General features: G+C 37.5%; 2 protein-coding genes and 1 long non-coding RNA gene across 4 annotated transcripts; 2 read left to right on the forward strand and 1 right to left on the reverse strand.

The window, feature by feature from the left end:
- Window positions 1–19,975: 19,975 nt before the first annotated feature.
- LOC145765267 (uncharacterized) lies at window positions 19,976–28,470 on the reverse strand. 2 transcript variants are annotated; one of them, XM_082577066.1, is made up of 12 exons: window positions 28,261–28,470; window positions 27,977–28,067; window positions 27,697–27,803; window positions 26,735–26,880; window positions 26,195–26,315; window positions 25,579–25,713; window positions 24,256–24,431; window positions 23,648–23,752; window positions 23,213–23,381; window positions 22,540–22,690; window positions 21,664–21,777; window positions 19,976–20,835 (listed from the first exon to the last, which is right to left on the reverse strand). In XM_082577066.1, exons 2-12 carry the CDS (start codon window positions 28,029–28,031, stop codon window positions 20,756–20,758), a joined length of 1,359 nt encoding a protein of 452 aa, XP_082433192.1. In that variant the 5' UTR covers window positions 28,032–28,067; window positions 28,261–28,470; the 3' UTR covers window positions 19,976–20,755. The 2 variants fall into 2 exon arrangements, with proteins under 2 accessions (XP_082433192.1, XP_082433191.1); XM_082577065.1 differs by having other exon boundaries at window positions 27,977–28,470.
- A 14,573-nt stretch (window positions 28,471–43,043) lies between these two features.
- Window positions 43,044–54,626, forward strand: LOC145765395 (uncharacterized). Its single transcript, XM_082577213.1, has 10 exons — window positions 43,044–43,138; window positions 44,513–44,598; window positions 45,236–45,330; window positions 46,430–46,601; window positions 46,706–46,782; window positions 49,110–49,361; window positions 50,285–50,424; window positions 51,179–51,692; window positions 52,855–53,064; window positions 53,983–54,626. Exons 2-10 carry the CDS (start codon window positions 44,542–44,544, stop codon window positions 54,218–54,220), a joined length of 1,755 nt encoding a protein of 584 aa, XP_082433339.1. The 5' UTR covers window positions 43,044–43,138; window positions 44,513–44,541; the 3' UTR covers window positions 54,221–54,626.
- Window positions 54,627–65,258: 10,632 nt separating this feature from the next.
- LOC145765536 (uncharacterized) lies at window positions 65,259–66,638 on the forward strand. The gene is made up of 3 exons (XR_014288583.1): window positions 65,259–65,341; window positions 65,582–65,833; window positions 66,125–66,638. It is a non-coding gene; the product is annotated as an uncharacterized LOC145765536 (long non-coding RNA).
- Window positions 66,639–72,089: the final 5,451 nt, after the last annotated feature.

Here is a 72,089-nt window from a genome sequence, read left to right on the forward strand (position 1 = left end):
AAAAAAGTTTGGTGACCCCTGAAAGGGCAGTTTAAAAATTGTCACTTTTCTGCGTAAAATTTTTATTTTTCTATGTAGATTTTATCAATATGATTATTGTTCAAACCGTTCTTCCTGTATACACAGTCCTTCCCAACTTATTAGCTGATCAATTGACTGGAAGCCGATTTGCTTGATACAGTTATTGTTTGTGTGTATTCTGTGTGATTTTAGACCACTTTTGTGCCACTGTTAGCTGGCAAACATCGAAGTATTTTTTGGTAGTAGCTGGAATCGAATGCGCATCTGGCAACACTGATCAGGGAAAGGATTTGGAATCTTTATAAAGTGAAACTCAAGAGCTTTGTAGTGTTGTAGGCTAACTTGTAAAAAAGTGATTACTCTTTGTCTGCACATTTCTTGTAACAATTATTTCAAAGAGATATAAAGTGCATTTAGCTTATAATTTGAAATGAAAACTACATCCGCCCCAGCCATCTATAATTATGAGCTCGCACATTGGCAAGGCCTGTGTATAAGGTTGCTACGGTTTAGACATAGAGCTAGAAAAATGTTGCGTGGCATTTCATGTTTTTTGTAAATGATTGGACTGATAAATCGTCCATGTGAAGCGATGTATTTTAGCCTCTTCGGACAGGATGACCGATAGGCGACAGCTAAGAAACAAAATTGAATTGAAATGCGTAACAGAAATAGAGTAACCTTTCTTAAAAGAGAGATCCTTTCAGCAAATGTCCTTTTTACATTAATTCAACGTCTGCAGACAGTAAGTCAACGTGAAAGGTTTATTTGTTTTCTGGAAAATAAAACGTTGTTTGAACCAGTGGCGGCTCGTGGTCTCAAAACATGAGGGGGCTGCATCAACCAGTAGGCTAACCTAATATAAATAATTACAAACCTGTATCGGACTGAGTTATAAATGCACTGATTTAGGGTTAGTAACACAGCAACATGTTCTTTTAATTGGCTGTCGTTTAATGTTTTTATCATTTAAAGTAAACTTTTGATAATGGCTTGAATTTGGTCAAGTTTGTTTTCACCAGGTGGTCACCAGATGGAGCTAGTACTATTTTGGGACTTGGTATTAACTTAGTTGGTTAGATCTATGCTTGTGCTTTCCAACGATAGCAAATTTGGTTGAAATTGAACAACAAATGAATAAATGGGAGACGTTGTTTTCACCAGGTAGAGCTAGTACTATTTTGGGACTTGGTATTAACTTAGTTGGTTAGATCTATGCTTGTGCTTTCCAACGATAGCAAATTTGTTGAAATTGAACAACAAATGAATAAATGGGAGACACTTTTCTTCATGTGTTTTTCAGTGCATTTCCACCCCGTACTTTCTCCTTTATAATAGTCCATTCCAACCTGTGTGACGTTTAATGACGTCATTATCCCAAAAAGACGAATTGTGAAAGAGCACCATTAATTACAGTAATTGGCTTTACTTCACATCAAAACTAGTCTGTCTCAGTGACTTCTCAAAACACAGATCAAGTAAAGTAACCTACGATCCCTTTACCTAATCACCGATAGCTTCCACACGCTTACCCTAAAGATTTACGAGAACCCAAGTTGGAATCCCTGACCAGGGTCTGTTCTATTTACAGTCCCTACAGCGCTTGTTCAGTGACGCTAGAAAACTTTTTTCTGAAAAACTTACGTCATAAAAAAAAGAACAAGCAACACCGGACCTGCAGAATTTGCAGACCCAGAGTTGCCAATTAATTTTTGTAACACAATTTTTTTTTTTTACAAAAAAATATTAATATTAAGAGTTTTTTTAATTCTTCAAGCGAAATAAATTAAAAAACATGGCAAAACTACCTATATGTAATATAATTCACATATGCACAAAAATGTTGGGGGGGCTGCAGTCCCGCAGTCCCTTATGACGAGCCGCCACTGGTTTGAACACCATTTATGCAAGCTGCCTGTAATAGTGCTAAAAATTCGTGCTTAAAGTGCTGTATCTGGTTGCCTGTCTGCTTTCAATTACGCAACACCAACACGAAAAGCACAAAGTGATAAGTTTCTTTTGAAAAAAGATAGTCTATGTTTTTGTGATCAATTGTTTGCATTAAAACGTAAACAACATTTTTTTGTTGTGGTAACAACGCACCAATTACGTGAATATGTTACTGGGCTACATGTGTGTTTCTGTTTCGCAATTGTTGAAGAATTTTGGAATAGACTGAATGATACAAGCACCCTAACAATTTGGCGTCTGCTAAAACGTGTTTTACTTCACATTTTTGCAACAAGTGCGTAATGTTGTTGCAAATAGCTTTGGATGAGCAAGGTTTTCTAGCTTTCATGAATTAACAAATACAGAATTGTTTGAAAGCAGACTGCCATTTGAAACTAAGCCACCAAACAAAGCTTAATCCATCCCTGTCAACTCATTTTTGTTCAGTGGTAGTGCAAATAAACCCCTATCACGATATGCTTTGCAAAAGGTATGAAATATATGGTAACAGAAGCTTAGCAGTATTTTCGTTTCGAAGATAAAGAAATCTAAAACTTCTTCATTTTGTAAAGTTTAAAAAGTGTAAATCAGAAATGACTTACTTGTGATTTACTTTAATGTATATTTTAATGGTTTAGTGCAATCAATATTCAATTCAAAGGCTACTACTGTCAATTGCAGGCATTTTTCTGCAGATTGCTTGACAATCAAGTATGGAAAATATGAAATTAATCAAATCAAACAATTTGTTCTTCAAAAGTATTGTTTCTGGCAACCACGCCTGTGAACGCTTTTGCTGGGGGGAAGAACAGTCACCTTCACGCGAAACGAAGACTGTCGAAACCGAACCTCGACCAGGAACACTGTCACGTTCCTTTGTCCCACCATCTTACAGCTGAACGCTGAGAGCATCACATCTTCAAACGAAGAACGCTTTTGCTTTTATCACAATACGTCGAGTTCTTGAGCTTGCGATGTGTTTGTCAGCTGTTTACTGAACACAAGAATGTTAGAACAAAAAGGTCAAAGGTCAATTCGTCACAAGTACGTGACTCAGACGCCGGTAGGATCTGCCCAGACTTCAAGTGACGAATTTTGTAAACTTGTTGTAAACTGTAAATGTTTAAAAAGAAGATTTACTGGTTTTCGAATTAACAGGCGTGCTTTCTTAATAGATTAACTACTATTTATTCAGGCTTGCCACCACTCAATTGCGTTTAAACCACAGTAGCCTACAATTTGAAACAGACATTTTCAAAGCAACAGTAAACTTCTGCAGCAAACAGTAAATAAACTACGTTGCAGTTTTTGGCAAACATTTACCCATTATATTGAACAGACCGCCTTAGCTTGAGGTATAACTGTTTAGATTTCGTTTTGGCTTAAGAAATGAGCTCGTGAAATACAGTAGTTTCTGCTTTTTTTTTTAATTTTTACTTTTGCTTTACCGTGAACTTTGTAGTTCAACTTCATAATTTGTTTCCTTAAAGTTTTAAGAGCACAAATGTCACATCGCAAATGTTGCTGCAATTGCTTTGCCGATGTACTGTACAAAGCTTCTGAGATTAAACTTCAAAGAATCTCTCTTTCACCAATGATTCATATATCTAATTAATCCAGTTTCTTTCCACACTCTGTTTGCCTTAACGCGATGTTGTGGTTTGCTTCGTCATATTACAATTTGATTATGCAAATCAATCTTTTTAAGTGTAGACATAATTTATGCAGAAATACATCTACCATGTATGTTCGTTATTTTCAGGGGGATAGCCACGAGGCTTCGGGTAGCTATCGCCCTCTCTCCAAATTGTATCTTGCCTTCTTAAAAAAATGGGTTTTGAATGACGTTTCATAAATATTTGGCTGCATTAAGTACTTATGTTTTTAAACAAACTCTTTATATCAAATATTAAAATGTTTGCCCTCCCACAACAGTTATTTTTGCTCTCTCCCCTTGAAATTTTCTTTCTAGCTAGGCTATTGGTTATTTTTGAAGTTGTGTTTAGGTTTTGGCCATTCTTTTATTGAAGAACACATTTAAAATGATATAAAATCGAGAAAAAGAATTTTATAATTGAAGAATTTAAGTTTAGAAAACGATTTGAATACATTATGACTTCATGGGTTTAAAAGTGTATTGTCTCTAAAGGGCTTTACATTTTCTCCACATTATCTACAGCTGCCAAGGAAGAATAAGTTCAAGCTGTATGAAGTAAATAAAGTCAGCCAGGTTCAGCAATTTGCATAACTTTGGTTGCATAGTTCATGGATTCCTGTGTAACGTGTAATTCTAGGTAAGAAGTAACGAGAAAGTCAAAAGAGAATGTAAAGTATCAGCCTCTGCTTTCTTACTGAAACATGTGATGCTGTTTTTGAAAGAACTTACAAGTTGTACACGAACTCACGAACTATGCAACCAAAATTATACAAATTGCTGAACCTGGTAATTGGTTGATTTTATTTAATTTGTATAGTTTAGACTTACTGTAGGCCTACCTTGAAAACTGTAAATTATGCGCAAAAAGTTTTGTTTCGCACTGTGATGCTGCTTGTGGAGGAGGATGGTTTGGTTTTGAATCTTTATCCTCGGTCTGACAAAGCCTTGATAGGTTATTCCTGGTAGTTTCCCATACTTGCAGAGGCTTTTGAGTTGACGCAGGGCCAGTTAACGAGATTGACAGAGTGAAGTTTCCGATTGTTGAAGTGTTGTTGACGGGGAGTTATTCCATCCACTAGGTGCCTCTGAATTGAGAGCAGTCCTTAGAATGCGTTGCTCAAGCGCAAGATCCAAGAGTAGAACCAGCGCCGCTTCTTCGTTCACGAAGTCACGCGCTAAGCCACTGATCAATTGGGGCAGTGTGAAAAAACAGCTACTGTACAGATGCAAGGAAAACGAGGTTATTTCGTTTTTGTAATTAAATTACGGTACCCGAAACAAAATTATCTGTAATTGAATTGTCTGACGAAAAAGTAGGCCACTAGCTATACCATCCAGCTGATGAACTGAACTGGATGACAAAGCTTTGAAAACCGAAAACTCACAATGCAACTGTTTATATAAGGTACTACAGTGAAATGTGCACGAATAGTTGTTACAAAGGTACACAAGGTCATGAAGGTATATGTTTATTGCCAACATGGCCGCAAAAGCTCATGCAAAACATATTTGTGTCATTGTTAGTTTTATGGATGTGCAGAATAAATATCACAAGAAGCTTTTGGTTTCAAGTATTATAAGCGCCTTGATCTCATAAAACCACTGAGCGAATTTGGATAAGATATTCCATGGCGAAAGTTGAATTGACACTACTTCAAAGAGCAAGTTTCTAATGAATGCAGAAGTGTGGTCAAAGATTAAGCTACCTTTAGTACTTGCCATGTCACTTCTGCCCGACACTCATGTTCAGTTTCGCAGAAACCTTGACCGTTCACAATCTGTTGAGAGGCAGAGTGATCGTGAAGTTGCACAAACTGACGTCAGTCGAAATTCGCAGACAACATCAACAGCCTCGAGTCGTCTTGATCACGTCCAACATTTCGTGCCGGTGACTGAAGACTGCGCAGTTCAGTTTTGCTTTTATATCTGGCCATCACAACGAAAAACAATACATGCCAAACATAGGAAAGGTTGAGAAAAAAAGTAGAAGCGACAAAACACAAACGTTATAACGTGCGTGATAGAGGATACAGGATGATCAGTTTTATAACATATTTGACACGGTCGCAACACCTTAGGCACTTATGCTGTCATATATTACGGATTGTGTTGCGGTACATTTTTCAGACTTTGTTGAATGAAGTTTTTCATATTTGCAAGTAAGATACGCAAAATTCCAACGCCGCTTCAGACATAGAGAAAAGTGGGATAAAGCAGAACAATTTTTTAGAATCCAATTTAACTTTCGCTATGTGTATAATACGGAGATTGTTTGAAGTGGTAATCGTTACACTCCAAGCCTAGGATCTTTGCACATCATCTCATATCTCTTGTTTCTCCATGACTAATTTTACTACATGATTTTAAAATAAAATATTTGTTCCGCGTTGCCCCTACCGTTTGGGACAAAGCAGAACGTCTGTTCCTGGTATGTGATAAACTTCGGTTGCTCCACAAAAGTGATTGTTGTTTAGTATCTTGACAGTACCCTCTAACAAACTGAAGCAAAATAGCCAACCAAATCGTGTCTAAGTTAATTTTTATGATAGCCTATAAATAAACGTATTCAATTTCTTTAAACTAAGTGCTTTGTAACAATTTTGGTTTTCTTCATTAGTGACAGCAACTTGATGTCCACCTGCAAATTAAAATAAGTAGGCTATTGAATGGTCTTCAAAATTAAACAATTAAAATATATTTGACAAGGTACAGTCGTAGGCTCTTTACTTAAAACATGGATAAGAACGTGATAGCCGTTCAGTGTAAGGTGTCATTAAAAAAATGTAAGACTATTCTGAGAAGAAAACTTTGCTTTGTATGCTGCACGAACGTAAATGGATTGGAACACACAGACCACTATTTTCAAACATGACACCACACTTAATTTTGACACTAATTTCAAGATCTCATCAGAGTTGACCTTGAAGTGTGAACAATTGAACAATGTAACTCCACTGCATTGACTCTTCTAATCAATTTCTTTGCTTGTAAATGCGTTGTTTCTTTGCTTGTAAATGTCACAAAATTGGGAATTTAACGCAAAAAGACTGTGAGTTTTGAAAAAAAACAACCACAGTTATTTTAGAAATTTTCACCGACATTTTCTGAACACGATTATATCAGTAAGCCTAATATCTAGTAGCCTATATCAAAGGTGCTTAGCAATCAAAAGCAATTACAGAAAAGTGAAATATTGTTCCCATGATTTCAAATGTTTGAATCAGTTAGATATTAATTTTGACACTACAGTTGCAATAAGTAGGCTAAGTTATTATGTAACCCAGCAAGAGTCCAACAAAAGGTAAAAACGTGTTCTTTTTTACAGAGTAACAATGATAGGTCGTTTTGTATGAAGGAAAAAGTTAATGGGCAGCATAACAGAAGAACCTGAAGTCAATTTCTCGTGACATCATCGAGTGCGCGAAGACAAGTTAATTGAATTGTTGTTGGAAGAGAAATAGCAAGCATCTAAAGATGATGTGGTTGGTTGTTTGTTTGCTCCACCCCACCACACTGACACGCAGCAGAGGTTTTGATATACCCAAACGGTAAAGCAAGCATTAAAGCAGCCGTTGCCCATTTTTAGACTGTTTTAGGGGGTTACCCAATTACATTTCGAAAAGTCATAACCAAGTGTAACTAATAGTTCGAGGAGGGAAACACAAATATAGAGAAGCACTAACACTTAGATCTGGCACAGATGCACTTCCTCGAAATAGGGGAAATTACTCTAAGGTCAGTTATTATTATTACATGAAAGAGATGCTAAAATTTTGTCATCTTCGTCAAACCTTCAACCAAATACCTGGATCACTTAAAGAACATATTGCAAGAATTTAATTGCTGCAGAACTGGTTTACGTCCGTTAAATTAGGTCCAAGTGCAACTTAAAACGAAATACATTAAGCCTAATTGTATCTTTGTCCTTTAAGAACATGGTTAGTATAGTTAAGACTAAGAGGTCACCTAAATCCATGTTTGAAGGTTTATGACCATGTGGGAGGGCAGAAACGGGAGAGGTGCCAAATAAAACGAGGTGGGTTGTTGTCTTCAGAACTTAGCTCCTCGGAATAGGCATCCATCATTATTAAAATTAACTAGTTTGAGTTTTACTTGTATTGTCTACAAGTACAAGTTTTGTCTACAAGTAGGCTATGCGAAACTGCCAGGATTAGGCTCTGCAAGAAGCTCTCCCAGTCCGACGATAAAGATTCAACCAATCACTATCACTATCAGTTTTGAAGCATGCCTTCCAAAAGGACGCTGTGATGGTAAACGCTGTACAGTTAGGATATTGAAAGTGGACACTCGTTTGTGTAGTGTGTGGTTCGGATCAGGACATGCTTTATTCACTAATGAAGATACCAGTGCTTCTGTGGGCACATGACTTTTTGCTACGTAAGTTATCATGAAGTTGAAAAAGCACTAGGCTACTGTGCTGGCAACACCATTATTATTATTACTATGACCAGACGAGACGGCTGCCGCTAAAAAAGCACGTGTAGTGTTTTTCGATTAGGCTACATTACTACAGCCGGCTACCAAAGTCGGAATTTCCAGCGCTTTACTATGTGTCACTTCCAAAGTTATTTATTCCAACACAAAATACCCTAAAATAGTGTCACCCTACAGGCGCGGATTTATGGGGGGGGCCCAGGGGGCCCGGGCCCCCCCCGAAATTTTGTGAAAAATTGTATGTTTCCGCATCAAATGGTTTGATATGCTTCTAAACAGCTGATATTAGTCCCTCGGCATCACAATTGATGAAAATGGTTGTTTTAATGTCTATTTTCTAGCATATCTTATATGTCGTAGTAGGCTATCATTGTTCATATCTGTTTAGCTTTTTCTTTCTTTTTAATTGATTTTCAAATTTTCTGGGCCCCCCCCGAAAAAAACTCTTAAATTCGCGCCTTACCCACTAAATTTGGTATCGCACAAGATATTTTTGGCTGAAATTAAAATTTGGAAGTGGTGAAAGATACCCCAGCCTACACACTGGTAGTTTCTAACACGTTGGTCTTTTACAATTTTTGCACGAACTGGAAACGATACAAAAGGCACTAAACACAGAATAAAATAATATCCCCATGCACACACTGCAGCCTATAGCCTAACTGTAAACTTAAAACCACTCTGCTCATTATTACCATTATTATTACCGTTACGTCCGGTTGAATTCACATTAATTTTCTTTGAAATTGGTTTGCACTGGGGCATGAGTCTGATCACGATTGTCTGCAAAAGGAAATTATAGTTGTTGTATTTTGATGTTTCCTCTGACATTTACTGTAAATACCGGTATTCGATGGAGAAGTTAGTCATTTGGGTCACAACTACGTTTCCTGAAATGTGACGTAAGCAAATAAAAAAATTTCCATTTTTATTTAATGTTTTATGACATCACTATAGGAAATTTGAATGAGATTCAAATTTTGGTTGTCGAAATCTTTATTGTTTGGTTTCAGGCTGAGAAAACTTTTTAAGGTTACTGCTCGAAAATTTGCAAGCTTGTAAACGCCTTGAGCCAAACTTATTCTCTTTGCTTGGTTTTCGCTTAGCTACCTTGAGATAGTTTTTTCAATCAAACGCTGTTCGGCCTTCGAAAACAATAAAAAAATTTATATACAAACATTCATCTATTAAGTTACACAGCATCAGTTGTTAAAAAAAAAACCAAGAAAAACATATCAAAAATAAACAAAAACGTAGACCGGTGAAGCTTCAGCTGGCATCCGAGAATTTTGATTCTTTTCTTGTAGGATACTCAGTCCGGCATTGTAAAAATAAAATTTGAGAAAAGTTATCGGTGTAAAAAAATGCCGTAAAATCGATTTATTACACATCTGCTGCAATAATAGAGATAAGTGATAATAGAGACGGCTTCATTGTAGGCCTATGTGTATATAGGAGAAATTCACGTAGCCTATTAAAAATCCATATTTGGATATTCTTTAATAGAATTCAAGTGGAAAATTATTATTATTATTGTGACTAACTATAAATTGTTATATTGCAATATGTAAAGAAGAGTTAAAATGAATAGGAATCTAGGGTAACCTAATGGAAATCAAGTAACTTATTTTAATCCAGCTTCAACAGCTTGCGGTTCTGTAAAGTTGGAAGGGCTTAAATGCAATCGGTAATATCCTTATAAATATCTAATTCTAAAAATACAATAACTCTGTGAGACAGAAAGTTAACAATTGAAATACAACGACAATTCCGGCTTGCATGTTTTTGAAACGGCAATCGAAGCCACGAATATGACGGCTCTGAAAGATATCGCTCTTTAGCACCATCTTGCGAGGCTTATGTTATGCACTTCAAAGTAAAATGGCCTGGTTTGGTCTTGAATCTTTATCCTCGGACTGTTAAAGCCTTGATAGGTTATTCCTGGTAGTTTTGTCATACTTGTGGAGGCTTTTGACGCAGGGCCGGTTACCGAGATTAACAGAGTGAAGTTTCCGATTGTTGAAGTGTTGTTACCGGGAAATTATTCCATTCACTATAGGTGCCACTTAATGGAGAGCAGTCCTGAAATGCGTTGCTCAAGCGCACACCCCGAGAGTCGAACCAGCGCCGCTTGATCTTGAAGCTTCTTCGTTCACGAAGTCACGCGCTAACCAACTGCGCTATCGGGGAAGACGTGCTATCGGGTGGACTGAGCTATCGGGGCGAAATAATAGCACTCTCGTTTTGCGGATGTCATCAAACTGATTTTTTTAATTAACGTGAATTACTATAAACATGCTTGAATAACTTTCTTAACAATATTGTTACTTTGAAAATATTGTACTCTACTGTACTGTATAACTTGAGATTGGACAACATACATAACAAAAACTCGTACAAATCAAATTACAATAAAACAATCTTTTTTATTCTTTTCTTCATTAAATTACTTGATAAAAATGCTTTGTGAAGTCACTGTTTTAGTTGTAAAATTACCCATTTCCATTACTGTACACATAGGCTATGTATGACGTGACACCATTAAATGAAAGAAATATGCATCAAGTATGAGCTACAGCATGATAAAAATAGGTTGTACCATGGCCACTTAAAGATACGGCCTGATTTGTCACATTTTGCAAAAATTTCCAGTTTTTGTCAACTTTGGGCAAATGTTTAAATAAATTTTTCTAAAAATTATGTTTTACGCTTTCTTTACTGCTTTCCCCAGATGACACAATAAGTTTGGGGGGGAAGAACAAGCACCTTCTCGTGGTCCCTCCCGTCAGTACCATATCTTTGAGAAAAGATATGCGAAACGAAGCTTGTCACACTCGAGCAAACCAGGCCCAGGTTCAGCCCAGGGTGGATAGGGAAACGCCCTTGTCAGGGCGCGGCAGCTCCTCTGTCGAAAAGTACCGACGACCCACCGTACTGCAGCTGAACACCGAGGGCATCACGGCCAGCAAGCTCAGCATCATCGAGTATCTGGCCACAAAACATCAGGCCCTCGTTATTCTCCTCCAGGAGACCCACTGCACATCTGTGGATAAGTTGGTATTACCCAACTTCACACTCGCAGGTGCAACCATCAGCAGGAAACACGGCCTCGCCACGTTTGTCCATGAGCAACTGAGCTGGACGCCAATAGACCAGTCCAGTGCCCAGTCGGAGATAGAGTGGTTATGCATAGACATATCAGGCTATCACATCATCAATGTCTATAAGCCACCACCCTCACGCTTAACACCAACAGCCATCCCAGTGTTCCCCCAACCCAGCCTCTATGCTGGCGATTTTAATTGCCACCACGTTGATTGGGGCTACAACACCACCAACACCGACGGAGAAAGCCTGGCCTCATGGTCAGCCAATAACAACCTCACCCTACTGCACGATCCCAAGGGTGCAGCGAGCTTCTTCTCCGGACGCTGGAACACTGGTACAAACCCCGATCTGGCTTTCGCAAGTGATGACCCCGATAATTGCCAACCGGACAGACGTGTGCTAGAGAAGTTCCCCAGGTCCCAACATCGACCCTCGATTATCACGGCTCCAACGCTCATAATGCCTGTCCCGAGCAAGCCTGTTAATCGATGGAACTTCAGAATGGCTAACTGGGAGTACTATAGCCTCCTCACCAATGAAGCCACACAGTATCTCCCATCCCCTCACACCAACAACGTGGAAGAAGCCTACCAGGACTTTTGTGATGCAATAACATCAGCGGCAAAACAATCCATCCCCCGCGGCCGACGAAAGACCTACATACCGTGCTGGGATAAGGAGTGCGAAAGCCTCTACTCCGACTTCCTCCACGCCCCTCAGGGCAATGACACCAACAGCTCAGCCACAGCTCTGCTGGCAAGGCTGGACTTAAAGAGGAAGGAGCGCTGGACAGAAGCCGTTGAATCAATCGACTTCACGCACTCCAGCCGCATAGCATGGAGTACACTGAACAACCTAACTGGCAGATCACGTGCCTCTCGTCAACAATGTCCCGTTTCAGCAAACTCCATCGCCTCACAACTTGTGGAGAACGGGAAATACAAATCGAGAGACCGTGAATCTGATAGATCCGTCTTGCAAGAAATGACGGACCTCTGGAGGGTAACAACCCCAGACGGGGACAACATCTCGGGTGAGTTCACCCCGGAAGAATTTTCCGCCGCCCTCCAGCACATAAAGCCAGGTAAAGCCCCGGGCCCTGACCACCTATGCCCGGAGTTGATACTCCATGCTGCTGCCTCCTTAAAGTCCTGGTTAAAAGACTTCCTTTCCTGCTGTTTGCGCCACCTGAGAATTCCCAGAATCTGGAGAAGAGCCCTTGTGGTTGCAGTCCCTAAGCCGAAGAAGCCCCCAGGGGACCCGAAGAGTTACCGTCCAATCTCACTGCTCTGCATCCCTTTCAAGATCCTCGAGAGACTCATCTACGCCCGTGTCGAACCAATAATAGATCCGCAGCTCCCCCGTGAACAAGCTGGTTTCCGACACGGACGATCAACTGTAGATCAGGTCACACTTATGACCCAAGACATTGAGGACAGCTTCTCGGCTAAGAAGAAGGCTGGCGCCGTGTTTGTTGATCTCACGGCTGCCTATGACACCGTATGGCATAGCGGCCTTACCTGCAAGTTACTCCGTCTGCTCCCTGACAGACACATGGTCCATATGATGATGGAACTTGTGCAAAACCGCAGTTTTACCCTCACAACCGGTAGCGGTCGTCGAAGCAGACTACGCCGACTTAAAAACGGCGTCCCACAGGGCTCAGTCTTGGCTCCTCTCCTGTTCAACATATACACCTACGACTTGCCCCCCACCACCTCCAGGAAGTATGCTTACACAGACGACCTGGCACTCCTGCACTCAGCAGGAAACTGACAGTCAGTGGAGAGGAACCTCAGCCAAGACATGCAAACACTATCAGCATACCTCCAGAAATGGAAGCTACAGCTCAGCAAGCCAAAGACAGTGTCGGCGGCCTTCCACCTTAACAACCGGGAGGCACAGCGTGAGATAAACATCAAGATTGATGGGGAACGCCTGCCCTACTGTGCCGAACCTACATACCTCGGTGGTCACAGCGGTAAACCATAATCTCTTCGTGGGAAAATTGTAACGTAAGATTCCCAAATCCGTTCGTCTGCATGCAATGACCCAAAAATAAACACACTTTCGAAACGTCTATTCAAACAGTGTATTCCAGTAAAATTAGCCCGAGGCTATCGAAAATAGGTGCAACGCCTACACCTCTAAAACTGTCACTACACAACAGATTACTTGGATAAAAGACGGAACTTTTGTCCAGCTAGCAAGCACTAAGCCAACAGTTAAATGTGCGGCCAACTTTCAAACAATCATTTTACGAATGACCAGAATAGATATCAATATCTCAAATTCACGTAGAAAGTAACTGTGACGCAATAAATGAAAGACAATTATGAAGTCATTCCAACAGGTGTTTAAGCTGATGTAATATTTCCTGTTTAAACAGGCCCAAACAGGTCTTATGAACGATGGTGCAATTTTGGCACATGCTTTAGGAATTTCCATGACGTAATATTCAGTAGACTTGAACGGTTTTATATGACGTTTGATTTGTACAGAGATTGGCCGTAACATAGCGGCCCCTAGTTATGACAGTCTAACATGGCATAACTAAAAAAAGAATTGAAGGACAATCGTGAGCCAATGAATAAAACACACGATACACAAATTGGTACCATAGGTACACGCAAAAAATGACGCTATATACAATGGTTGCGATAATAACCGACTGTTCCGGGCTCAGACAAGTATCGGCCACCGCAGACAAAACCAGGCTCAAACCCTAACACTTAGGTGTTCTTTACGGGGGCGAGGCACGAAATATCCCTCAACACGTAGTCTACTTTCACTTTCCCCGTACTCTCATCATAGTTGCAGACGGCAACTTTGGCTCTACGAACCACAGGCTTCCCTTTCCTAATTTGTGGAACTACCTCATGCACCCTCCCAAGTTGATACTTCCCACGTTTACCAATGTCTTGGAGAGAACCTACCACTACAAGTTGACCAGGCTCCAAATTCTCGGCCATTTTTAGCCATTTTTTCCGGCCCTGAAGACCTGGCAAGTAAAAATCGATCCATTTATTCCAAAACTGCTGAGAAAGTGACAAATTGAACCGATAATCCCTTCTTAATTGGTCACGATCATGTGGTTGCCCAACAGCACAGTATGGGTCTAAGTATGGGGTCAAAAGTGAGGCAGGGGTGATGACAGTAAAATCCCTAGGGTCGTCACTCAAGGGAACCAAAGGGCGTTCGTTCACGATCCGAACGGCACTGCCTGTGTACGTAAGCAGTTCAATAAAATTGGGCTTACGAATTGAAGAGTCCAAAATGTGAAAAAAGTATTTGGTCACATCAGCCATGAAACCAAATCTTTCAAGCCGAAATCTAGCCAAGACATCTGCCAGAGGGTTTAACAAGTCAGACAATTCAGGACAAGAAGACATTACATCATTTACACAAGTTCCTCGGAATTCAGATTGTTTTAAAGCCTTCTTCTTTAAATCAGCAGCTCTATCTGACGCCAACACAAATTTGTTAGGTAAATCAGTATCTTCCTTCAACGGAACAGGTATCTCAAATCGACCATCTTTCAACTCAATATTCGGTTCGACAAGTTCTCTAGCCAAATTATCATTGCGAGACAATTCACAGGTTTCATTTTGCAACGTCAAATCCTGAATGACTTTATTCAGGTCTGCTATTTCCATATCACGAGACTCAATTTTACGCTGAAAGCCAGAGATGACATCCGACTCTGAAGACGTCTGCACTCTGCACACTTTAGCAACACTTTCAACTAAGGGTGACTTACCACCACAAGCCAACCAACCGAGAGGAGTGAGCAAAGCATGCGGTTCACTACGATTGTCACCAACACGTTCTTCTTTTGCACACATCAAATAAGCGTTGTCGTTGCCAATCAGTACATCTACAGTACTACAATCATTCAAATGAAACATATTCACGTCATGAAAATGATGGAAACCACTTAAATCTTGTTTATGGGGTAAAGTTTTAACATCGTCAGCCCAAGCTGGGTTAACCACCGAGGTTATATCACAAAACAGTTCATCAGTCTCTAACGACTGGATGTTGAGTTTAACAAGGTCAGCACAAGTAGGTTTCTGACCAGCCAGAGTATCCATTTTAAACGACGCTTTATCATACGGTTTAAGACCAAGTTCGCACACCAAGTCACTCGAAACAAAGGTCAACTGCGAACCAGGATCATGCTGACAATACACCAACTTCGATTTGCCAGTCATTGGATTCAAAACACGAGCAGCAGTAACGCGGTTAAAGGCTGCTTTAACATTTCCAATCTTAACATTACGCACAGGAACTCTGGCACCAGCATCATCTTTACCGACCAAATCCAGAGAATCACGTGACGTTACATAAAAATCATGCAGAAGAAAATAGTGTTTCCTATCGTTGGTAGGTCCACACTTACGACAGTTGTTTGCATGATTACAGTCTCTAACCATATGCTGGCGCAAACAATTCAAGCATTTGCCAGCTTTCACAATGACATCTCTCCGATCTTTAGGTGTCAAGCGCAAAAATTCTTTACAATTAGACAAAAAATGATATTCAACTTGACCACGTGACGAACAACAAAAACATGCCGGTATGTCACTACGTCTGGCCACACCGCCGCGCGGTGCGCCAACAGCAGTCGAGTACTGCGAACTCCCTGAAATCACGTTATCATGGGGTTTTACCGACGTCTGCCTAACCGGACATGAAGGCAATTTTCCTTTGCCAAACTTTTTAAAATGCTGCGACTCACCAGAATCGCCCATTAGCATAATGCTAAAATCAGTCGACTTGCGCGTTTCCTCCCGTACTACAAAATCAAACAAACTCTGAAAGGTAGGTTCCTCAGTGCTACCATACTGATCACCTAAAAAGTCAAGATAACGCTGCTTAGCGTCAAACGGGAGTCGCTTAGCCAAATCCAAAACAAAACGTCCTTCTAATTTATCACGCTGACCATAAGCTTTCGCGTAAAGCAAACACTGCGACAATTCATCTTTAAACTCTTTCAAATCACTGGAAGAGATAGAAGTCAATTTGCTACCATAGCGATACTTTCTAATTTCTGGTTCTGCGAAAAGACCTCCACGAACTCCAAAACGTTGGGACAAGCGAGATAACGACATTTCTATCCTGTCTTCCTCTGACAAGCCAGGAGTGTCGGAAACCAAATTAGCAATCGTTTGTGCAGCTGTTCTAACACAAGCTGCTTGCAACGGTAGCCACTTTAACAAGTCGAAATTCTGCCACTGAAATTGACTACAATGCAACCGCCAACCAATCAGAACGTGTTATAAGAGGCTACCGTCCAATTGTGACCCTTCTAGCACTCATTCAGAGAGTTAATGCTTGTTTTGAACTTTAATTGGTAATTACAGAAGAAAAAGAGCAATAGCAGTGGTGAGAATCGAACACGCGTCAATGAAATGACTACTTTCTAGCCCTAACCTTAACCCCTAAGCCAACCAGCTGACAAAAAATCCATCATTTAATTTGCTTTGTATGATCTTCTTTTCGCCATTTTTTACGTCACTTAAACCGTAGCTTATGATTGGTTGGCGGTTTCATTCTAGTCAATTTCAGTGGCAGAATTTCGACTTGTTAAAGTGGCTACCGCTTGCAACAAAGTCAAACGAGTTCCCTTAAAGGGCGAAGCTGCCATCAAGACCATAACACGATTTTTAAAGAAGACAAATGGCATATTATTACCATCGTAACCAATCAAGGCCGCCTTATCGAAGAACGTCCTACTATTTTGGTATTCAAAAAAGCAATCCTGCTGTTGAGAACTCGATTTAGCGGGAGAAGACAAGCTATATCCCTTAAGGGGCTGAGTGGGCTCAGTCACATGCACAGCCCGATCACGATCCTCACATACGTTAAAATCAGGAGACACGATACGCCTCTCACAACCACCCAAATTACGTGTAGCTGGGCGATCAAAAACTAGCGGCGCTGAAAACTGTGAAGGGGGCAAAGCATTACTGCTAATGGCGGCCCCGTGACCTGTACGCTCTGGGGGAGGAGTTCGGTTGTAATTTGCAGACCTTGGCTCTACAGCCTTCGGAAGATCCTTAGCCGCGGCCCCGAGACCTCCTGAAACAGCTGGAAAACATGTGGATTGTACAGGTCCACTTACGGATTGAACAGGCGTGTGGAAAAGGTTAGGTAAATTAAACTGTGATTGATGTTCACTTCTGGAATGCCTAGAAGAGCCCTTCCTAGAGCTACGCCGGGAGCCCAACTCAGAACGATATTCAGCTAAAACTACCTCTTTACGTTGTTCGGCCCTCAACTGAGCGTCTTTGAGTGCGAACTCAGCAGCTCTAGCTTCGGCTCTCGCGGCGGCCTCAGCAGCTCTCGCTTCGGCCTCAGCAGCTCTCGCGTCGGCCTCAGCTCTCGCGGCAGCCTCAGCTCGTATGGCCTCAGCTCTTGCGGCAGCCTCTGCTCGTGCGGCAGCCTCAGCTCGTATGGCTTCAGCTCTTGCGATGGCCTCAGCAGCTCTTGCTTCGGCCTCAGCTTGGATCTGGAGCTCCTCTCGTCTTAACTGTAGGTTAATTTGTGCAACTATCCGTGACGAGCTCTCAGACATCCTAGTGCTTACATTTGAGGCGCTATCCTCAGGATGTATGTCAGCATCCAACCTATCTGACAACTCACTTTCTTTTTGTTCGAAGTTATTTTTTAACGAGTTAAATTCGGGATCTACCCTATCACGAAGTTCTGCCAAGATTGCAGAGTTAACAATTTTACTCAAAAGAGCATGGAAATGCCGTAATTCCTCTTCTAAAGTAGATAACTTAGATCTAAAAATTAACAGTTCCTGCTTATCACTCAAAGAACCTAGGGCCACAGAAAGTTTCCCAATTTGAGTCAAAATATCCCGTCTAAGATGCCGGGCCTCTCGAACTGACTTAGCCTCATCGTTAATGGGTCCCTCCCCAGAATGGCCTGCCCGACCGCAAAGAACATCATCAGGCTTAAACTCAGTCGAGTCGACGGCGGTCGAGTCCCTGTCGCCACCGAGTGTAGACATATTAAATGTTAGGGCTAAATTTAACAATTAAAAAATTAAGTTACACAAACACACAAAATTACAGTAGTTATAAAAAACTTAACTGCAAAGACCGTAAAAATACAAAAAAGAATTTAAATGCACGATACCGTAGCTGTACGAGTATGTGAAGTCCAAACGTCCACAAAACTTGCTTGGATTCTTCCACTTGAATCTTCAAGCACAGATCGATTGCCTTTAATCTTCTTTCTTGCCAATGAATGTCAAAGTTATTTTTCTTCTGTACCAAACTGAGAAGAAATGTCTTTACTTTTTAGCTTAAAGTTCTTCAGTTGCCTACCGAGAAGAAATGTCTTTAATTTTCTTTGCTTCTTTAGACTACCAACCAATAAGATCTTCTTTTATTATTTCTTTGCTTCTAAGTGCTTCTTGGCCTACCAACTAACTAACTTCGTCTTTTATTTTTTTATGCTTTAATTTCTTGGCCCACCAGCTAACAAGAACTCGTCTTTTATTTTTTGCTTCTAAGTGCTTCTGTGCCTACCAACTAACTAACTTCGTCTTTTATTTTTTATGGTCACAGCGGTAAACCATAATCTCTTCGTGGGAAAATTGTAACGTAAGATTCCCAAATCCGTTCGTCTGCATGCAATGACCCAAAAATAAACACACTTTCGAAACGTCTATTCAAACAGTGTATTCCAGTAAAATTAGCCCGAGGCTATCGAAAATAGGTGCAACGCCTACACCTCTAAAACTGTCACTACACAACAGATTACTTGGATAAAAGACGGAACTTTTGTCCAGCTAGCAAGCACTAAGCCAACAGTTAAATGTGCGGCCAACTTTCAAACAATCATTTTACGAATGACCAGAATAGATATCAATATCTCAAATTCACGTAGAAAGTAACTGTGACGCAATAAATGAAAGACAATTATGAAGTCATTCCAACAGGTGTTTAAGCTGATGTAATATTTCCTGTTTAAACAGGCCCAAACAGGTCTTATGAACGATGGTGCAATTTTGGCACATGCTTTAGGAATTTCCATGACGTAATATTCAGTAGACTTGAACGGTTTTATATGACGTTTGATTTGTACAGAGATTGGCCGTAACACTCGGCATAACCCTGGACAGGTCACTCACGTACCGCCGGCACTTGAAGTCACTGCGCAAAAAACTATCTACACGCGTCGCACTTTTGAGGCGATTGGCGGGTTCCGGCTGGGGAGCTGGTGCTAAAACTCTTCGTACAGCTACCCTAGCCCTTGTTCATTCCACCGCTGAGTACTGCGCGTCGGTCTGGTGTCGTAGTTCTCACACCCACCAGATTGATACCGCCATTAACGACGCACTGCGTACTGTGACTGGATGCCTGCGTCCCACTCCAACGGACTGCCTACCCATCCTAGCAGGCATCCAACCCGCTGAGCTACGCCGTAAAGGAGCCACGATTTCTCTCGCTCACCGCGCTTTGGACCCCGACCATCTCCTCCATGCAACACTCAAGAGACCACCACCTATAAAGCAGCGCTTGAAATCAAGACGCCCCTTTGTGCCTGCCGCACAACAACTCCTTAAGAACGCAGAAGAACTTAGTTTAAGTGCGGCACACTGGACGAACCACATGTGGAACACGGAGTGGCAAAATCACACCTCCACGCTGCGTGACTTCATACCCAACGCCGATCCCCGTCCACCAGGGATGTCCCTCGCAAGGCTTGCGTGGGTCAGGCTTAACCGCCTGCGAACTGGCGTCGGCCGCTTTCGTTCGGACATGCACAAATGGGGCCTGGCTCCTTCATCAGAATGCGAGTGTGGTGCCACGGAACAGACCGCAGACCATGTCATCCACCACTGCCTAACCCACCGGCCTCCACACGGTGCGCATGGTCTGAGAATCCTGGACGACGAGACTGCCGAGTGGCTGAAGATTTCCTGCCCTCCAATCTAGCCTGGAAAGATCGCTCATACGCCATCATCATCACAATAAGTTTTAACATCCTCAGATGTTGAAAATCAAAGACAATTTGATTTCGAAGATTTTAGTCAGACTGTTAATTTTTCAATTACAGTCTGAATTTTTCAATAATAGTCTGAACGAGCGCTTTTCAACTTACTTTTTCTCATAAAGTAAAAAAATCTAAGAAAATATCTCAGTCGACAGCAGCAGTAGTGGTAATCAAAATCTTCAAAATGTGACAAATCAGGCCGCAACTCCAGGTGGCCATGGTTGTACGGTATATGAAATAAACGCATATAGTTTTAAAGAAAATAAAAACTGAAGTCTTGAGCAAAAATGGTCAAGATACACGAAAATAGATTTGCACCCCTAAAAATGTTAGATCAAACGCAATTGAATAACAAGTAATTTTCCATGCTGATTTTTGTCATTGTGAGTTCTGGGTTGGCATTATATGGGCTACCGATACTGTATTGCAAAAAAAAACGCTTTCGAAAAATCTAGTATTTGAAACATTGCAAAAGTTCAAACTGACAAGTGCAGTTGAATCATGGCACAAGCTTGAAGAAAGAAGGCTGCAATATCTTGATTAGGATCATAGGTTTTCATTTGTTCCTTCGAAATTGGAATTTCCTTCTGGAAACTGGAACAGCAACTTCGGAATACCAGGAGAACCTATTAAATGAGGATAATGAAAGAGTATATAGTATAGCCTATGCTCTTTATGTGCAGTGCAGTTTATCACTCGTTTGTTATAAAGCATAAATCTCCTCTAATTTTTAAAAGTGATAAGGCTACTGCAAGCTTACTAGCTGATAAAAGACATTAAAAATTCTAACTGTTGCATGTTTATCTGGATTGAGACAAGTATCATCTACAGCAGGGGTCACCAAACTACGGCTGGCGGGCCATACCGGCCGCGAACTGATTTCATCCGGCCCGCCACGTGCTGCGGAAATAACAACTGCACTACAACTTTTTTTTTATCATTAGGCCACCACAACATCTCCTTATAGGTTAGACATAATACCAACATCATATCAGTCTCAAACGTCATGCCAATAACATCTGAGCGCTAAGCAACCAACTCCCCAAAATAACATCAGCATACCCAAAACCACAAATTCCAATCTCCCATCCACGTTTCTAAACCAAATGCGCTGAGTTTTTCACATCCGGGCTATTATTATTTTTCTTTCAAGCTGTTCAAAAGTATTGACGAAACGATTTTTATTTTTTTAGCTGGGGGACTGGTCCAAATTACACACTGGTCCAAGTTACACCACTTTCCCCTATATCTTTTTGCAATTTGCATCCGGCCGCAGCTGTTAATCTCGCAGCAATCCTGCCCTCAGAGAAAAAAGTTTGGTGACCCCTGATCTACAGTATTTATCTATTACACCCCGTAACAAAAATTTAGTTGTGCCGACTTTTTAATTTTGTTAATTGTTGAAATTTTTTTGTTGAAAACAAAATTTTGTTGCATGGTGTTATTAAACTTACCGTTTCCTACAACGTTCAGCACGCTGTCTTGTCTGGTAATACTACGAGTGAGTCGGTCAGTTAAAACTGTTTGAGTCCACGATGACAATGGAGCTCCAAGAAAAAGTGTAGATCCTGCAATAATATTGTACAGCATCAATGTCTCTCCACTAACATGTCTCTCAACCGCATCAATAGTGGATACATATATTCGCTACATCTTGAATACTTTTAGTATACTAAAGTATATGGCCTATACAGGCTTATGCATTGAAAATCGTGGTGTTGTTAAATGCAGTTGTAGATATACAAATTTAACTTAATATAGCCTACCTATCTCAGTGATCGCTGATATAAGATTTAAGTTATCCCACAGCCTTGTTGGCAGCTTATTTGAATAAGGCGTATGGCTTTCTGCATAAATGCCATGTTTCAATCCGGTTGTTAGTGATAGTTTTTTCTTTTAAAGCCAGAAGTTATATGGAACAAAAAGAACAGGAAGATATGAAAACTAAAATCAGTCAATCAGATCCTATTTAGTTGAAGTAGACTTTGGGAGGTTTAGCTTCTCCATTCGTCTTCCTTCACTGTTGTTTCTTAAGTTTAGGGTACTTTTAATCGGAAAGGCTCGCAACATCTTTTATCTAATTCATGTGAAGAAGAATTCATTGCTTAAAATAACTTAGTTTTTACTTTTTTCTGGACATGTGCTATGTTTGGCATCATGGCATGTATTGTTTTTCGTTGTGATGATTAGAAATAAATCAATAGTGAACTGAACTAACCATTAGATGTTATAAAAATGTGAAAAAAAAGATAAATTATTATAAATTCATATAGCAGTCTATCCAGTACACCGCCGCACAACTAAAATTGTACATTTTGATGATAACTTACTGAAACAAATTTCTTGTTCAATTAAAGATGCTTTGTAGTTATCGGTTACAAAACTATTTCCTTCTGTGTTGAAAGTAAATTTAGTGACATCGTCAATATAGAAAAATTTTCCTGGAAAACTTTCACTCATCCGCCGAATCAGATCTGTATTCTGCAATACATGACTTCTGTCAATGTTGGTTTATAGATTTTGAGATACAGCCATTCAATCACCTAGCAATATAAATCATAACATTTAGTCACGCCAGTTAATCATCGGGATTAGCCTTGTGTCATGGAGGCTATTTTAAGTCCTCCAAGTGCGAAAATGAACTCTTAGTAATAATTTTTCATTTCTATAAGTATGTGGATAAAGAGTTTTACATACATCCTAGAGGGCTGTGCTCACTGTGCAAAGCATTTCAGTGATTTTTTTTTTGATTAAATATCGAATCTGAACAGACGCCAAAGCGACAGTTCATGGCTCAGGACACGCATATATGATGGAGATTGGAGTAGTTTATGACTTTAAAGTTGTAATTGTGGAATATTTAGATTTAACCTAATAGGCAAAAGCAACAGGTCTACCTTTAACAACTCTATTTGAATAAAACTAAACAAATTTGCTTTTTTCCCTATTTGAAATAAGACTAAATGACTGAAAGTGTTATCAAAAATATATTTCATAGCCTACATTTGGAGGACTTGACAGGTAAATTTGTTTGAGTTTGTATTGGGTCATTTTTTTCTTGAGCTTTTGTAAGAAAGATGTTCGAGCTTTCTGGTCGTGGGATAGTCCTATTGTGATACGACAAATCTCTTTGTTTTGTTTACGAACCTCTTCTGGCCTGCTTGGCTTGCACCTAAAATGAAAAAAAATTTGCATGTCCTGCTGGAAAAGAATCTCTGCTGGAAGACAATACTTATCTTCCAGTGATCACATGATTAAAGTTTTCTCTGGTTTGTTATATCCAATAAAATTATTTTTGCGTGCATTTTGTTGCTTTTTGCATTGGTTCAACTTCTGCAGACGTTTAATCAATGCAAACAGGACTAATTTTGCTCAATGGAAAGCGATCAAACTAAGTAGTTAAAATTACACAAGCTAAAGCAATGATAATTAACTTACATATCCAACCAGTCAGAATCATATCTCCAGTGAACCGCCATGTAAGGTTGGTTCTCCATTACTTCGCTTATAAAGGCCAAAGCAAACTTTCGAACAGGGAGTGGTCTGAATGAATCGATGACAAAGTTTATGTTTTGTTTAGTCATTGTTTTATTAACTTGACTCCATACTGACTCCGTACTATCAACTACGCGATGCTTCTACACAACAAATAAGTCATGTCATGTCTCAACCACTTTGCAGAAGTACCGAATTTTAGTCAAGTTATAGAAAATGCTTTCAAAGATGTGGGATAATTCCAGTATTTTACCAACTTTTTTTATAATAATTAAATTGCCAATAAGCTATCGCAGGAAAATAACTCAACTGCGATTGAAATTAACTGTATTCAAGCTACAAAATAAACATTGTCTAACACCGTGTTAGTTGCTTTGTCGCGCAGGTTAGGACATTGTGCAATGTCTTTGAAAGCAATCGCCTTACCAGTAAGACTACTGCGTTCATTTTTCTAAGTCATTGATGCATTGTTCAAATTTACAAATATTTTAAATCCATGTGTCTTTCTAAATGTTGTAATATCACAAGAAACAGAAACAGTAAACAATTACCTCCAGAAATTCTTTATAATTCTAGAAAATGTGGCCAGCCATCTGTTTTGATCGGGAAGACATTTTTTGCCATAAATTATTCCCAAGCACTTGTACTCATTAGGACCAACACTCCCGGATTTAAGGGTGTTAGGAACGAATTCCTCGTAAGAGGAAACTTGAATTTCTTTTATAATCTAAAAAGTTATGAATGTTTGAGTAAAAGCAGTTTTGAGTCAAAGCCTACTGATTCACGGTTACAAACTTTGTGATTAACAGCTACAGACTATGACATTATTCTAAGCTTTTCTCAATAATTGCTAGTCTATATTTTGCAGCAACAATAAAATCAAAAGTTTTAAGACTGTTTGGCCACACTAAAAAAATCGGAAAGAGAAAAGTTTGCACAAAAAGTAAAGTATTAGAAAAAGAAAACGTGGCAGACAACCAAAACGATTCCAAGATAACATTCAGGCATAGTCCGGACTCAATTTTGCCACAATGACGACTTCAAAATCGCTACTCTTTGGAAACAACTAATCCATGTTGATGCTCAGTCTGCTGCAATCGGAAATGGCGATTGATAATGATGTTTAGACTAAATACAGTAGGTGTTATAGATAATCATGTAATCAGGCTGTAACAGATCGTTTGAATCTACACTGTGAAGTAAGCAACGATCATGCTGCTAAAAGCGAAACTCATTCAACTACATAATCATGTCATAAAACGCATGTAAAAATATTGCAATCAATGCTACGGTGCTCCTCTACAGACAAGATGCTATACCACAGTCAAGTTGAAATAAAAAAAATCAAACTCTTAGTAAAACCTGACTGTTATTTTTTGTTTATAGTATGTATTTTGTTTTACATGTACAAGTACATACGGACATACGTATGATTTGCACACTCCATTATGCAGGGGTTTATAATCTTGTAAGAATTCAATTCTTGTACGTGCATATAATCAGAAGAGAAGTACGTATACTCTATAAAGTCAAACTATATTCTATAATACTGTATTACGATCCTAAGTCACTAAAACTGCATTTTTATACCCTCAAATACGGTACATAGCAAGTAAGAACAATAGCTACTTCACAAACGTATTTACTTTAAAAAATCTACATTCTGTTGTATAAACTTTTCAAGTATACTTTCACTCTATTCTTACTCGCCAGTCGCCACCTAATTGACGGTAGTGTTCTATTTTAAACTGATCGGTTAAAAAAATGTTAAAATCATGAATGAGGAAAGCAATATTGTTTGTCGGCAATAAACGTTGAGAATTTGATTTTGTCCCTTAATAACTGAAACTTACGTCATGTTTTTATGACATCACCTTTAGCCCCGCGGCTCTCTGGAAATGTCTTATTCCGTCCATTCTATCAGGATCAACTTCTCCACATTGAACAACTGCATCTAGCCACCCAGCACAATCTTTTTTGAAGTCTTTCATCGAAAGTGTATTTACAGCCTAAATGTTTTTATGAATAAAAATGAAAAACGAAAAAGGTTTGAACTTAGCTTCTGAAGTAAATTCAGCCGGATTAACAAAGACAATCACAATTCGTCATACAGGCTACATCTTGTAATAGATGATCTTAATCGGTTGGTCGATAAAAATCCAAATGAAAAAATCCATACGGAATATTTCCCGACAGGAAAAAATCCATACAGAAAATGTTCTTCAAACAAGGTCAATAATCGTGGTGGTTATTTTTCAAGAAAGAGGATATTTTTCAAGTGGATATTTTCGGAGTGGGTATTTTCCAGTCAGGATATTTTTCCGCATGAATATTTTCCAGTCGGGATATCATTATGGATATTTTCTGTAGGTTTTTTTCCGTCTTAATTTTTGCCTACAGTCACCCTAATCTTGCATAAGAAGTGGTGGGATTTACAGAATAATCTGAAATATTTTAAGTACTAGGTTAGTAAATTCAATGAAATATTACCCGCTTCAGCATCCCCATATCTATTGTGTCACTGGGTTTCCAAACCAAGTCCACAGTGGAGTTAGTATTAAATATTGGCAGAACAAACGGGTTAACAACAGTGTCTCCAATACGAGGTTGCCTGTTGGAAAAAATGTGATCGTAGTTATATGTTGCTTACACCATCCATACGTATAAAAGCTTATAGAGCAGTGATTTTGGAAATAACCAACAATACGTTGAGACGCGTCATTACGTTGCAATTAAGTTGTAGCAATAATTGTAGCACATAACCTTAAAAGCATATCAGGCTTATTTCAGACGCAAATGTGTCTCCAGGTGACAACGTTTAAACTATTTTTGTAATGTACCTAACCAATAATTACTTATAACTACTGTACATACTAATTCATTAGATCACAGTCGTAGACTGCTTCCTTTATTGAGGAATTTAGGACACAGCCCACTAACGCGGCATTAAATGAAATATCTAAGCCAGAAAGATTTAAATTATTTTTTGTTGTCTTGTTGCTGCCAATGCCTTTTGTCTTGAAACTATACCTGTGAAATACTGGAACAACAGCTGTCCTGCCCATCTCATATGCTGTGACACAGCCTTGCCTGAACAAGCGAAGGAGATCGTTTGGACCCATGTCGAAGTACAGCATTGGAAGAATATAGCCTTTCGACTTCAAGGAAGGTAAAGGCTATACGTATATGAACACGATTAGTTTTTATACGTACAAGCACACTAAGTTTAGATCAAACTACAACTCATAAAACAAAAACAATGTCAATTTATATCAAGTTAATGTACCCGAATTGTTCATACTGTAATTGAAAAGATTCTATGCAAACCTGTTTTTGGTGATTTGTGTCAAACCGAATGTGTTAAAAAGTTATTGCTTGTTCTTTTCGTTTAGAGTAAATGAACTCGTAGCAGCAGAGTTGTTAAGAATATGACTTGGGCCCAATACCAATGAAATCTTACTGCCCAAATCCAGACATTTCTTAGAAAAACACACTAAGAATACGCGGTGGTGTCTTCAAGTTTCTTGTCCCCTTGAATGACTGCGCTCTTTTAAATTCATCTCGGGCCTGGTCTATAAGTAACCTCTCAATCTCCCTGTTCTCACTACTGCGTAGCAGTGACTGTATCGTTTTGGTAGCTTTTAAGGCAAAGCAAAACACAAGAGCCTTCTTTAGGTCTTTTTTTGAGAAAGCCTTAACATTGACATTCACGCACAGGATACTCTGCATTCTGCAATATCTTAACATAATCATTTCGCACTTACGAAGACATAGTCTATAAGAAGCGGAGCCGATAAAGGCTAAAAAGGAAAAATCTCCATGAAAAAGTAAATATAGAAACTGGGGCCCTATTTGCTTTGTTATGACCTTGGATTTTGATTAAAACTGTGATCATTTTTTTTTAACTATGTTGAGTTCTATGCTATAAAACAAGCGTTTGGTTACCGTACTCCTTTTGTATGAACAAAAGGAAACTTTTTAAATGTTCTTACAATATTTAGCTTGTTAAAATCCGTACTGACTCCTACATAAGGTGACTTCCTTTGAGACGGCATAGATGCCTGAGAGGATGAAAGAAGGCCTTCGTTCCCACTAACTGCTGCAACACACGTTTACAAGGATTAATACACTTGTACGACTTTTTAAGACTTTAAGGTTAAGCAGTAGCGGTTTGAACAGATTAATGAAGAAGCAACGCATTCACCAAGTCAACAATACAATGCATAGTATAAAATAATAAATGCACATCCCCTCATCCATACGTGTTTTTACCTTCATTTTGACTTTGTAATCTTTTAAAACTTTCTTTGCTTCTTTCATTGTTCATCGTACTTGAACTATCGGCAATAAGAGAGACTACAGTCTGCAATGCAAACAAATGTATAAGTTCTTGAATCTAACTCAAATTTTCCGCGACTGTGAGTGCTTTAATAGCTTAATAATAATACTTTTCTTTTTTCAATTGAAATCATATTTATTTTCTTTAAAATATATTTTTGCATAACTTATCTTCACTGTTTCAAGCAAGAAAAAAATTATTCAACACCACTTCTTACATTTTGTGTAAGTTCCGACCTGGATTCAAACTGAGACCTACCAGAACTATTGGTGAAAACGTCAACCAGGTTTTAAAAAGGTGTAGAAAAACGTCGATTTTTCAAAGCCATAGCGATCGCATCTTGGCACTTGAAGCTGCAGCCTTTCTTCAAACAATTAACGTTAGTCAGAACTTTTCAGATGACGAAAGACCGTATTTCAAGGTTAGTTTTTCGATGAAACAACAAAAAATGTTGATAATAAATTGTATTCTACTTCAATGGTCTCCAACCATTTTAAGAAGCGACCCCAATTTAAGCGAAAACGAAATCAGCATTTACATGAGACCCCATTTTGTTTTTCAATACAGAGAAAAATATTTTAAGTAATGCTGAAACTAAATAGGCCTAATACGAGTAAGTATGCACAATTACAGAGAAATGTGGCTACACAAAAGTATTCCAAATGATTGTTTTTAAGAAGTTTCACATAACACATGAACGTGATTTCACGAACACAAAATTATCAATTTGTTTCAACATTTAATTTGCACTGTGCGATGGTTTCAATTTGGTCAAAAAAGTCATTGGATATGTCTTCAATCCTACGTTATACTGATAGTGAAATTGAATTCAAGAGATTGCAATTTAAGTTCAAAAAACTCAGATGGTTTATCCATGCAAGCAACCTGGATGATTTTTTTTTTCAAAATGACGTTTAAGTTTATTTTTCTTCGTCGATTCTTCTGCGAGAACTTTATGACACTTTGGTTTGCGATTTGAATCAGTAAAACCAAGTTTTAAAAAAGCCTCGTCATATGATCTTTTTCTGGTATTTTATGCTGCCATTTTTATATAATATTTAGCTTTTTTTACTAGCTACAAATTAACATTACCGTACTAACTGCAAAGCAAACCGAAAACAGCCGATGAAATGTCTGCACACTACACCTGCATAAATAACTATTCGCTCGTTCTAGAGTCACCATGAATACAAAAAGTTAATCTAAACTAGCATCGTAGTCTTTTTTTTCGGTAATAAATTGAATATGGTGAGTTTTGGCGACCCCAGAAAAAGTTAAGGCGACCCCACATGGGGTCGCGACCCACAGGTTGGAGACCACTGTTCTACTTGATAGTCCGTAAAAGCTTGTCTGAAGTAGGCAAGACAATCTAGTTAACCCAGCAACAGTTTTTAGTTTTTTTTTTCTTTGATAAAATGGCACAACTAGTGCAAAGCAAACTGCTGAAAACTTCAAAGCTGACTCCACAACCTGTTGCACAAGTGATTGAGTAGGTTCTTGATACTGAAGGTTATGTTGTGAAGCTTGTGCATTCTGCGCTTGTTGTGCCTGTTTTAACAATAGACAAAAGTTAAAAATTTTACAAGGTTACCTCTTGATATTTTAGTATTTTAGACAGATGTCATCAACAAAGAATTTTGAACACGCCACATAAAATTGAATGCCATTACTGAGCTATGAAAATTTTCTCCAGATTAGCACAAACCATGGTTGGCGGTACAAATGCAAGCCGCCACGGGCGTAGTCAGGGGGGCAAAGGGGGAAATTGTCCCCGCTCGAAATCTTTTAAATAAACATTTCAACATGTGCTACAGCATTTTTTGACAGAGATTTACTATTAATTTAAGTGGAAACTACTCTCAGAATGCGCAATTTTGAAGTTTTTTTCACACTTTTTTGAGAGATGTCGCCAGACTTCCCTCTGGGTGCTTTGTCTTTGCCGACTCGTTGCCGGGTTCACTTGCATGTGCAAATAATACCATTTTGCCCCCCCCTGAAATTTTGTACTAACTGCGCCCTTGTAAGCCACTTACTTCTTCTTGAAGGTTTTGTATTAGATCCGTTGAAACTTTAACCTCATCAACGTCTGCATCAAGTTGCCTGGGCCCAAATGGGATGTTCTGTCAAATGCGAGTATGTAGAATTGTAGATAGTCAGTACAAAATATTACAGAATGCCAAAACTGAAATAACATTTGAAGAATTTGGAAAAACAAAAAAATTAGCAACTTCGTCTGAAATAAGTCTTTCTACCGTATTCATCCGCCCTGTTACATTAGGTATAATTTGAATAGGTTTTTGAATATTCGTGAGCTGATTTCTCTTGAGTCCCGAATTTTTCTTATTAGTAAATTAATTTTATTTTTAAGTAGTGTAAACAAGTTTTCCGACACCTGGGCTAGAACCTAGTGATTATGTTGCACTGAAATTATTGGTAAACTAAAGTATATATTTTATGAAATACTTATGACCCTAGAATATCTCACCCTCATCAGTTGCTCAGTTCCATTATTTTGTATATAGGATTCCAAGCCTTTCAGAATCATGTAGATAACGACTACGGCTCCTGCCAACTGTAGGTAAGCTTTAATAACACGCCTTTGCATAGTTCGATTATGAAGTTTTATGCTGCAAGAATACAGAAGACTTTTGTTACATGAGATAGTTATATGCGATCGCAAAATCAGTCTATTTTGCATTGCTTCAACGTCTGCAACGTAAAAAAAGGCGAGTTTAGTTCACTGCAAAAAGGACTGATTGCTGGTTGCAAACAGATTACGATAAACTACATTGTTTGGGTGAAATGTATTCCGCGAACAATGGTTCCCAACTTCCCAACTTCTCAACAGCAACTTCAATACCTTACTGAAAAACACAAATGCTACAATAAATGCAGTTGAATGAAGTTTACAATCTAAACTTTAAAAGAAAGTATAAACAACTGCATTTTCACACGTCGCCGTAATACTTGAATACTTATACTGTAATGAAATCTGCATGGTGACGTTGTATGTTAAACATTTTAAACTTTCGAAAAGAAATATTCTTGATGAAATGTCAGCTGAAAAAACTTGACCTGGAATATGCCTGAGATCTTACTTAATGTTTATTCATTCTCGCCCTACATTTGCTGTGGTTTTCTGACAACTGCACTAAAATATTATTTTTGATTTGTACTGTAGTTGCGATGTGACCATAATGGTTCCAGACGGGCACTTAGATTGGTTTTGATTTCAGTGTCGTAGATATAACTCTATCCAAAATCGAAGGGATTACCCATGGACTTCTTAATAGTAGGATCCTACTATTAAGAAATCCATGGCTTACCACAACCAGGGGCTGAGCAGTAATCACTTCGCCACTGAGCTGGTCGTTCTGCTTCTGCATAAAACCGTCTGGTTTTCTGCTTATAGTTGCCAGAAAACCTTTCAAGCGCTTTCTTCACATAAAACTAGAAAATATCTAAACTTGAACTTAACTTGCACATATTGTTGCACTGACATTATACTTGAGCTTTGTAAATGGTACAAAGTGTCACACAAGTTTAAATTAACGTTTTAGATATTTTCCTCTTGGTCATGATTTGACACGTTTGTAAACATGCTGTCCTTATCAGAAGCATGATCTCATCTGTTGCGTGAGGTCCCTCTCGACTAGGTAGCTTGCTAGGTGCTGGGTTTACCTATTTGCGGTCTACTTTTGTAATAATGTTTGAAACATTTTAATGCTTTCAAAGCTCTTACCCACTTAGAAAAACTCATTTTTTTACATTGGTTTAACGTCTGCAGACGTTAAATCAATGTAAAAATGACAAGATGCTCTTTCTGAGTAGCTTCTGTTTATTCTGTGTAGGCCTATAGCCTACTGAAACAGAATGAAACATTTAGTCAACCGAATACGTGCAGTTGATTGTATTTATTCTTCGCATGGTAGCCGCAGGCGAATTTAGAAAGTTCAAACCTTCGAGCAATTCAACTCAATCAAACTCGGAGACAGCGTTCTCCTTATTTTCTGAAAAGATTTTGAGTTGCTTATTCGTTCAAACATAGGAAGCCACAATAAGCTGTGGTCTCCAAATAACCTGCTCTTATTTGCACTTTGACTGCCTGACGTTGCTCTGCACTTGTCCGAACATGAAAAATGATTCCTTTTAGACAAATAATCCACGTGGTTGAAACCAAATCCGACGAATTTTCCAGGAAAACAACTTAGTGTTCTCTGTGAAGAAAGGCGTTCTTCCCGGCTATCAGCACAAGGCTGATTACTCACTAGCACAGCGAGCTGCAGTGACGCTTCGCTAACCAGAACGGTGTAGCTTCCACGCCAGCCATTGAGACCTCCAATTAAACGTTTAAGTTATTTTGGCAGCCGATTGTAGCATCGAATAGACAGCGTCATCAGTATCGCACCGTATGTTAAACTGTTTTATTTGCATCAACAGCGCACGGGTAGAAATAATTGACACGGCGAGAGAGCACAAACAAACATAGCCAGGTCAAAGACTTTCAGAAACCGGCCTGCCACACCCCGCGGCGGCGGGGAGCGGCGTGATTTATGGGGTGACGATGCACCCGGAGGGTTAAGTCCACCAGCTTAGGTCGCGAGGGCCAGGCTGGGGAGTCGAGGTACCTGTGGAGGGAGAGTGTGGATCGAAAAACTATATGGCCCGTCCGCAAATTTAGAATGGCGGAGCGGGCCAGGGAGACAGGCTCTTTTTGCATAGCCCAGAAAGTTGCCACTTGAGTAATCGACCGCCGCTTTACCAGTCAGTTTAACTCTTATCTTTGTGGAAAGAAAGAGCCAACAAAACCAGCAGGTGCCAGGGGTAGGTCAATGTGACCTACCCCTACATCAATCTGACCTACATTGACCTACCCCTGGCACCTGCTGGTTTTGTTGGCTCTTTCTTTCCACAAAGATAAGAGTTAAACTGATTGGTAAAGCGGCGGTCGATTACTCAAGTGGCAAGAATACGGTGCGATACTGATGAGCCCAGCCTCATGGGCGAAACACGTGTCTATCGCTGTCTATTCGATGCTACAATCGGCTGCCAAAATAACTTAGTGTTCTCTTTTAAGTAAAATTTTCGAAATGTTTTTGTTTCGAACAGAACTAATGTATGTTTGATCGACCGATATCGTAAGTTTTAATAGCTTATTTATCGACATAATAATGCTATAGTTTTATTTATCGTCGCTCTGCAACAGCTAAGGTCTTTCAGCGACAAGGTTCATGTTTAATTTAATACCACATTTACGATGTCATCACATTATTACCCGACTTAGGCCTATTGTTACAAATGTTTCCATCTCTTACAAACTGACTCTTCCAAACTTAAAATTTTGAACACCATGCAAAACAATACACTGAGGTGCATAGCTAACTGTGCACACAAAAGAAAACTTTCAACCAAATATAAACTGTTTGACATACTTAAGATAGAGGATATTCATAGACTAGAACTAGGAAAAGTAATGTCTAAAACTCATCATAATATATCACCAAAACTTTTTGAAAACATGTTCAAAAATCTACCGATATTCGCAAATACTCAACCAGAAGCGCTAAGAATGAATCTGCATACATTTAACAAATAAATTCCAATTCTGGAAAGAAAAATGCATCAAATAGACTGGAGCAACCTTGTGAAATAACATCCCAAAGCACAATCATTGTTTTTTTTTTATTCATTTAAAAAAAGTATAGAAAGCAACTCATATCAGACTATTAAAACCGACAGTCCGACATGCGTCATTGTTTACTTCCTGAACTACAAGCTGGTGTTAATTGATGCATTGAAGCGCTATTTTTGGTGATTATTGCTTTCCTTTTGGTGATAACTAGTTTTTTTTATTTTTTATTTACTTTATTTTTGTTCGAACTACTAATTCAATTGCTATTGCAGGCTACATAGTAAAATATCTCACGCTTCTGGGCACATTGCGATATGCAAGAAAGAACATAGCCTGCATCGTTTTTAAAGTCTTTGGTTTGACCCGACCTGAAATCGATCTCAGATCTATCAGCACTAGAACCGAAAGTGGCACCCCTCGGCCAATGAGCTGGTATTTATACACATGCTGATCTTTTGTTCTGCTCAAAATACCTTTTACTCTGTGTCAAACGGTGGCGCTGCTAAGCTATTTCATCAACAACTTGAAAGTGGTTTCTGCATTGTTATTTCAGTAATATTTATAGCAAAAAACAGAAAATCTGTATTAGTGTATTTTATCAAAGCATTATAGCATAGCATCGCAGCAGCAATAAATTAATTTAAGATTTTTCAAGAGATACAAAAAAAACATTATTTTACTTGAAGCATGATCTCACAAAAAATTCCTTTGGTGAAAATGTTCGGGGCCGTTGTTTAAGTATTCTTTGAAATGATCTGCCCAGCCATTCTGGAAAAAGCTTCAAAAACCTTTACCACACCATCAGAGTATTTTATCATAAACATACAGTATATCAAAACCACATGAGGAGAGAATGCTTTCTGTCTGCAACACTTTACACGTCAAGAAAAAGTGACAAATCCGCATAACTAGTTTTGTAGATGAACTACAGGTTCTGCGAACAACTAAAGTGTAAAACCAAGGGACGATGGTTCATCTCTTATTCCCTGCTGTTGGATCACATCACGTGATACTGCTTGCGTCACTGGTTTAAAGCTTCTACAATCGTGTAAACGTTTCAGGATTTAGCTTCCGAAAAGGTTTTGTAGCTCAACACTAAAGAGTCTCACAATCACCGTTCGGCTCTCGGGGTGTACGCTTTAGCAACGCACTTTAAGGACAGTTCTCCACTTAAGGACAGTATCTAGTGGATGGTATAATTCACAAACAACCACACTTCAACAACATGTGGAAACTTAACTCTGTCAAGCTCCGTTAGGCCTGCACGAGTGGGGCAAAGCCTCTACAAGTAGGCTATGTGAAACTGCGAGGATTAAGCTCTACAAGATTTCTTAATCCGAGGACAAAGATTTCTATAATCAACCAACTTATCACAAGCAACAAACAATACAACAACAGAGATTTATACCGATGGCATGATATACTGGATAGGAACAGGAACATACTTTATTTGTACGAAGACGAATTTCATGCAGATTGAGCAAAAACTAAATGCAAAAAGCAACATCAGGTTCAATAAAGGTCAAAGGTCAAGTTAAAGAGTCAAAGTTAAAGGTCAAGTTTTCTGGTCCAATGCTTGTTTGTTTTGCAGACAATTTGTCTTTGCTTTTAGTTTGAAGTGTTTGGTATGGTAGGCTACAGCATGGGGTTCAATGCAATTTCAATACTTTGGTCAAAGTCATATCGAGATTTTGTGTTTCATTTTTCTAATATCTATCTGCTTCGTAGTTTAAGAATTTCAAAACAAAACTTTACCTCTGGAAGCTTTCTTTGCCATTCCACTATTTGTTGATGGCTGCCGTAACAATGCACGAAGAATAGCTAGAACTATTCCGCCAAATACCCTGCGCTGCTACCAAGAAAAACAAACCTTCGATTTCTATTGTACAACCTAACGACGAATCGACTTTATAAATATTGATATATTGAACAATAGTTTATTTTTGTACTTGGCGAATGTGTAGACATTACGATCATGGTGGTACTGTGGCAATCGAGATACAAGTTTAAAGCAATGTAGCTTCTTTCAACTCAAACAATTGGAACTTATGGCAATGCACTTTCCCAATAAAGTTTCGGCATGACATGATCTGCAATGGAACCAAGACTCATTAGAACCGATTGTAATAGCACTGGCCACTGTAACATTGAGCTGTTTTTTTTTTATAAAAAACTGCAACTATAGTATTTGTAAAGATTTGATAACCTCAGTTCTGAAGGTCCTTCATGCTCCGTTTGTTAGACTATACTTTAATTTTTTTAACCATTGCAGATTGTATCTTCAGCCGGAATCGAACCAGTGACATTTGAAAAAACGACGACCACCCAAACCCCTATCACTTTCCTCGACAGTATAGGCAATTTCTAAATGGAACATCAGTTTGAAATTTGATTTTTACGGTAGCTCTGTGGCGGGCAGACATATTACTACTAGTTGTAGGCTATAACAATGCGACATAGCCTACAAAACAACAAATGAAGACCTGAGTTAAAGACCTGCTTATGTACAAAATATGACTTTTGAGAAAAAGAAAACTGAAATTTTTAATTCGTTTATTTTTATTGAACCATAGAGAAATAAAACAAAGTAACTTCAGCGGGTTTAACATGATGTATTACATACACATTACACAAATATAACATAATTAGAAATAAACTCTAACGTTTTCGACACGTACGTGTGTCCTCATCAGGAATTACATATCTGCAATATACATAAAAAGAAAATTGTAAGGTAAATTTTACTTTGCACTATAACTGTAACTGTATACTAACGACACTCCAAACTGAAAAGCACAACTGAACGAGTGACACAGGAATGATTGCAAGTAAATTATACGGTGGAAAACAGATCACATGAGGTGTAAACTACAGGCATTTGACAAACAATTAGAACACACACAAGAGGAACGATGAGCCACAAGCGAATAACTGCCGGTTTTATGCAAACAACGAAATCAAGTTGTTTTCTAAATCAAATTTTCGGTGGGGACAGACATGGACCATTATGCAGCATATTTTGGTGATAACTCAATTTCAACAACCAGTCTTTAAACCCAGATACGGTATTCAAATATACTTTTAAAACAGACAAAGCAGATAACCTAAACTCCTAAAGAAAGGATGTTTACAAAGATAAGCGTTTTTTAATAGATCACGTTTTTCGTTTCTGAGAAAGTGCTTGTGGATTGAAGTTTAGAACAAACGTCATGTTATGATGTTATTAAGTTTTTTTGTAATAAAAGTCCACGTCAGATTGTTTATTGGCTATGTTTATTTCATTTACGTGTTTTTAAAGTTTTATGACATCCAGATGATGTAAGAAATACGAAATCTTTATTTGAAGAAGTTGCACAGCAACTGCTGCAGAGGGATGCTGTTTGGCAACTCTGGTAGTCGTAGATCCACCTCCATTATACAACAGAAATAGATTTACGTCTAAAACTACTTGTACCCTTGGGCATTTATGGTGGTCAGATGACACCCTTAGTCTCGCTTTCAAATTCCGGCCGAAAACGGCACGATCAGGAAGTTTGAATTACATATCTCTTACGACAATAAAGCGTTATTAAACGTCGTATCAGCACAAAAGATGTAATTTGTTAAGTGACTTTGCCGGAGAAACATTATCCCTGTTCGTTGTGTGCCGTCCCGTAGTGTACTTGTCGACTTACTTGCTATCAAAAAGCTTTTCACTCAGCAAGTGTTTCAGACTTCATGACACTATATTGGCAACAGGGACAAGTTCTTTATTAGAAAAGAAACCAGTGTAAGGGCGTACCATACAGAACAACTGACTGTTTTTGTCATACAAATGTACGAAAGATTCTAGGACAAAGACCAGCCCGATCTTTAATGTATATAACGGATTTTCAAAATGAAGCTGTGTTTTTAACAAATAGTTTTTCATTCAAAGATGGTTAAAGAAAAATAAGTGACATACGTTTAGTCAACAATAAAAACCTGATACCGACAATATTTAGTTTTAATTAGTAAAGTTAGCAGAAGAAACAGAAGTTCTGAAGTAGGTAGTTGCCATGGAAAACATGACATCAAACATAAAAAGTACAGTATCATATTTTAGTTTTGTCAGAGTAGGAATAAGTGAAAAATCGCCCTCCAATACGACGCTTATGTGGTGCAAATCAGCTTCAAAATGATGTTTATTGGCATTGTAAAAGCATATGAAAAACGTCAGTTTAAAGGGAAAGAATTTATCTATCTACAGTCTAAAATAGAGAGCTTCTGACTCAGAGGTCAAACTCGTAATCTCTTTCGTTTACTCACTCACCGTACAAGTGGGAAAACAAAGAATACCCTAAAAATCTTCAAGTGACCTGAAGCTCTGTGTTGAATGAGCTCGGGCGTAAATAGACGTCAAATGTCTTTTCATTTCACACGAAGTGTGTGGACTGCTATAAACAATTTAAACCGTCCATAAATCAAGAATTGCTAGAACAGTTAAAACTTAAAGCAACGTGCTGCGTACTTTTAAAGCAGTAAAAAAGACGGTTGTTAAATTCAGTTTTTGCTGAAGGCAGTGTATCGTTTTGATTTTTGAAAAGATGAGAAGCCGGAGGAAATTAAATATTGCAATGCTGCGTCAAATTCGTGCAAAAAATCCAGCTCTCGAGCAATGTATAATTAGTACATCTGTAAGTTTGTTATTTGAATGCTAAGATCCCAGACATCAAAATCTGTTATTTTTACATTGATTCAACGTCTGCAAACACTGAATCAATGTAAAAATGACGATTTCTACTGTCTGAGAAGTGAAGTTAGAATTTCAATACTTAACGTTTTTGACATATTTGGTGACTTACAATATTTACTTGCCACAGCTGTCCAAAGATAGATCAAGCTAGCTTTTGCATTGACTGTTGTAGTTTTTAGAAAGATATAGCTCAATGTTCTCGTGTTACCAACCTCCATGTTGAGACATAACCTGCATATTTTTTAAAAACTAGCTGTTTAAGCAGGATAGGGAAGATATCATGGCCATAAGCTTCTCTAAGATAGAAATTATTTACATTGATTGGCACTCGTTTCGGATGTTGTCTTTGAAAACTTTTATCGGCTTAACATGTACCCTCAATCTGATAGTGCAAATCTAACAAGTTATATAAAAGGTGGTAAAGGTGGTCCCATACTTGATTCAACTGTCGGATATGAGGAGATAAGGTTCTCATTGTACAAAGCCTTTGGCACTAAGGAGAGTAGGGTGGCCAGTTCCTTTCTCTCGGCCGCCTTTCCTGCAGCAATTATGCCCTCTCCCAATTTATTTCACCCTAGGTAGAGGTGAGCAGTGTTTTCAACAACCAGCTTAAGCCGGGAGTCGAACCAGGTTTGCATAATTGGAAAGTCAATGCCTTATCCGTTGCGCCATCTCACCCCATAGAAAGTTATACAAAACACCAAAATTTCTTTATGCAAACGCCACAGGATTGCTGCAATTTTCAACGTCCAGCTCCCATCAAAGATCGCTGGGCTCACGCATATTCAATTTTTTTTAGTTTATTTTTTATCTGACATAAAAAAATTAAATTTTACCTCTCATGATTTTGATGCTGGATGAATTATTTAAAAGCTGAAACCCATAAAACAAAACAAATTTTGAAAACAAGACTGGATCCTGCAGCTGCGGGGCTACAATTTCGTCATAAGGTAAGCTTAGATTAAACAATAACCTCGTTTATTCTTAATTACTTCATGTACAAATTACTTAATCGTGTTTTATCGTTTTGCATGCAGTAAAAAATGAACCAAATTCCACTACAATTGCAGGCTATACGGTTTACCAAATTACGCTATGAAATGAAACTTATAATTTGACATAGGCTACAAAACTGCTGATACTGTATTTTTAGTGTTCTATGTTTGTTTACCTGACGGTAATCATCTTAAAAGTGTTCTTAGACACATTTGTTTTGATGTGTAAGATAATAATTTTATCCGTTTGGCGTTTTCAGGTAAAAGTCATTAAGCTGTTGCTTATTTGCCTTACAGACTTTGAATGACCGATAAAAAATGAAGCTGAATAATCTTATTAAAAGTACACAGAAACCAATACCGAAAAGCGAACATTTTTCAAGCAGCGTTGCGCACTCCTTCAACAAAACAATTAGATTTAAATATAATTATTTAGTATAGCCATGCATCATCAAAATTATAGAGTGAAACACGTGATAACTTGGCCATATTTCAAGAAAGTGAAACTTTATATTTGGTAATATAAAAATATTGCTATTATCTTTAAATCATGAAGCTACTTTTTTTCAATTTCTTATTTGACATTTTGTCTTCATAACGTAAAAGCGTTGGTTCGATAATGAAAAGGCTAGAAAAAAATTATGCAATGCAAAAATAAAAATTAAATTTTTGCTAGCAAGACTGGATGTTTAAAATAAACCTCAATGTTTGTCGAACTAAATGAAACCCTGGTTTGAGATTCAGGCTGCCAAATGGTGCATGCTGTACCTGCTCAAACAATTCAGGTCATTGATCTTCTTCGTTTAAACTTTATTTCTTCACCACTCCTAGGGTCCAGATCGAAAAGATTTTAATGAAAGCAAATGATTGTCGTGTGTTTAGAGCCAAAAAGTATCTTGGAAAATGTGCCGAAAAAGATTTAGAGCTCTTTCAATTTACGCTCTGCAACTAATGTCGATATTCAAGTTATTAACAGTAGCAGGCTAATGGCTATTTCTTTTCTAGTGAAGAAATACATTAAGTTAATTTCGACTATTTTCCTACGTTTAGAAAGTTCGAAACAGGAAAGTTTTTTCTCCGCTTTTTTGTTTGTTTGTAGTGATATTGTTTACAAATAGAGTTGTCCGTGTGATAACAGTATGATGCACGTTGGAATGTCTACTCAATATATAGCTACAAGACAAAGAAACATATTCTTCGTCTGAATCTGCTTCGCCACTCCAGGGGTCGAGGGGCTCTGCCTTTTACCACCCTTGGGCAGTGGCGCTAAGCGGAACATTTCATCTAAGATGACATGGACAACAAAGGGCGATTAAAGATCATATCTTCCCAAACAGCAAAATCCGTCATTTTGCATTGATTCAGTGTTGCAAATATATTTTTCATGACCGAATCATTAAACGGCATGTTTGATCGAATCATTGCAATAATAGGCTACCGTTCCTAATTGTTCTATCAATCAACTTGGACAAACAGAGTACTTTTTTTCAGCGCTTTTCTGTTATTTACTCAACGGGTGGTTAGGCACAAAGACTCCATGACTACAACATGTGGCTGCCCTACGATGCTGGCGACAATGCGACATCAATAGAAAAACTAAGTCAGTATTTAAGATTAAGGTCACAAAGCAATAGCATAGAGGTACTGTGGTCATAGACTAGGGCACTAGGCTGAAAAACGACAAGTTCAGTTAATGATTGCAGTAGTCAGACGACCGTATGCAAGTCAGCATAGTGATAAATTTCCTATCTCCAACATGCAGGGCTTACTGAGTGTGTGTGCAGAAGCGTTGACACGGGTCCAGGGGGGAACTTTTGGATTCTGGGCCCGGGGTGATTTTAGGGGCCCGTAACCTTTCCAAGGGATCTGGAAACTTAAAAAAACCACCGCATACTCATAGGATATAATGTGTTCTCCTTTTAAGTGTTTTGATTCTGGGACCGAGTATCCCATTTGTACCAATACCAGCTTATTTTCTCAACGGCCCTGAGAGTGTGTATGGACGAAGGACAGGTAGAGTTTCATCCAAAACTGTTAATTTTATTAACGTTCCAAACACTGTGAATCTGGTCTCCGGCACTTATGAAGAGCTATGATTGTTCTAAAAGTGTCAAGTCAATAACAATGAAACTGGACAATGGACGACTTGACTAGCTCTTCGAAAGCTAAGCCTACGTATTGAATTTAAGCAATCCTGCAGCCGTTACAAACTTTTATACTTTGTAACGCCTTAAAACAGCAGTTTTTCAAAATATTTTGGTCAGTTTTAATGAAATAACAACCACCCATTTGTCAATTTTTGCACTGCAACTGAAATACAAAATGTAGAATTATTATAAGTTTAGATAGAAGCGTGCATCAAGCGATCCAGCACAATCAAAAATAAACAAAGCAACAGTCTGAGCAAAGTTTAATTGACAGTCATCGTCTCATTTCGCACATGCATGAACTTTGTAGCATCTTTCCCTCGGTAAACTTTGGCATGATTTCAGATGGGATCATAGACGACTGAAGGCTTTGAAAAAATAAACTTTACCAAATGTCTTTTTTCTTGTGCAAAGCAGATGTCAAACTAATCACCTGGTCTTATCGTATCTTGAATTCGATGCAAAATTGACAAAATTACAGTATCTAAAACATCTTTTGCAATTGTGGAACGATAACCCATCATTCACAGTGTTATTATTACAGTATTTTAAAACCATGACACTTACCGTAACATCAAAACATAGACCAAGCATCACTAGAAGACCGCTTGGACTATAAAACATGATATCTAGCCTAGCTTTTTGATCTTTTGTCGAAAAAACGTTATTTATAGATTACTTTTAGTATCATAAAATAGTATCCATGATTTAACTTGTTGCAGTCTAGCCGTCTTTTTGTTTAGTTGATGGATTTAAAACACGTTTTGGAATTTTGGTTTTTCCGTTCGAATAGCTTTCACATCACAAGCAACGATGAGTAGCGTTGAAATATTGGTTGAAAGTAAAATTGTATTATAGCCTAATCTGAAAACCTCTTGAAGTTTTGTCATAACAAAGTCTCAACTAAGTATAAGCGTCTTTTCATAACAATTGTAGAAGCGATACGCAGAGGACAATTTATAAGTGGCAACATCCTACAAAAAGTTTAAACTAAGATTACTCAGCAAGAGAAAGAAGATATAGTGTTTTGTCAAGAAAAACACAAGTATACTCGCATAGTCAACCGTGACATTTTCATTTTTCACACAGCCAGTTAGTCAGAAGAGTATTTGTTATATTGCAGTTTCTCACTGAAATTGAGGCAGAGGCAATTGGACAAATTACTGTAAATCATGAAAATTCGAGAACTTTAAGTAGTATTTCCACCTGCAAGAAAAGTAGGATTTGTAACTTAGGTGTGCTAACAGAGATGAAATAAGCCGAAATAGGAATACAGTGAGTAGAGACTAAAAACAGGTAAACTTTTGTCTCATTACAACTTTGAAGTCACCTTATTTGTTGTTCAAAGGTTGTGAAGTTTAGCTCTTCTTGGCGTAGGATATAATCAAATGCCAAGGGGATTTATCTGCTGTTGTGGCATCATTGAAACAAAATGAAGATTGAAGAACTATTTGCGACGACAAAGTCTGCGTACAGTCCATTTCTGTCTAAACCGAGCCAGTCACATTCAAAAGAATTAAAGAAAAAAGCAAACAGTAAAACAAAAAATGAGCGAAATAAAACATTGCAACCACAGACAGCTCCAGCCAAACCAAGAAACTGCACAGGTACTAATCAATAACGCGCGATTGTCGGGATATATTTTAGAATCGCACTGATTCAATCACGTACAATTAATTATATGACAGTTAATCATGCATGGCCGTTATAGCTGCTAAAAGCAAGACTATTTGGCTTTTCGATTTTTTTGTGTTCGTTATGTTTGATTTCGGAACAAAGCAATTCGTTTCGTTGATACGTCGAAACGAATCAAACTGAAAATTATTCAAGCTTTTGAGTGTTCATAACAAAAATGTTTTCGAAACAAACTATCTCAAGCAGGTTTTTACCAAAAAATAAAAAACTTGAAAACTCTAATTCATTTATTTTAAATTTTCTTTATCTTGATATCATGCACAATGAGTGATGCATTGTTTGTTGTCTGTGGACAACTATACAGAACCGGAAAGCATGAGCCTTGTCATATCATTGTGATGTGACAAATCAATAAAAGTGGCTTACAATGTTGCTGGGTAAGATTTTTCAAAGAACATCATATCAAACTGTTACAGATCACAATGTTTTTATTATTGATACTGGAAAGAGACATAACAGGAAAGCTATTGTTGATTAGAAAGTATAGGCCTACCCGTGAGGTGGTCTTCTTATTTCATACTTTCATTTAAAAGTATACTATTTTCCAAAACGCATATGATTCTTTCGAATGCAAAAACATGTTTTTAAAAGCATAAGTATGTAGAATAATGGAAAAAAATTTTCATTTCACTTTAAGTTTTTGTTGTACTTTGAAAAACACTTAACTTATTTAGCGTAGCCTACCTTTGAAAAGTATGGTTATTGTTAGATGCGATATTGTCATCTTTTGTTATTATTTTGTTTTTTTTTCATTGTCAATGTCACACCGCTTAAGCTTTGTTATTACACAACCTAAAGTTAAGACGATGTGGTATTTTTTGTTTGGTCGAGAGCTTCTGTTATAGAAATGTCTTACATAAAACTTTTACATTCGACATTTGCACTACATGAATTCAACATCAAACGGCGTTGATAGGAAATGTAAGTTCTTGGGAAGCCATTTGAAACTCAAAACTATGCTATTCTGCAAAGCAATTCTTTTGCAAATACACAAAAGCGTTCCTAATATGTCTTGTCAAAACTAAAGCAATTCCTCATATCCGGGTCATCGCTGCAGTGTTACTAATGCAATGCAAAGATACTTGGATCACTTATAAGGCAACAACCATATAGAATTTGAAAAAAATGTTTTTTTTTACTCACAATTACATTACAGCTTAGAAACCCTTATCATTATCACTTATCAAGCTAACTTGATCAGACAAAGTTAATTTAACGTTAATTTTTTTAACCTTGTGTTAATGTTTATGACGTATTGAAAATACATTTTTTTATGTTTTGTCAAGGGGTCAAGCGACGAAATTCTCAGACTAAGATGAGGTTGGAAGACGTGAACAGACACGAAGAAAACTCTTTTCTTTTGGAAGCTGAGGTAAAATTTAAATCGACTTCAAAAGATATTTTTTTAGCGTAAAATATGTGTACACTTGAAGTCAAAACTATAGAGTTTGAAAAGATTTGGAGTTGTAGGATTTTGATTCTTGACTGTGCCGGCGGAGGTCTGTAACATGACGAAGACATTAGATCGAAATTTTGTCTTACTTACTTATAACTATCAAACCAAGTTGTAATATCATTCATGTTTTATACTGAAAAATGATAACCTCGTTTTGTTTTCCCGCTATAGAGTTAAAATCAACACGGACATGTGATATTTGCCAACACTTGCAAAATTCAGAAACATGTTGAAAATTCAATAGAAATAAAATACTTCTTTTACCAACGCACTTGCTGGAACCCGTTCCTTAGACTCTGCTGTCACAGCTCGGAATGTCACGAAACAATTTAACATGAAAACATAATGTTTATTTATTACTTTCACGTGTCATGATTAAGAAAACTTGTATCACGTAATTAAGAAAATAACTTTGTAAAACAGGATGAGATTTGGTTTTTGTTTGCGTTGATCTTAACTACGTTTAACGCTTGAAGTCGTTCAATTGACGAAATTATATGCAAACCAACTATTGCTTTCTCTGCTCAGTTTTTTATTTTATTTTTACTTTCAGACAAATCAAGCTATTTTAGACAACGCCATTTGCAAAAATGAACTTTGTCGGTACCTGACGCCCTTAAAATTTATTGAGATCGACACATGGAGAAAGTAAGTTTACTTTAAGTTAGGTTGATTGTACCAAAAGCGGACCTTTTAGGCCGTTGATTAAGCTGATCGTCTGATTGGCTGATCTACGAGCGGTGTGCATCAACCAGCCTACATCTGTACTTCAGTAGTGGGCGATTGTAATCAGAGAATTACGGCTAGTGCATGCAGAAAAAAATAGTCCACTAAATAAGTTTTTTAATCCGCCGATTTGTTTAATCGTTGAATGTAATCACTGATGGTACATCCGACTTGTAATTCATTGTTTCGTCATTGATGAAATCGTTTCCTGCCCGTTCAAAGGTAGGCTACTGTAGTTTCATTTTTTAATGTAATGCAATCTAATTTTTTTTTTGTTTCTTTACTTGATCTTTGTTTTGATTTTTTTTGTCGCATAGCATCGTAAATAAGTTTGCTTCTAGTGGTTGTTTAAGTTCAAGTTATTTTATTTCGCATCATCAGCACATGTGAAAAAACAAAAACAATACAAGATTACAATGTGAACTAAGTTGTTTGCTGATGATGATGAGAGTGGCAGAAGGACCGAACTGGTCATCAAGTTGTAACAGTTTAAGTTCTACAAATCAGTGTAAAATGATCATTGCTAGATCATTAGAAATATTTAGGCTTCAATACTTTCTTGCTTTTTATTTTGGTGTAGTGAATAAAAGACTCGTCCAATGCTGTAAAATTAGTTTGAAGTACAGCAAGCACCATAAAACAAGCATGCAGTGACACGACTAATACGTTTGCTGCAGAAGTTGCATTTTCAATATCATGACATGTAAAGGAGAGACTAGAACAGTTGCAACTGATTTTTTTGAAAACGTAAAATAAGATTGAAAAATAAAAAATAAAAGCCAGTTTAGGTTAGAGAGAGAGAGATAAAGATGTCGCTACACTTTGGCGCCTAAATAATGAATTGCTATAAAAAGTGTCTTGCTCAAGAATCAATGGGCGTGGAATCGAAATCTGGACTTTAAAGCTCCGAATTTAGGACCCTACTGGCAGACCCACAGCGAATAAAGTCACCCAAAATCGTTATTTTTAGTTTTCACAAAAATACATTGTAGGAAATTTAGTTTATTTTTTGTATGTTCAGAGATGTTCCTTATGGACTTGGGCAAGACAAGGAGAGCGAACGTCGAAAATGGAAAACTCCTCAAGAGATACTAAACCGAATTGCTGCTGACCAAAAAATAGACACAGTAAATTGTATGCAAAACTCTTCAGAGAAAAATGAAAAACATTCTTCAAGAAACTCGAAACGACAGGTACGTTATTTCGTCCATATTACGTCGGATTACGTAGAAGTAAAGTCAAATGTTCTAAAATTCCTACAAAGTATAGTCAAATCAACCTTTCCCATTTATTGCAGACTCTTCAAGCGCTTACTGCGCAAACTGCCAGTACCAAGAGAAAAAATATTTCAGAGCAGAATAGTGATCAAAAAGGGTAAGAAAATAAATATTTCTAAACTAGTCAGTGTAATCACTAATATGTTAATTGTTGCAAAAGTTTAATTGGAAATCACCAAACTACGGCTCTTGAGGTTAGTCTACCCGGCTCGCAAAACTATGGCATATACAGTGTATATGTATATGTGTAATGTGTATACAGTCACTATACAGTGTTGTGTATATTATACACTGAATGAAAAGTCTATCAAAAGCTAACGCTTTGTGAAGTGTTTACTTTGTTGTGCACGTGTTCAGTTTCTGTGTATGTGGCTTTGTGATAAAACAATGAGTTTTGTTTTCACAATTCATTCGCCTGCACCGACCAAACGCATCAATTGTTTTGTTACTCTTAAATCTTAAGTGTGGGTTTAATTCCTGGTCTGACCATACGATATTGACTTAAAAAAAACTGTACCGATTGCATTGTTGCTTGCTTAACACTGGAAAAATAAGTCGGGTAGGAATGTACTGACATCATAAATACGATAAATTGAAAAACAGTAGGCTACTGTTGTAAGAGTAGCCTACATAAAAACTATCAATATTACATGAACGTCAATATTAGCGGTTTACGTTGACGAGATTAGATAGCCGTACGAGTCAGGGGACAGGGGGGCAGCCGTCCCCCTGTTGTCAAAAAACGTCGCATATTTGGGCAAAAATGTACAAATATTTGGGCAAACTATGTTTCATAAAAAGCTATAAACTGCTTCCTTGATTCTTTTATGAAACTGTTCAAACCAACCTGTTAATTTGGGCACCAACAAATATGAAATTACTTGAATCTGATTAATCCATCTATGAAACAGTTAAAATCATTAACTTGTGCACCAATAAAATACAAAATTACGTGGATCTGACAAATCCTTCTATGAAACTGCCCAAATCAACATGTTAATTTGGGCATCGCCACCAACAAAATATGAAACTACCTGAATTTGAGTAATCCATCTACGAAACTCTTGAAATCATTAATTTAGGCACCAACAAAATATGAAATTACCTGAATCTGATTAATCTTTCTATGAAACTGTTCAAATCAACATGTTCATTTAGGCCAGTGGTTTTCAACCTTTTTTCTTTCGTGGCCCATTTTTGTTTGCATAAAAGTTCTGTGGCCCATTCAGTTTTTATGTAAGAAAAAAATTACAAAAAAGTTTTATAAACAAAAAGCAGCAGAACATTGCCTTTGGAATGTTGCTGGAATCCCCTTGTTGAATCCAGGCGTTGAAGCTTCACACTGTCTTCTTTTCGTTAAAAAAATTCATATCTTCATCCTTGTAATTAGGATGAACTTTTTCCAGGTGAAGTTTCAGTTTTGATGACTTCAATGAATGATGACTAAGAACTTTACAACATAATACACATTGTCTTTTTTCTTCTCTGTCATCAAAAATTGATGTACATACTGAATGTAATTTTCATCAAACTTAAAGCTTCAAGTATTGTCAATTCCTCCCCAAAATAAAATGCTGCACGTACTAAACAGCGGATCTGCAGAAGTTCAACAAGGCTACCACTTATAAAGATGGCTCAATTGTAACCACAAACTAGTCTATTACAATTACATCATAAAGTGTTGTAAAAACTGAGTTGATGTAAAACTGTATGTTGCAATAATTAGAATGATAATTGCCACTTTGTAGCTAAAAACAGCAGCATCATTCATTGTAACTAAACAAACACACAAGTGTAAAATTGACTATAGTGACAAAAATGAATCAAAATGTTTCAATACATCTTTCAATTTTTCAAATATGTCTGTGGCCCACCTCAAAATGCTTCTATGGCCCACCAGTGAGTCATGGCCCACTGGTTGAGAACCGCTGATTTAGGCACTAAATTTCTCAAGCTCATACAGATCGCTGTTTTCATTTCATATATTTGGGCAATTTCAATAAAATCAAAAAGATTTGGGCAATTTTTTGTTTTGCCCTCTTCCCCAAAATATTTTAATCCCGTACGGCTATGGATGAGAAGAGGATTTTTGGTTCAATTTAATAAACAAAGGTTTGGAAATTTCTCTACTGGTATGGGCTTCTGCGCAGTTTTCTATTTTCAATATTGTGTATTTAGAATTGCGGTGTAATTTAATCTTTACTTTATATAACTAGTATGACGGAATGCAATCCAAAAAAATGTACAGTTCTATAGCTTGTGTTTCAAGATCATACTTGCAGACGGTTTTCAGCTATAACTTATTGAAAGTAAATTAACAATAAACAAGCGTAAAATGAAATGTCAGAGACCAGAATTGGCAGTGTTAGCTGCACTTCGCTTGAGCAAATGGCAACTCTAAGTAACATATTTACAAAATCGCAGAATGAAACACGGAGAAAGCTACGAAAAAATGGAAATCAGTCCAAATAATTTCTTTGAAAAAATTGAAGAGAAAATAATAGATAGACATAACAATCCTCGAAATGGATCTCCGAGGAGACCAGCCACCTCCTCAGAAAGACAAACTATATTGTCAAAGATAAGAGGAGAAAAAATCTTAGCACGTCGTCAAAATTCTCCAGCTACTTCACCCAAAATCAAGGATCACTCGAGAATTCAACCAGAAAAAGAAAGGTATTTTCAGAGTTTCCATTTTTTAATTAAAAATTCTTTAATATTATTGCCGCGTAAGTGTGAGTAGTTAAAACATCAAAAAGGCAAAACTTTTAGTTTGTTATGTGATCCTTCGACAATTGCTTTTGTATATTACGAGATGCAGTGTGGCTGCAATTCTAACAATCTTATAGTTTTTTAAATCACTTCATATAAAAGAACCCAAATATCATCTACCTGCATCATGACAGTATGATACCAAGTAATATTGTGTTTTTTTAAAGCATAACTTTATATTAATAAGGTAAAGGTGGTCCCATACTTGATTCAAGTGTCGGGTATGAGAAGATAACCCAGCAGGCATTGTACCTCGGCCAAACGTAGTGTGTCAGTTGGTAAAATAGTGCTCCTCTGTTGACCCAACGTATCTTGCACCATTCGTCGCAGTTGGGCCAACTGATTTTAAAAACATTGGCAAGAACGACTTCCTAATTCTAAGTTTTTTTGCATTTTCATTGTCCCATTACAATTGTAAAAGGAATATCACGAAGCAAACTTAAACAATTCTTCGAAGGTATCTTCAATTAAAATATTTCAAAAGTTGGCAAAACTACACTACCCTCACTCAGCCAACCCGAACAACCGTCAGCCAACGTTCGGCCAAGGAAAAATGTTTACTGGGAATGTTCTCATGGTACTACTAAGCCTTTGGCACTAACAGAGTACGCTGGCCAGTTCCTGACTCTCGGCCGCCTTTCCTGCAACAATTGTGCCCGCCCAATTTATTACACCCTATAGGTAGAGGTGAGCGGTGTTTTCAACAACCAGCTTATGCCGGGAGGAACCAGATTTGCATAATTGGAAAGCCAACGCCTTATCCGTTGCTCCATCCCACTTTATATTATATCATGTAAAATTAATGTTTCATGTTGTGTTTCATAAAGCAAAGTCCAAGCTTCATACGAAAACTTCCAGTTTCCTGCTGGATTGTATGATCGATCTCTATTGGTATCTGCTGCGTCACCACGTAAAACGACGACATCAGGTTTTCTTCCAACAACACGATCGCAAAGTACTTTTCAAGGTAACAGCTGTTCTATTGATACTTTGAGTTGTATCAGTTGGTTGATACACTCAAAACTGGTATTTAGAAGCCCTGAGCACCATCAAAATCCGTTGATTTGAGGTTTTAATCTGTACACAAAAACTAGAGTTTTTTGCATTTTATTTGAAGGTGGATTCCGGAATGTACTCATTATTTTAAAGTTTCAAATCTAACGTTTAAAATACAAAAATAGCTCTATTCCCAAATGGACTATCCAACTCTCTCTTCCGATCAGAAGTCGAAGAAATAATATTTCCACTGTTTTCCCCCTAACCAGCATTCACGACTCTAGTTTGCATATACTGTACTGTATGCTCTTTCATCTCTGCTCAGAATATGTTTGAAGTTCTAACTAAACGAAAACACTATGTTCTTTATTTCTTTAATGATTCTTTATGTCGTTTTGAAATATGTTTTATTCCGTAAAAGCAAAATGAAAGAGGATTAAATCATTACATTTGTCCTGATTAATCAAGTCTACCCAGCTGTTCCCCTTATTCGTCCATTCAAACTTCTTGGTATAATATTTGAAATGAATTTTGGTGGCAATAGTTTGTTTCAGGTAGGAAAGCTCTTTAAAGAAAGTTTTTAAAAATTTAATTAACAGTTCTAACAAATATGTCAACGCTCTCTTAACTAAATTATGCCAACATTACACTGAACGCATCTTTTGGTGAGCCATTTTAGGAAATGGTAACACTCAAATTGATGTTTTCCGACGTATATGTTGCAGACAGCCAGGAAACAATGAAAAACTCATCCTACAAGTATATGCCGATGGAGTACAGACATTCTAACAATAATCCATACACTGGTCGAGTCTATTCCGCAGTAAAGTCGCAGTTTTACGCTGATCTATCACAAGTTAAAAAGATGACACAATCATCAGTCCGCCCCAGAACAAGAGGAGGAGAAAAGGGTGAATTTACTCACCCATTAACGACACTAATAAATGAAAATATAACCCGTAGTCCAAAGACGATAAGAAGATCTAACCTAGCAGACGAAAAACAGAATCAATCACGTTCAATTTTGTTAGATCCAAACATTGCATACATTCCCCCACAAAGCTCTCGCAAAAGCAATCTTTTATTGAATGGAGACAAAGTTAAAAACTATTACGCAAAAGCTTCAAGACAGCAAGAATTTACCATCCCATTAACAGGGAATTCAGAGACTTTAAACGCCGAAATTTCTTCCAAAGAAAACAACAAAGCAAAAGTACAAGAAGTTGTACATCTACCTCAGTAAGTTTTCTTAACTTTAATATACTTTCATATACGACATGTATATTGTATATGTTCGGTACTGACACGCGAAACAGCGAGTGTCCACTTTCAGTTGTTCAATTTCGAAAGTCTTCTTCTTTCATTGTCGTACTTGGTTCCAAGCATTGACTGCCTCTTGTATGAAAAGTTTCCAAGATTCTCGGTCTTTTGCTGTGTGTATGAGGTGCATGTTGGTGTTGGTTTTGTCGGTTTGTTTAATATTTGTTAGTTTAAAGTAGGTTAATCTTTGTCTGCCTTGAGCAGTTGGCACGCTTTCCTTCAATTTTGCCTGTGAGAGAAAGAGATGTTCCAACTTTTTTGTTACGCAGCACATGTCTTAAAAATTGAAGTTGTTTTTCTTTGAAGTTTTTCAGTAGATTTTTTGTTTGATTAATTTGATTTAAAACATTTTGGTCGATTTTTCTGGCAGTTCAGAAAATTCTCTGCATTTTTTGGAATGCCCACATTTCAAACCCATTTAGGCTTCTTTTATTAATTGGTTTGGTAATTGTCTAGGTTTCTGAATTATATTGAAAAATTGGATAAATGTAACACTTTAATATCCTGTATCTGGTTGCGAAAGATATGTACTTGTTGCAAAATATTAATTTTATTTGTTGAAAACGGTTTTGCTTGAGCAATACGTATATTAAACTCCTTACCATCTTTTGAGTCCCAAGTTTATTGTTGTCCCAAGATATCGAAAACTTTTTACTTGCTTTATAGTTATTCCATTCATTTTAATTTGACAAATTGGAATTTCACTTTATTGTTTTTCCATGATATAATTATAATAATAATAAATCTCGATGGTTTCCGACTGATCTTGCAAGTCGTAGGCTACACTTTGTATACGTTTGTGGTATGGTAGCACATGCAGTTGCCCGTAACTTCAAGTCATTTACATTTACTACTATAGGCTACAAATAGGAAATATTTCACTGTAAATTTTGTGATGATTAAGGGAAAACTCAAATAGAAATGTCTAAAGATGATTTTGGTGCGTGTGTGTTAACTACACTTTCAGATAAACGTAGAAAAGTTACATGCAAGAAAAATAAGAATCAAAACAATTTTTTTTTTAGAAATTGAACTAATTGTCTCCATACAAAAATTGAATTGGTTCCATGCTTTGTTTTAGCACATCTTTGTTCTCGACAACTCAAACCACGCCGCGAATCAATGAATTTTCACCACGAGGGATTACTTCTAGTGAAATGCATACTCAACGTAGCTGGAACTCCTTAGCATCATTTTCCACTCACCCATCTCCGTGGGTGTCTCAAGCACTTCCCGACTTCACTAAGAGTGAAGTAGTAGCAAAGGCTGAAAGAGATGGCTACTATGTCAGGTATATTTTGTGTTTGATTCCCGTTAATAATTATTGCATCAATATACCCCAAGTTTGGAATTGCATTATTTTTTTTTGATGGAGTTGGTCTTAATCAAACAAATATTTTTAACATAACTAGATGTTTTTTATATGTCACAGCAACACATTACGCATAACGCTCAATCTTTGGCAGCACGCAATTTGTTCTTGTAGATTTACTTTGGTTCGGTTAGCTTGAAGATATCGTAACCACTAGGCCTTCCGTATACTAACTAATTTAGTCGAATCCGGTAAATTGGTATGCAATCCATTTGTGCAACCGTCGACTAATAATAATGTTATGGTTTTATTTATTGTCGCTCTACAACAGTTAAGGTCTTTTACCGAGAGAGCTCATATTTAGTTTTAGATCAGTTTTACGGTGTCATCAGATTATTTCCCAACTTATTCTTCCTGCCCTAAGCAAGAAAGAACACAATTGCTACCGTTTTTAAAGTTTTCGGTTTAACCTGACCTGGAATCGATCTAAGATCTACTAGCTTCAGAGCTAAAAGCGATAACCACTCGGCCACTGAGCTGGCTGCAGCCGTCGACTGTGGAAATGCACCCTCTCAACTATTTCCTTTGATTTCGCTCATGTTTATGAACAGTGCACTGCTCTAGAGAAAGAATTGCTTACGACCCTCTTCCAAGAGCTATGGCAATTTTATAAAAACTCTCCCACATATGCTGGGTTGCAAAAACTTATGCAATAATTCAAAAAGATCTTTCTAGGTATGAATTTTTAGTAACGCAAATCAAGTAATGTGGAATAGATTATTTTGATTAACTTTTGTAAACGTTACTAATTTTTGGAAAAGCTGCTGAACAAATGATTGTTAGTGAGGCTTGGGTTTTAGGCTAGAAATTCTCAATCAACTGTTTAATTGTTTACAGAAAGCCTAGCAAAGCAGTGTCGTTTCGGTTGGCAGAAGGTGTATCAGATTCCAAAGCGTTGCAAAGGGGACATAGGACAGATGTCAACTCATCTCCAAACAACATTTCCATGGTTGTGGTCAACGTTGATGAACCCGGTGATTCGGCAAAAAAATTACTATCGCGTGGTGGCGCTATTGGTATTACAGGAAAACCAAATGGATTTGTTGGTGGCAGCGTAATCCCAGTGAGACCGTAGCACTTCATAGCACCAAGCAAATGTTGTTAGTTATTCATTGTATTTTTTGCACTTGATATGGCAAATGTCTTGTTGCTTTATGTGGAAAAGTCGATTGCGTTAAAATTTGCAGTGAAATCCGAACAGTTCTTGTTTATTTTTGCCGATTTCGGTACCAGTGTGGTATACACGCGGAAATGATATACAGCAGTATCAGTAGAGTATAGTATAAATGGAACGTTTGAGGGTTGCTGTTACCCCTTGCCTTTCACCTTAATCCTGTTGGTAGACACTATTTACATTGATGTAACATGCATGTAAATCAATTATTACTATAATGAAACGTCGATTTCTATTGAAATAGCCTATTTCTGTACTTATGTTTTTCGCTAATTTGCAATTATTTTAAAATGCAACAAAACTTATGCTATAAGTTTTGTGTTTCTGACATGAAACGAAACGTTTATGTTACAGATATAGCCCACACAGCACCTGAAGGTCGTTTTTCAGCTATAAACTTTTTTGTAGGCCTAGGCTTATCACATAGGCTACATAAAAGTAGGCGACTTTTAAATTTTCTCAAATCATGCAAAGAATAACACCGCAAGGTATAAAAACAAACAAAACGCGTAGAGGTCTTCGGACAAGGAAGGTTTCTCCCTAAAACTATATTGTCACCTCATCTAAATTAAAAAAAAACATGAACTACAAGTGTTTTAAAAAATTTCAAGTTTGTTGACTTTTTATATGAGATCAAAGCTTAAGTTTGTTTTGCTCGAGGATAACAGTGCATGGTTGGTTTTAAGAGTAATTTACTGTACTTTAATTTATAATTATCTGAGCAGTCACTGACCTTGACAGCCATTACAGTAATTCGACGTAGGTTATTTTAGCTCAGAATTTGTTGAAGTTATATGTATATGACGTTATTTTCGTGCCTAACTTCACTCCCCATTATGCATTGTTCTTCCGCAATCGATATAACGAACCCTCTTTCTAGTCAAAAGCAGGCCAATAATGGGCTTATAATGCTTGTTTTTATATAGCCCTGTAATGTATCCATCGCAGAATGAGTTGCTCCTCAGCGCTTTACAAAGTACCCAATGCAACCGTATGGAGACGCAACTGAGTACATTATTACCCGAATCCATTCCATTGCTCAGCAGGAATTAGATTCCGTACCATTATTAAAAAGTCTTTGGTATGACCAGACAGGGTATTGAACCCATGCCTACCGATTCAGAGGCTGGCGCACTAACCACTAAGCCACTGAGCCCGTCAACTACTATTAAATATTATTTAAATATTACTATTAAATAGTCATAACTTTTTATAAGCTCCTGGAAAATCACAGCGTTTGCGATAGCTTACATGTCTACAACACTCAAGACCAGGAGTTTAAACCACATATTTAAAAGCTGCGTTGAATGCCGCCTGGATCGCCATGAAATTACGCCCTTCATATTCAAGCAATGTAGGGTAGATTATTATAACTATATGTTTACTCCGACTAAACCACTCCTCTTCTTTTATAGCCAGAGTCCAAAAATATTCTGAATTTGGGGTTGTCCTTTTTGCTGTTATTTTGTCCCATTAAGATTAATCCACTATGTGGAAATTTCAAAACTCTTCTCTATTGTACAAATTATTTAAATTGTACAGTAGGCTAGGCTTTACCGACAGAACCGCAAAACTTGATCCTGCACTGTAGGCTATGTTAGATTCAAGTACACAAAGGAACAAACTATTATCCACACTCTGTAGCCTACGAATAAAAAAGACCAAAAAAGGTTACCACAGCATAAAAGCATTTAAACAATGATGCCTCCATTAAACCGTTTCACTTCCTGCTTGGCATCCGGAAAACGTGCTGCAGCACTAGCTTAGTCCTACGCGTAAACGCTATAACTACGTCACTATCGGATAGTTCTTTTGAAAACAACGTATGAAAAGCTGCTTGTTTTTGAATTCCGTTTTACTAAGAAAAATTGGCATTCTGAAGCTAATACTAATAGGATCGTGAAAGCTTTGTCTTTTTGATGCGCAACTAATCAACATTATGAAGACTTCAAGTGTTTCGTGCTAATTATTGAATCTTCCCAAATGTTCAATAAATGTGCTGTGTCATATAATCCCAGGCACATATCCTAAATTGAAGATATTATAGCACACTGTTGTTGAAAGAAATGGCTTTCAATTGGCAGCAAACGTAATTAATTTCGCAAACGTGCTCTTAATATTTCTAATAATAGTAAACTGCGGTACAAAGTACATAACAACAAAAACAACAAGTTTTAAATTTAGGCACTAAACGACAAGCGCATCGTATGGTAGTAGACTAATTGTCGTCAATAGCGGATTCAGGAGGGGGACGCTTGGCCACGTAACCTCCCAACAGAACAAAGACCTAAGTTTGCACCATTTTTGCAAAACTTCTGCATTCGTTTTGCTCCCTCAGTGCCACTTTCTTGAGTTAACTAGCGGCCTAGGAATATCGTGTTTTCAGCGGTGGATTTGAGGGGTGTGAGTTCTTACGCCTATCAACAACTGAGAAAACAATCAAATATTTCAAAATAAAATAAACTGCTCACCCAACTATTTAACAAGTAAATTATTTTATCCGATGTAAATAGAAATATGAAATTAAACATGCTTTGTGTACCTACAATAAGGTTGAAACACAGCAGACGGATATTCGCAATTTCCCCATTAGAGTATTATGTGATACTTTACAGGACTAGACAAAAACGAATCATCGTAATGAAATCTTTCTGCGATCATGAAAAGAAAAATTACATCTAACTTCAATTTTAAACGAAACCTTATCGCCCTAACTTTTACAGAAATCTACAATTGCTTTCAATAGGACCAATTTCGTCAAGTATAAAGTTTTCGTATTAGATGTAAAAATATAATATCGGAACGGAAATCTCACAAAAAGCCACCAAAGCGAGGTAAAACATTCTAAAACTTTCTGGGGGTTAAGCTTCTCACACCCTCCTGTCAACTTTTGCTGTTTTTGGGCTTCAATATTTACATTGTTCTGTTCTTTTGGAATTTTTACGTTTTTGACATTTTACTGTCTCTTTTTTTTCTAGCTCAGCCATATTGCTTGTCTGTAGCGCACCCAGCATGGGGCTAAGGGGGCTCAAGCCCCCCCCAAACCCGCCACTAATATAAAGTTTTTGTATGCTCCTCATGTATACATTTTGCTTACAGGTTAGTTATCAATAAGACACAACAATACAACAGTTCTGAGCATTACAACAATATATTTTGCATATTTAACTGACAAATATTTTTAACAGTTGAACGTTTTCGGTTTAACTTAAGACCTCATCAGGAATCCGAAAATATTTATAAAATGCAGTAAATTTCGACTTCTTGAAGCTAAAATTACATTAAGAAAAGGCAACTACATAAATAACTACGACAAAAATTTGCTCCACAGGGAAGGTGATACATCAAGTAAATGTTGAAGAGAATGGTCTCGCCTCCAGCAAATAATTGTTTGTTTAAATTTGAGTTATAACGTTTGATTAACATAGTGCTTCCTAAATTTTGGTGTCAAATTGGGATTTGTCTTTGCGTAAAATTTTAAATGAGTCGGCAGAGGATTTTCGATCAGAGCAAAAAGAACACTCCATGATATGGTCTTTAATAACACTTTTCTTTAACTCCCTAAAGTTCGGTTGCTCCTGTACTCTCGTGGTCAAATGTCTCGGACATACGTACCGATGTACCGTACGTCAATGCCGAATCACGCGGACATGTAAAACTGTATACGACGTTTGAGCAGAGAGACAAAGGCGTCTGGTACTTTAGTTGAAAATACGAACCAAATTTGAATGTTTTGTAAGTAGAAAAAACGTCCACATCAAATATACTGTTTACAAAATTGGTGTTTTGTTTCAAACTGTTTTTGTGCTAGTTGTTGTTTTCGCACTGATTTGTGTTGGCAAACGGAAAGCTAATTCTATTTTGTCATACGTGACGAAAACGTCGAGATCTATAGAAGATTGCAAGAGTGGACGTAGGGATGAAGAAGCTGATGCTGCTAGTAGCATGGGGTTCAATAGGCCAACTTCTAATCTCATTGAGAGAACGAATCCTGATGTATCGGCAACCGGTGGGTTGTGGGCTGTGAGCAGTGGCGTAGCCAAGGGGGTGTTGGGGGTTTCAACACTACCCTCCCTCCCTTTGGCACGCGTGTTAGGTAACGATATTGGGAATGATGCTTTCAATTTTTTTATCTCTTGAAAACAAAGTTTGCCTAATTTTAAGCTAAACTGCATTAAAAAAGCGAGTTTTGCCAATACCAAACATTCACATATCTCAGCCAGGAATTAGCAACAAGAAAACATAGAGACTTAGCTTTATTTCGGAGAAATGCCGAAGAAAACATGATCTTATCCTTTTGCTATGCCACCAGACAGCACCATTTTACAGGAATATTCATACCCACATTTTTGTTGAAAAGGTCTCGGAATGCACCAAATTTAAAGTAATTTTTCAAAATTTTTTGCGGGAGGCCCTCCAGGCCTTCCGCCGCTGGGTGTCGTCTTTGGAAAATACGCCGTTGAGCTTTGCCCGCCGGCCGTCAAAATCTCCCCTTTCAAAACTCCTGGCTACGCCACTACCTGTGAGTGCCTTTAAATATTAATCAAAGGGATAGGTATTGGCCTATTGTCTCTGTCACTATTGTGGCAAATCACTCGGCCGACATTTCTGAATTAGCCCCCCCCAAACTTTTTTTCTGGGTGCGCTACTGTTGCTTGTTGCAGTTAGCCTGACTATGATCTTTAGAACTAGGGGCCCCGGATCACTACTAAGAGACCCCCGATCGATTGCTCTCAAACTGAGTTTTTCCGGTAAACCATGATGCTTTATGACTCACACTGCTCACCAGGGGAGCAAATGGTGTCATTGTTCGGTGTGTTGGAAAGCCCTACTACGTCAAGGTTTGTCATTTGATCTGAACTTTAAAAACTCGTCTCAGACGAAACGAAACATATTTACAATCATAACAATGTATAGTTGGTTTTGGCTTCCCGAACAATATTTTGTAGTGTAGACTACTGGGTAAGCCTACTCGATAGAATAAGCCAATGTGTTCTACTAACCTAAGAATATAACATTGATTCCTTTTCTTAAACGGTAGTGAGCAAATATAATTTTTAAGCAAATAAATCATTTTAATTGTAGACAAATAGGCTGTAGCCTAATAGGTGATTTTTACCAACTCAATTAAAATGGCAGAAAGTAAGAACATAAATTTTGTTCTATTAAGTGTGTTGACCAAAGCGGTTAGAGCAGGTTGGCAAAGTTGGAGGAAGCTAACGGGTATACTGCAATAGAAAAATGTCAAATTTGGTGAGAGAACGACGTCACACACCGATGGTCCTATATAGCGCACTACTGCAATAATTTTCAAAGTGGGGTCCGTGTGGGCCTAAGGGCCCGTGAGAAACTTTCAAGGGCTACTCGTAATATCTTTTAAATTGGAAGATTCACCGGCTAAAAGAGTTTGAGATTACTATGGAAAGGAAGCGCTCAAGCTAAGCTAAACAAGCAAATCTTAGAAATGAAGATACTAACGCTTTTCTTTCGGTATAACGAGGGAAGCTAACACCAGAAAAAAGTTATGAAAGAAGTGATGAATATAGAACACGGCTGCGATGGAAAGCACGTTTCAAGGAAAAAGAAGATTCTATTTGAATAAGTTCCTTTTGATGATTCTAACAAGGTGAAACAGGCTGTTAAGATTTTTAGTAAGTAAGTTAATAGGCTAATTGAATTTGCTGTAATGCGTTCTGCTTGGCTTTTTGCTTGGTATTGAGCATGTTTTGTAGTATTAAATGGCATTTACTGTTTATGAACGACATACGATAAAAGCTGTGGAACTAGAAGAAGTAGATGAACGCATTAGACTACTTTGAAAACAATCCATTCGCACCGGAAACCCCAAGTCGTGAGATCAAAACAGAAGCAGTGGAAGTGAAAGCGTGTAGGCTATTCTTACTGTTCAACCATGATATACTACACGTAGGCTATCAAGCAAGGATTTAAAATTTTCAAGTCTATTTTTAGTTGTCAACAATATTGATAGAAGATAAGTTTAAAATATGAGTCAACTTTCACAAGCCAGACCTCGCTGAAACTTAGCTAACTTCACAAATGAATAATAACATGACTTAGGCTAGTTTCATCGCATAACTGCTGTGTCGCATTGATTTCAGTTGATCCCTTCGTATTTTAGAATTTGTAGATGCTTGTTTATGCAATTGCAATGGTAAAAAGTTTTGAGGTTTCTTGTGTTCCCATGATGTTGATTAAAGAGATATCACCATCAAACTTAGGCTACTCTTGTAAAAATCTCCTCAAAAACGCTTAATGGTTCACATCATTAACGCAATTTTATTGTATTTCAAGCAATAGAGGAAGAAGGTGTGTGTGTAAAAGGTGAACAATGTTCTTACTGAAGATAATATGAATTCGTAGAAAGTCATTAATGACGTCATACAAAATTACGTCATACAAATAGAATCATAAGTTTAGAAATAACTGATGTGACAAAATGAGATGACAAAAGCTCATGTGATGAAAGCTCGGTTCTCATAGTAATAAATAACAAAAATAATGTTGGTGTTATGTTCGTACTCAAAATATTTGGATACAAAAAGTAATATCTAGAAACTTATTGTAGTCTATATGCAACTCCTGATTTACTAAACGGACTTTTATTGCGTTTGTTTTGAATCCGGCCACCCTCGGTAACGGGGATATCACCGGATTAAAGCTGGACTACTACTAACTTACTACTTTGACAATCTGACAAAAATCCATTTTTGTGCGCATAATTCGTTGCGTTTTTTGATTGATTAATTAATAATTATTTGGCTGGCAAGTTTTTTAAACGCTCATGTTTTCCTTTATAGCAAAACAAAACATTTCCGCAATCGGACTGATTAAATTTTCGTCTATATTTACTTCCAATTCGCCCAATGAAGAATCAATCTACCGATATTCGAAGTGGCATTAACCATTAATGTTGCAAGACGGAAATTCCACACACGTAATCAAATGTTAGCCAAGTAATTGAAACATTTGCACACATTTTCGAAGAAATAAATATTGCAATCCAAGTAGAGTTAAAGAAATAAAAATCTTGCAACACCGAATTCCCACTGCCTGCAAAGACAACCTGTTAGGATGCCCAACATTCGGCCCTGGAAGAATTTCTCAAGTTTCGTCTGAGCTCATTTCTATTGCTATCCTAATGCTTTATTCTTAATTCAAGGAAGAAAGTTACTAAAGGTAATGCAGTCTACTATGACTAGACAATTAGGGCTTATGCCAATAAAACTTTTGGCACCCCTCAGTTGCTTCCTTGAAAGCGGACGAGGACATTGGCTTCCTTGCTTTCCTGTCCACTTAAACTGAATCTTCCACTGCCAGATACAAGTCTGAACACAAAAAGATGATCATTTATTTTAGATATGTTGCATATCATACAACAACGTTGAGGGGGTGTATCACAGCACTATTTTGAAACATAATTTTTGTTACGTCATAAGTTTCTTGATTGTGTCACAAGCATAAAAAGCACATGGATATATTATTATTAAAATCAAAATCGCAGTAAAAAAAAATAACTAACGTAGGCCTGCAAAGAGCCAGAATGTTACAAAAAAAAATGTATTTTTGTTTTTAGACCATTTTACGTGGGTGTGATAATTATAACAAAATTTTCCCTGCAATCTCCTATGGTAGCTACAATTTAAAATGCGTGACTTCAGAAATTCATAAATATAATCTTTTTATATGATAAACAATACTTTTAGTAATTTCAAAGTTATTTTTAGACATTAGTCATGTCTTGAGAGGCAATTTCAGTAATTCCCCATCTTCACAATTTTAACTTTACCTTGGTTTTGACATCATTATCGCAGTACCACAAACTTTGACAACTTGACCGTGAAAATACTATGCCATTACACAACCAGGGCCGTTCAGAGGATAATTTGGGCCCGGTAGCAATGAGAACCTCGATTCCCAAATCAAGATACTTCTAAGAAAAACTCACTACACCCAAAAATATGTAGTGATTTCTTCAAGTTTCCGGGCCCCTTAAAAAGGTTACGGGCCCCTAAAATTATCCCGGGTCTGAGTCTCAAAGTACCCCCTGGAACCCTCTGTCAAGGCTACCGCCTACAGCTGCTCCAATTTTGTGTTTTTAAAATCTGCACTTTCAGTTCCTTTGTGTGTTTTCCCGCATAGCCTACTGAATAAACATGAGCCTAACACAAATGTTTAAGCTACTATGAAAATAACTACTCAACATGAATAAACTTGAAATAGACCGGATTAATATAATTTAAGACTAAAAATTCATTAATACCAAAATAAATTTATGAGAACACAATAAATGCTATTAGCCTACCAATCTAAGGCAGTGTGGGAATGGCATACTTTCGTTACAGCAAAGTTACAAGAATGATATAAAATCATTAGAATTCTTCCGTGTTTTCAAAATAAAGAAGCGATGGCATTGTCAAAATGTTTGAAAAACCCCAGACATTTCAACTTCTTCGCCGCATTTTCAGTAAAATGGAGCATATAGACCAGGGGTCACCAAAATTTTTTCTCTGAGGGCCGGATTGCTGCGAGATTAACAGCTGCGGGCCGGATGCAAATTGTGAAAAGATATACAACTATTTAGAATCTACATTGACTTGAATTGAGCACAATAAATAACAAAGTCAGCGGTGGAATAGCAAAGTTGTGATGAAAATCGAAAGGTTGCTGAAAAAGCTATCCCATGTTGTGATACAGTACAGGGCATCGTCTTCTTGAAAAAACATTACATCTTTCCAAATTTCGCCTAGGCTGTCCCATTTGTGGTGGCCTAATGATAAAAACAGAACACCAACATGTGGGCTGCCTGGTGGAAAAATATATAAATTCAACATACGGTTGCTAATGCCAAGGGAAGCACATTTGCAGAGTTGTAGTGCAGCTGTAATTTCCGCAGCACATGGCGGGCCGGATGAAATCAGTTCGCGGGCCGGTTCCCGCCCGCGGGCCGTAGTTTGGTGACCCCTGATATAGACTACTATTGATCTGTGACTTTCATACATCTAATTGATAATAATTTCACGAAAACAATTGCATACAGTGGCATTTCTACTGACGAAAATACAGCTACCACAAAACAGAGAACTAATTGCTCTATTGTAACATTGCCAGTTGGCACATGGGACGCGCTGTATTGCATTGGACCACGTCAGCATAATGTAAAGCAGGGGTGGGCGAACTACGGCCCGCGGGCCGCATGCGGCCCGCGAGACCATTTTATGCGGCCCGCCGGCATTTGCAGAAACTACTAATCATCACTTATTGTTTTAATTAAACAGATTACATGACAAAATATTATTCCCTTTACGAGTGTGTTTTTCTCTTCACTTTCAGTGCGTAAACACACACACATCAGTCGCGCATGTATTGCAACATGCTCTCACGCATTGTTTGATTCAATTGTTTGATCATAAAATACAAATACGGTAGCGGCTACCGTAGGCCTACCAGCAGGTTTTTTTTTAAGGTTTGGTTTGGGTGACCGCTAAATAGTTTCAAGAGACCGCAAGTGTTTCATTTAAATACAAAAAAATAGCTATATTTGCTTAAGACATAGCGAAAAACAACCATTACTTTTCTACTGTAGTTGCAAGTCCAAATTTTGGGAAACCGCTGGAGAAATTTGGGGGACCGTTTCGGTCCCCCAAAACACCTTAAAAAAAACACTGCCTACCAGTACTTCTACTTTCCTCCAAATAGCTTTTCATTGTTATTTGAGACGCACAGTTTAATGTTTTCTACTTCGACAGGATTTTTGTTAAAAAATAAAAGATTTATATTTTTACTCTGTTAAAATAATGAGTGTTGACAAGAAGCGAAAGATTGAAGACGAAAGTCGTGTTTTTAATACGTAATGGACTGTTAAATACTATTTTATCAAAATTGGGAATAAAGCAGTTTGCTTGTTGTGCCGTGAGTCCGTGGCTGTTATCAAGGAGTACAATTTAAAAAGACACAACCAAACCAGGAGATTGTGAAAAACTGTGAACACTTGCACAAGTCTCATTAATTTTTGTGATGATGACTGCATAGCTTTATACGTAACTGAGTGTGAAATACAAAAATTGTGTTTAATATGAATATGCGTTTATTTACCAGGGTAAATTTTCCTACTTTGTAATGAGAGTGTGCGGCCCCCCGGCTGCAATATTTTTTCAAATGTGGCCCTCAGTACAAAAAGTTTGCCCACCCCTGATGTAAAGTATTGTCATCATGCTTGGCAAGTTTGAATAGCATCAACACACGGAATTCTTTCATTATATGATCTATTTTGAGAGACGTAACTACTGTTTGGTTGGTACGTGCGAGCCCTGCTTTAGTGAGGAAAGAATTTCGAGGAAAGTTCAATTTCTTTTTTTAAATGTTTACAGATTTAAAAGCAAAATATGTAATAAACATATGATGTTGAGCAATCAAAAATTAGAAAAGCTATGTTGAAAATTAATTTCCTTAAACAGTTGAAGAGGTTATTAGATTACGTTGGTCCATTGCTGAGCAAAATAATGAAAAGGTCAATAGTTTGTGATTACTACCAAGGAATCAGTAATTGACGAAAAACTACTTGTTCCTCATTTTGAAACTGAAGTTTTTTTGAGCTTTGATTTGATTACGTTGGAGATTGATTGGCAGTTAGTGATAGCAAACAATCCATCGATTAGCTTCAGGAAGCCCAATATCACAGTTGTCAAGAACAATATGTTTCAATTGGCAGTCGGAAAAACAAATTAGAAAGTGTATTGCCTTTCGTGCCACAATTGCCAATCAACAACGTTTGAATGTTTCTCGGTAACTCTATTGCAACAGGGCTTCTGACGTACATGCATGACGTGATTCACATCATAACACCAAGTGTCACGTGACAACTGTCATTGGCTTCGCTATAAATGCAGCCGCAAACGAAAAATCCAGTCCATAAGCTCATCGAGTTGTTAGCGTACAGAACCATATAGAAGTTATTTCATTAAAAAAAAAGAAAAAAATATCAAAACGAAAACAATGAAAACGGTAATTTATTTTTTAAGTTGTTGTCATAACAAAGTCGTAAACCATATGACTGTTATAGATTCAGCTATTTTAAAAAGTTTATGAAACGAACTATTTAACAAAATACTGAATAAATAAGCATATGATAGCCTAAGCCTACTCCTTGACTGCAACCATTGGTATACTAATTGATCATTAAATATTCCTATTTATGATAAATAAATGTTATCCAACTTCAACAAAACTTTCTTATTTTTTCAGAGCTACAATCCCACAAATCCAATCTCGCATTTCAGTTGGCAACTCAGCAAGAAAATGGCGGGAAAGTTTGCCAAACAGAAATCTCAAGAATCAACATCCAGTTGTGTACGCTCGGATTCGTTTCGAGTCGTCTACCAATATCAACAGCCAAGAATGCCGGCTAAATCTAACAGAAGACCGAATGCAGAAATATCGAGATCAGACGTAGAAAGAATACAGAAAGCAGTCCAGGATGTTCACTGTAATAATAAGGTAATTGAAATATAACTGTTACCGGTACTTTAAATTAATAAGAAATTTTACTGAACCTTATAGCTAATTGCTATTAATATGGTATAATTTTTTGTTGCTAGTTAATTTGCTAATTTTTTGTTGCTAGTTATTTTTTGTTGCAATGCTAGTTAAATGCAATAGAAAACTGACTGAAAATTGTAAATAGGCGACGCTGTCGAAATCAATAAAGTTTTAGTCGAAAACAATTCAGCCTATGCATTAAAATATGCAAAATAAACAAGCAAATTAATGGCTTTATTTTGTTGGCAGAACATTCGAACAAGCTATATTGAAACATGAAGATTATGAAATTGCTGCAGCTTGCAAAAGCTGAACATAATGGATTGTATCGTGGACTATCTCCATACCGGAAGGAAGGCGATGAGACAGCTGACTGGGCTTTCCAAGCCAAGCAGTGTTGACATACTGGATAGGATTTTTAAGATCATGAAAAACGTGGCTCACGTTTTTACTGAGTTGGAAAACCCAGTGTTTCATCGGGAGAAAGACTTTTGTGGAGAGCATGCATTGCAGATTTGAAAATGTCAAATTATAAAAAACATTTTATCACCAAATTGACTTTTAGGAATAGTGCTTCCTGCATTATGAGTGAAATGACTTTAAGAAAATTGGCATTGTGCCCTTTTTTCACTTTGACATAGTTTGTCGATTGATTTATGTTTCATATGGTTTCGTCTCTTTTTCATATTTATTGTGCTGTGATTTTAATCGATTTGTTGCTTTATCATGATAATAAAAAAACAATATATTTTTGTAAAATACATTTTTTTGTTTGTAAAAAGTTTCAAACTGTCTATCATCTGGAAAGGAGGCTAAGTTAGTAGTTTGTTGAATAACTGAAAACTGCAATTCAATAAAAAAGTGTTTTTTGAAAGTGTTAGATAAACTGAGATACTTAAAAATCAGCTTCGATTCTGGGTTTTTGCAAACTTTTCTCGCTCGCTGCGCTTTCCCGGTCATTCTGAATCTAGTTGGCAGAATAAAAACGGTGCTTTTAGTCAGCAGCATATTTAGACGATGAGATCGACCATTTTCCTCTAAAAAACGGAGAGAAAACATGTTATATTTCACAGTAAAAAAATTGCTCACTCGACTACGTACAAGCGTACATTAAGTAACAGTAAGTTGAAGTAAGCTATTTTGGTGACATTTAGGCTGTACGGAAAGTTAAAGATAGGCCTAGTTAAGACAGGTTTTCAAATAATACTAGGCTACATTAAAATCATGAAAAACGCAAAGAAAAACAAAAGTTTGTGCTGACTGTGCTACAAAATCTTTGTGAACAAAATCAAGCCAAAATAAGCAAAGTTCTCATAACAATTTGCACATGCAAATCGACGCAGATAGTCCTTGTTATTTGTCAGAAGGTTGGCTCTGTTCTGATTGTAATCTACCCACAGCTTCCGAATTAACACTTAGAGGCTAACCAAAACTTTGTTAAAAAATAAACTACCGGTATTGTAAATCATTTCGTCGCAATCAAAAATTTGGTTTCAAAGTTAATTTCAATTTCAAACCAAAAATTTTTAAAAATTTTCTCAATTTTTTTTTTCAGAAGTACAGTAAACAATCTCCAGTGAGTAAACCTATACAGAGTAGTTTTCATGACTATGAGCAAATAACCTACTCGTGCAGGGCCGGATTTAGCTGATGGGGGGCCCGGGGCACTTTTAGATCGGGGGGCCCCCGTGCCTGGGACACCTGCACACTCTGCCCCCCTAAATCCGGGCCTGTACTCGTGTACCCCTTGAACAAGGAGGATTATTATACCACAAAATACGCAAAAGGCAATTAAAACGAGCAAATTCATCCAGCTTACATGCTTTGTGGGGCAAGTCCCTTTAACCTCCTACTAGCATAAACGTGTGAACCCAAAAACAAATTGTAGAGCACCAAGTCTCAAAGATGAAGCACGTTTAGGAAAAAATAAACAATTTAAAAGGTGGTGTCTAAAAACCAAATAGCTTGGTGGGGGGGAAGGGGGCTGCGGGTTTCACACCAGAAAAATCGGACAATTGTTACTTCATTTTTAGTCGGTTTTTGTATATTTTGTGGCCCAACAATGGTTTTTGAAGACTCACACTTTGACAGAATTTATCAAATTGAAGCTGGATTTTTGTAGAAGTTGGATTTACTTGGTTTGGTTTAAAATTGAAGTTAAGTTTGTAATATTGTTTTCATGACCACATAAGGATTCGATAATTATTTTATTTGTTGACGAAGTTTAGTATAGTCTTTCAGTGAATTTTGAAAACTCCATCTTGTCCCTTCCTTTACAATAGGCTACCTATGATTTACAAGGCACCGTCCACCGCATACCTCTAACCAGTGCCGGTCTTTGGGGTGTGCAAACCGTGTGATCGCACAGGGCCCGCAAATTAAGGGGCCTGCAATTTACTCAGAAAATGCAGTAATTTTTGTCATTTCCAATAAAACATTCAAATATCTCAGCCAGGAATTACCAACAAGAAAACATAGAGACTCAGCTTTATTTCTGAAAAATGCCAAAGAAAACATGATCGTATCCTTTTGCTATGCCACCGGACAGCACCATTTTACAAACCCCCTCCTACCCTTTCAAAATACCTAGCTACGCTACTGAATTGGATCATTATCATTGGGGCCTGCAAAGCATATTCCGCACAGGGCCCAAAATACCCTAAGACCGGCACTGCTTCTAACACTGAAATAGGTTAACTTGATTGGGAACTCGTTATGTGAGTAAGATGTTTATTTCAAAACATTGATAAATTTATTGCTTTTAAAAATCACATGCAAAAATGTCGACCCTGAAATCCACTAATAAAAACACAAGGGCCAATAGTTTCTCTGCTAAAATTTAATGAAATTTGATTGAACGAGCGACGCGAGCTATAAAACGTTGCAAAAGTGGAGAAAACGTACATTTCTTTTTGTATTTAATTTGGAGGGCGGGGGGCACCGCTACTATTAGAACTTCTCTCTAAGATATTTATTTCTCGTAGTTATGATGCCTTCCTAAACAAGTTTTTCTAAGTTAGGTCCGCTACTGTTGGCCGATACTTAATATTACCGTTACTTTGCGTTTCCGAATACAATTTCCTCTTATAGTTAAGCATAACTTAGAGACTTGTTAGTTACGTTGTAGGTTAATTGTATTGCGTCATGTATGTGCGTCATTCATATACGCAAAACAGCATTACTTGTTGTTTATGAAGCTTTGACATCCATACACTCTCCCGCCTACAGTAGCAGTTACTGAGTCTTTGCAATTGATGAAATAATTACGGTATCAGAATCTTTCTTTAAAAATAGATTTAAATGAAGGCAAAGTACGTAAATCAAACTTCGGTGTGAATTTTAATCAGGTGAACAATCACGATTTACGTAAATGCAAAGTGTGAAGACGCTGTGAAAATTATTTGTGCTTATGAAACCTTGATGGTGCAATTCCTGCAAGTGTTGATTAAGCATAGTCAACGTATATGAACTAAGTTTAGATAGAAGTAAACTCTCTTTACCCAGCCAGAAAAAAACAACCCATTTTAACATAGATTTTTCTTCCGGAGACGTTGAACCAATGTAGAAAATGCCTGATTTCCTGCCTGGGAAACTGTTGAGTTTGTTAGATAACACGTACAGGAAGGTTGATAGCGTTCAGCTCACGTTTTCGGAAGTCCAAAAATGAAAACTAGGCCAACACAGAAAGATTTCGCTCCGAAAGTTAAAGCATCTTTCTTTTGTGTTAAATACTTTCTATATGAACTACAATGCACTCTGAAATACTTTGTAACACCCTAACTCTTTGTTTCTATGAAGAAAAATGTGCCTTGATACCAGCAGCGTTAAAAGAGGGTAGAGGGGCAGAGGATACTTTTAGACCCGGGCCAGGGGTAAATTTAAGGGCACGAAACCATTCCAAAAGACCAGGAACTTGAAGAGACAACCTCGTATGCGTTGGATATAATGCGTTTTTTTTAGAAGTGTATTGATTTGGGGCCAGAGAATCCTATTGGTACCGGGCTCATTGGCGGTGGGATGGCGCAGCGGGTAAGGCGCTCGCTTTCCAATCACGCAATCCTGGTTCGATTCCCGGCTTATGCTGGTTGTTGACAAACACCGCTCACCTCTACCCAGGGTGTAATAAATTGGGTGGGCGTAATTGCTGAAGTAAAGGCGGCCGAGAGAAAGGAACTGGCCACCCTACTCTCGTTAGTGCCGATGGCTTAGTATAATGAGAACCTTATCTTCTCATCCCTCAATGCTTGGATTCAAGTATGGGACTCACCTTTACCTTTACCGGGCTCAAATGATCCACTCAACGGGCCCGGCGCTTTCTCGATGCTGATGTCGTGGCATAGCATCAAAGCATTGACAACTATGAGAGGTTAATGTGTGCTGCTTTGCAATGCATAAACTGCATGCAGCATCTCGAATTTGATTTTCAATTTGAATGGGACTTCGAATTTGATTTAGTGTTAGTATTTAGTAGTACAGTTTATGGAAAAGTGTAAAAGATTATGTAGATTCAAGTTGTATCACTTGTATGTTACATTGTTGCATATATAAACTTTCATCCTCTGATCTTTGACAGATCACATCGAAATGTGAAGATGAAAGTTGCTGTGGTTTTCCTAAACGTAATATAATGACTGTGTAAGTCGTTCGCCTGCATGCCGGAAGGAAGATGAAAACACAGCTGACCGGGCTTTCCAAGACAATCAGTGTTGACATTTTGAAATAGCATGTCAAAAAAGATTTTTTGTTCACGTTTTTATTGACTTAAAAAATAAAATGCAAATTGAAGCTATTGGAGCTACTGAACGAAATCATTGAAAGAGAACGGAAGTCTGGTTACTCTAATGAAAAATCAAAGAACCTCAAACGTAGACGCCAAACTCATGTTCTGCAAACTTTTCGAAAACTATGTTGTCTTTGAGTTGAATTTATAGCACTGCAGATGAAGACAATAAAGTTTTCGAAACATTTGCTGAACATGAGTTTACTATCTACATTTTGATACATTTATTTTTTGATTAGATCGAAGTAAAGCATGATAATGAACATGACAAAAATCTTTCTAAAATTAGGAGCCACAAAAGTGACGTATTTCTCACCAACCCTCTGATACTCGAGTTTTTCCAATCTGCACAAGTTGGTTGGAAATTTTATTAAGGCTATTTTATTTTTGAAAGTCCATTATTTGCGAAAACTTTAATTGCGCAATGTGGTGGGAACTGTAGCCTAGCTTAAACTATTTAAGTTTTGAATGTTTTGCTTAAATTAAAATAGATCTGACGTGATTGTAGTCTGTGGTAACTCGTGACTTATAATAATCAAAACGCTATAATGTTGCATGTGATAAAAGATCATGCAACATTAGTTCAGACAAAATGTTTGCAACCAGGGCTGTAATTTCGTCATTTGAGGCCCCGGTGCAAACACCCGTTATGCAACCCTCATTTTTCTATTCATAATATACACTTGGGTTACTTTTCTCAGCACATGAATCGTTGTGTCGACGATCCCGCGTTACTGAAAAACTTTCCAATTAAGTCATTTGTTGATTAGCAAAATAGCAAAAAGTTTTTTTTATTTGGGAATTCGGATCATGAAACTGAAAGTCGTATAAGGAACTCTTGAATTGAATAATGCAACTTTTAATAATTTTAGATAAAATTACAAACCTTGGTTTAGTTATAGTCGTATATTTATACATAATATTCCCTTTTTATCTGCAAAATGTAAGACGAGACACAAGCTAGAACCGACGACGACAACAATTCGTATGTCTACATAAAATTACATTTTTGTCTACAAAACAGCAGTGAAAATCTAAAAATATTTTGTTTAAGTTTTGGTTGAATAATAACGAGGCAAACGGTATCGAGCTGAACAGAAAAAAAAATGGCTGAAGCTAAGATTTATCATGCCTGCGATATGAAAGGGGACATTTGGAATAATATTTCTTCAAGGTTGCACGGTTCAACATAAATTTTTGTCGTGCAGTTTACTCAAATCGAAATCATGGCATTCTAAGAATTTCGTTGGGAAAAGAGACAATAATTCTGCTGCAACAATAATTTTCTTATCATGAAAATAAATTAGATGTGAATTTCATAAAAATTAAATCAAAATAGACCTTGCAACTGGTGTACTATGTTTTTTTTTATGACGAAAAAATTACGTGCAATCTACTAGGGAAAAGTGATTTAGAGCTTTATTAACAATATTT

This window comes from Aplidium turbinatum, chromosome 2 (assembly GCF_918807975.1).
Source record: "Aplidium turbinatum chromosome 2, kaAplTurb1.1, whole genome shotgun sequence".
Taxonomy (NCBI): Eukaryota; Metazoa; Chordata; class Ascidiacea; order Aplousobranchia; family Polyclinidae; genus Aplidium; species Aplidium turbinatum.

Bases quoted from the DNA above. Each gene is read 5' to 3' on its own strand.
- LOC145765267 (XM_082577066.1), bottom strand. From the start codon at position 28,031: ATGAACAATGAAAGAAGCAAAGAAAGTTTTAAAAGATTACAAAGTCAA. The intron at 23,753-24,255 runs GTAATTGTTTAC...CGATTCATTCAG, and splicing joins ATTATAAAGAATTTCTGGAG to ACCACTCCCTGTTCGAAAGT. The intron at 23,382-23,647 runs GTAAGTTAATTA...TTTTCATTTTAG, and splicing joins GATTCTGACTGGTTGGATAT to GTGCAAGCCAAGCAGGCCAG.
- LOC145765395 (XM_082577213.1), top strand. From the start codon at position 44,542: ATGAGGTTGGAAGACGTGAACAGACACGAAGAAAACTCTTTTCTTTTG. The intron at 49,362-50,284 runs GTATTTTCAGAG...TGTTTCATAAAG, and splicing joins ATTCAACCAGAAAAAGAAAG to CAAAGTCCAAGCTTCATACG. The intron at 51,693-52,854 runs GTAAGTTTTCTT...GCTTTGTTTTAG, and splicing joins GAAGTTGTACATCTACCTCA to CACATCTTTGTTCTCGACAA.